This window comes from Hylobates moloch, unplaced genomic scaffold (genome assembly GCF_009828535.3).
Source record: "Hylobates moloch isolate HMO894 unplaced genomic scaffold, HMol_V3 SCAFFOLD_14, whole genome shotgun sequence".
Classification (NCBI taxonomy): Eukaryota; Metazoa; Chordata; class Mammalia; order Primates; family Hylobatidae; genus Hylobates; species Hylobates moloch.
The window spans coordinates 19,113,663-19,185,751 of NW_026652289.1; the positions used below are offsets into that span (position 1 = coordinate 19,113,663).

Below are 72,089 nucleotides of genomic sequence, written 5' to 3' on the forward strand. Positions count from 1 at the left end.
TGCCCAGTGATTTTTGCCAAATTAATTACATTCAACTGGGAAATATAGGCCAACATTTGTCTACCTTTTCATTCCACCAATCATTTCACCAAAGTGGAAAAAGTTGATCCACTTTTTCCCCGGGAAGAAGTCAGTAAGCAATGAAAACAAAGTGACAGCATCCTTCTATTTACTAATGAATACAATAATTATTTGGAAGTTGTGTGAAACTGCTAATCCACTAGGTCTGGGGTCTAGCCTGAGATTTTGCATTTCTAATCAGCTCTAAGTCATGCAGATGCTGGTTTTGAGTAGCGAGTTTCTAGAGCAAGATTTGTGAAGCTTTTTCAGGAGAGCCCCAAGATTTAAAAAAAAAAGTTCTTATAATAATACAAAGATATTACAGTGGAGTTTCCTGGAGAGTACATGTGATTTTAAAATGATTAAATACAGGAGAAGATATTAGAATCCAGCTATCTTCTTTAAAGAAACTTGTCAATATGTAAAACAACACCATTTGTTTCACTGATTTTTTTTGTTTTGAAGAATATGATTACTTATCATAAAAATGTTACCTATATTAGCATATAATAGTTGTGGTATTGTTATTAACAAATATTTATTTTTTTAGTTGTAATTCCTATTGTGGTAAATATTAGTAGATACAACCTACATAAACAAATGTTTTGGGGGTCCTTGAGAATTTTTAAAGGGATAAAAGGGCCCCAAAATATTTGAGATTCACTGCTTTCTAGAGTATGGAAGTTTGTTTCTCCTTGGTGAGTAGACATCTAAAGAAAGAGAAAGTATGCTCTCCTACTCTTACAGATACGTCAAGAAAATATTGAGAACCCACATGTTTTAAAATACCACCTTAGCTCAACGTAATTGTGGACATTTTTGAAGGAAAAAAAAATTTTGGCTGTGTCTCATGCTCTTTTTAATGGAATGTCAATAAACATTCAGCGAGTTCCTATTCAAGTTCCTTAATATTGGGAAATGGCATCACAGGAAAACAAGTGAGTCTTAATCCCAAAATATGCTGCATTGCCACAAAAGTAGATGAGTCAATTTATCCTTGGCTTCCTTAAATCATCGTGTTTTCTTACCCATCTCATGGATGAATAGTTGGGAAAGTATTTTCTTCTAACATAGGCCAGTATTTTCTTTATTAAACATATTATTTCTCTTCTATGAGTTTCTTCCCGTCAAGAGAACACATGTGGGGCAGTAAGTCAAATAATGCATTTGTTGACCTCACATGTGGCAAAAACTATAAAATGTTTCTGGAAGTTTAAAAGCAACATTTACTACAGGTGTGCCTAGTTTAGCTGCCTACAACTTGCCTTCACCACCTGTAGCTTTGTTGAAATGTTTGCACTCTTGACACCCTTTCTTCAACCTCATTTTAATGGAAACTAACAGATGTGTCTTTTTGTGTGTAATAACACATTTGGCCATTTTACAACTTCTCCCAAGCATTTATTGATGAGTGAATTCTGCAACGGATGAACTGCCTGGAGGGGCTATCTCATCTACCACTTTTCTTCTACCTGAGGGCAGCATAATTGAGATTATTCCCTTGGTAGATTTGAGCCATTACTGAATTCCCTTTTTAAATCTATCTGTTCTACTTTCTGTCTTAAAACACAACTGTCTTGCACTTATTTATGTTCTCATCACTTCTGCCACCAACAATAACAGCTAACCTTTTTAGGAGGAGCATCTCTCTAAAAGAAACAGAGTTGTGGCTTCAGCTTTTGTTTTAATCTCTTTACCTTAGCTGCTTGCTATGTAACAATGAGTATTCAAACCAAGACAAACAAACCAACAAAACCCAGAACAAGAAATACCATGCAACTGCATAGGCTGATCACATTTCAAATTATGAATTGCTGTGTACTATCCATCTAAGTTCTTCAGGAAACCACTCAGAGATTGAAAATGTGAATACCATATACACATCCTAAGGGTCAAATATTACTTTATGTGATGGGAAAGATGAGAGTCATTGATTCTTCCCTCAAGTTAAAAGCAACCAATACCATTTGTAACTACCTGTATTAGTCCGTTCTCACACTGCTATAAAGATATTACCTGAGACTGGGTATCTTATGAAGGAAAGAGGTTTAATTGACTCACAGCTCCGCATGGCTGGGGAGGCCTCAGGAAATTTGCAATCACAAGTTTGCAATCACAAGAAGGCCAAGTTGAAGCAAGGCCCATCTTTCATGGCAGCAGGAGAGAGGAACAGCAAAGTAAGCCACACACTTTTAAACCATCAGATCTTCTGAGAACTCACTCACGATCAAAAGAACACCACAAAGGAAACTGCCCCATGATCCAATCACCTCCCACCAAGTCCCTCCCTCGACACATGGGGATTACAATTCGGATTACAATTCAAGATGAGATTTGGATGGGGACACAGCCAAACCATATGATACCTGAGTTTTCTTCGCGGTATGGAGCTCTAGAACACAAAAGTTTCTATTAAACTGAGTTATAGATAGTCATGATTGCTTTCTTAAACTATAATTCTTTTTCTTTAACTTAAACCAAGATTTTTAAAAAATTATACATATATAATATATACGTATATGTATACATGTATATATTATGTATACGTATACGTATACGTATATATTATGTATATGTATATATATATATACATAGTTTTCTCTCTCCTCACCTAAACTCCATGGGACTATATGAAATTGATTTAATTGAAATCAATTAAGCCAATGTTTGTCAAAAAATTGTAAAGTCTGATGTTGTGCTAGGCACTGGAGGCATGTGTAGATGGAGTCCTCATGCTCTGTGTGATGGCAGCCTGGCATGTGACAGGAGCAACAGAAAAATAAGCACACAAATGGCGTTAACACTATCAGGGACTATAAACACAAAAGGACACGAATGGAAAGGATGCACTGTTTTTTAAAATTCTTCTCTATATGTAGTCCACATAGAAGTTGTGCATCTTTATACACCTTTTTGGATTTTCTACTTATTTGCATCAGACTTTTCTCCAGCCTTAGTAAATGAAATGTCTTAAACTTCTTTATTCCTCTCAGCCTTAGTGATTCTCTTCCAGAAACTTCTATCAGAACAAAGTCAGAGGTAATCTCTGAGGCAAATTTAAGTGAAAATGAAAGAGTTAAAACAAAACCCTTAACTGCTATAGTGGGTAATTTAAAATAACAATAATACTTTTATTATTTATTTGCCATGTACTAGGTATTTCACACATAATGAAATTCTTCACCTTGCTAACCTTCATAAAAACCCAATGAGGCATGCGTTATAATTGTCACTCTTTTGCAGATGAGGAAAAAAGTACACAAAGTATCTAAATAACTTCCCCAGGATCCCAGATAGTGCCTAGGCTAGGACATAAACTCAGGCCTTCTGGCTGCTTGTTTTGGCAGGGTGTGCTCAACCACACAGAAAATTAGCACATAGTGAATGTTCTCCTTCCATGCCTTGTCGTTTGGTAGAGGAATTTTGTTATGATATTCAGCTAGACAGTTAGCTCTAACTGTGTAAGAGCCACAGTGATTAGTATTTTTCTATACTGCAAGGTCATGCAGTGAGATGAGGAAGGCTTGCCAAACATTTCTTCAGAATAAACACTGGAGGAAGGTTAATGTCCTTACATTCCAGGATTTTACAGATAATTACGGTATTTAGTAAGACTAAGCAAGCTTAGAATAATAGAATTACAATGGAAGTCTTGGTTTTGATTAATTATGAATGTAAACATTTTGTATTTAGTATACCCACCCAGATAAAAGGCATTAACAATTTTTACATAGACCAGCAGGTAAGTGACATTCATAGGGAAGTGACAGAACAGAAAAACAGGAACCACAATAATAGAATAAATGTTGCACACTTATTAGTTACCTAAGACTATAATTTTCAGGCATAATGTAAGAGATAAGCTTGTTAGTTAACATCACACCAATAACTATACACAGTTTTAACTCAACATCTTAATATTAAGTATTCATTCTTATGCTCTTTGATAACAAAAATATTTAGATTATCTAATATATGCAAAGGACTGAGCTAGTGGCTAGACATAACAAGCCAGGACAAAGCAGGATGTTAACCAGGTTATTTCTGTTTTAGGTGACAGAATCCCTGATTACACTTACTTAAACAAAAGTAAGAATTTTAGTAACATTATTGGATTCGAGGATTCTAATGATTTACCTTCCCTTTTTCTCTCCTCTCTTTTTTACTTTCTCCTGCCTTCTCCCTTTCTCATCTCTGTTCAACTTCATTCTTAGACTTTTCCCATTTGGTGGGATCTCTGAGATAAAATGGCAATCAACAGAGACTGGCTAGATGTTTCCCCCTCCTTCTTCTTCTTGGCTCACTACTGGTTTGTATTTTTCAGCTTCCCACTACCATCTTTACATCTGGGTGGGGCCATGGGCTATTACTGCCATATGGACTATATTTCTGCCAATGGACCAGAAGTATGCTACTTCTAGGAAGAGGCAAGCAAGGGAGAGTGTGCCTTCTCTAGTATCTCTCTCTCTCTCTTTTTTCTCTTTCTGCATCAGCCTTGGAGGTAGTTGAGGGGAAGGACTACAGGATGGAGCAAGCTTGAGCTCTTACTGCATGGATCGCTACTGTGCTGGCCATCAACTCACAAGGGACAGTGACAGGAGCAAAGAATACACTTTATGTGAAACCACTGAGAATTTAAAGGTATTTGTTACAGCAGTTCGACTTTCCTTCTTAATACATGATCCTTAGATTGTCTGATCCCAGAGAAAAAGTGCTTTCAGCTAATGGTTTGAGCAAATGTCCAGTGGGCAGAGCTCTGGCCAGATGTACGGGGCACTCTGACTTGTCAGGCTTGGTATCCAGTATCCAGATCTGAAGGAAAGCAGTCAGCTTTATTCAAACATGTGGATTGACTTTCCTTGGAAAGGTGTGTTTTTATTATCAGAGAAAAGGATGGTAAAGAAGAACAACAAGAAAAATATCAGTAACCACCCACATACATAATTTTTTAAAATAGTTAACATATGTGTTTTGCATATTTTACATGTGTCCATGTATGCCTCCAATTTACTAGTTACTGAAATAGAAACTGGAGATACCATGGTGAGGAAGACAAGCATGGTCCCTGGTTTCATAGAATATACATTCTATTGCAAAGACAGAAAAAGAGGAAGAAAAGAAAAGAATGTGGAAAGAAGAAAGAGACATTAGCCAAAAATAATTCTGAGACAGTATTATCCTTAGCATGCAAAAAGTTTACTCATGTAGGAGGGACCCAACCATTAGCCTCCTGCCAACAATCAAAAGCAAAAATGAAATTTATGACAGAAAAGAGGGGAAAAAAATCTCATAATCTCAAGACATTGTTTTGCATTTTTTGGAAGGTAAACTGGTTGGCTGGAAGCTAGCAGAGACTCTAATCAGGTTACTTTGCTCTTTAATGCTCTGAAGACCAGCAATTTGTTAAAGTTGTTTATGGATTCTCTGAAACGTCTGTGGAGTTTAGCTATACAACATATGTAAGAGGCTTTCTCTGTGTCATACTGGCCAGTTTCCTTATGTTAATACCTCTACTTTTCTTAGATTCAATCTGCACCATTTTCCTCATTTGAATTTTCTAAAAGAAAGGAAGACACCTACTAAGCTAATAGATGAATGAAATAATTGCCTATTTGATTAAGGCTTATCAGAAATAAATGTGAGTTTGAGCTGCAAAAAAACAAGCTAGAGATTATATAGTTAATTATAAATGTAAATTTAGTAATTTATAGCCAGCTGTCGATAATGAACTCTATAATGTCAAAAATCAGAATAATTTTTTCAGTTGCAGTTCAAAAGTCACCTGAAACATTTGGAACCAAAATAACATGGGCCATGGAGGGTCTGATAAACTTTCTGGGCAGATCTGGTGGGAATTTATCTGAGAAGATGATTTTGAACAAGGGCTTGAGTCTCACAAATGAGGACACTACAGCTGAATCCTTTCCTCTCCACCCCCATTCTGAAAAGATTCTGATGCTCCACCTCCTTGAAGGATGGGGGAGTCTTGTTTTATCACTAACATAAACTGGAAAGGGTATAGATGGATTGGAAGAGGGTCCTGAAATAAGAAAAAGAGAGGAGCAAAAGTGGTAGTCTGGCTCTTGGAAAGAACCACACTAGAAGCTATGGGCAAGAGTTCGTTCCCTGAATAGTAAATCAGTCAAAGCCCACTTCCTCTTCTCCTGCTGCCTCAAGCTCACGTGCTCATATTTTCAAAGGTCAGAGGTGGCAATCTTTTTGGGACCCTAGGACATAGTGATGAAGGAGAAGTTTCCAAAAGGTCCAGGTTGGGCCAGCTGGAAGAAGAAAAGAGGGAGAGTTGATGGTGAGTTCCTGGAAGAGGGTTCCTTCCTGGGACTTAGAATCAAATCTTCACTCAGCCAGTAAGTGACAGAGCATTGTCACTTTCTGTTTCCAACTTGATTTAAAAAGAGTAAGAAGCAGAGATGTAGGAAGAGCAGCACCTCCTAAGTCAAATAAAGTGAGAAAAAACTGTCATGTATTTACTTGAACCCAGGTCTAGGAGTGTAACACAGATAACTGCTCTTCCACTTGTTAGTCCCTGACTAGGAAAGGTGTGTATGAGAGAGGTATGTAACGGTGTATGGAGAGTCTGAAAAAAGATACTGTGTATTTTCTTCCATTGACCACATAAGCAACTTGCAATGACCCCAACATCGTGGGTAGGAGATAATTACACTGATCAAGAAGCTACAGTTCCCATTTCCCTACTTGCGAGGGGTGAGACTGTAACCAACTGATATTTATCAGCTTTGTGTGAACTTACTTATAGTTCTTACCTTAGTTACCAGAAGAATGTATTTAACATGGAGAGACCAAATAGTTTTGAGGAAGACTATAAGATTCTAGAGCTTGAGAAAGGTGATGTTAAGATACAATCTTAACTGTAAAAAAAAAAAAAAAAAAATATATATATATATATATATAATTATAGAACCGAGAAACAACGCCTACTACAATTACAGCTACTACTCATTAAGTAATTTGAAAACTTTGCTTGAAATTTGCCATTATGAAGGAAAGGAAAGAAAACCTCAAATGTTTCAAATTACTTTCTGCTGGAAATTCCTGATTTTCCATGTGTTTCTAGTAAGGTTTGATTTTTGATGATTTTTGGAAAATAAAGAAAAAATAGAACTCAAGTAACTCATAAAAGCAAGTAATATGTGCATAATTGTGTGAGAAAAGCTAAAACACCATTTCGCAGCTGGTCAGCATAAAAAATGACTTGTCGGTTTTACTTTACAGATAACACCTGTATGTCTTAAATAATACGTATGTATATGATTCATTTGAAGACTTCTATATAGTATAAAACTACTGTATATAAAAAATGAAAATCTGGCTTTTCTAGAAATATATTTTCTATAATATCAAGTAAAACAGATTCTAAAGCATATGTTATCCATCACAATAGACAGATTGTTTTGTAATATGTCCTAATCAGATAGCAGAGAAGATGGTTTCGAGTTTTATCAGGCATTCAGTAAGGTTTCCTGAGTGGGGAAATAAAAGAATCTCTACAATACAGGTTTCTAGAAAGTTTTCTTCATGAAGGCAGAGGATGGTTGGTTTAATCCCCTCTTCTATTATCTGAGATCTAACCAGGATTTCTATCAAGCCATCAGTGCAGCCTAGAGGGAAACATGAGTTCAAGTGAGTATGTGTGTGGCACATGCATCCTGACATGTGTTGTGTGTACTAATGCATATGAGATTGGGTACACATGCATTAGTGCATCAGGGTCCATGTTCTGCCATTGTAAATATCAGAGGGGATAGACAGTGGGAAAAAGAGCTGGGAAAGGAAGGAAGAAGGACTATTTAAGTGTAGTTTCACCCTCTAAAAATGAAGAGTTCATATCAAAGCTAGAATCACTCCTAAAGTGTAACCTTTGGTTTTGAAGCAAAGCCCTCTAAAAACGATAATTTGCAAAGAGAGTGTCACAAAAGGAAAAAGCTCACCCAGTGTCTTTAAGGCATTCGTTAATGGTCCCACGCAGTAGTGGAGCTTAGTAGTGGAGCTTAGTAGTGGAGATCTTACCCACAGAATCCACACACCCTGCTACCACCAAGGTGCTGATTCTAAAAGGGTTTCCAATTCAGCAGGCCTAGGGTAGGGATCTTGATGTGGGAAAGAAAAACGTAGAGTTGAAAGACTGTAATTCTTCTACATGGGAGGTAGGGAGCAGGTGTTTGGCTGGAAGGGAATATTTTACTGTCAGGTATTTCCTCACTCTTACCATTAAAATCATAGTTTGGGGTGGGGGGTAGGAAATGACACTTTAGCAAATGGAAATTTGAGAAAATACTACTTAAAAGAGTATACAAATTATGGAGTGGAGCTATATTGGAAATACAGGGCTCAGGGCACCTGCAGGAGTAATTCTCTTGCTTTTTCTCCCTCTATATTTGTATTTTCCAGTTTGTATTCTGTGCATTATACAAATGGCTCCATCTCTAAACTGTGAGTTTCCTCCAAACATTACTCATGACTTGTTCATCTTCTCATGCCTCCAGAGAGCCTCATAAAGCACTTTGCAGTAGGACCTTGATAGATATTTGTTAAACTGGATACATTGTAAGAAGTGTTGTAGAATGAGCCCAAATTAGGAGCTGGGAGATTTGAGTTTCAGGACATTTGGCCACTAGTGGACTTTTTTATCCACAGACAAGCCATTTTTGCCTCTAGGTCTCAGCTTTTCACTGTTAGATGGAGGAAGTTGCCCTACCTGATCTCCAAGATAAATTATAACATTCTGGAGTAGTAAGTCAGTCTTCCTTTTGGGAAATGTAAAATCATCTATCAATGGTATTTGTGATCATATACTCTATAAATTCAGTGGAAATTTCTCATTAAATATGCACAAATAAAACTGTTACTTGGAATAAGTAGCAGTTAGTCTGCTTAAACATGATTGCTAATATATTTTTTTACTGTAAAAATAAAAACTTCAGCTACTTTTATCCAGTGTAAATTACTTCCTTAGAGTGACAGATAGTAATTTTTTCCACAACATAGCAGCTCATCCTAATCCACTAGTGTAATGTTTTAAAAATACTACCAAATGAAGCTTCTGAAGTGTCCAAGTTACTTTCTAAAAAAAAAAAATTATATCCAAGTAGAAATTTTCTTAGATTTAAGAATTTACTCACTGTATTCATAAGATTTAGTATTTATTTCCTTGTGAATATGTAGCTCTAGTAAATATTCTGTGCTTGATATTCAAGTTTGGAACTTTATCTGTGTCTATCCTGTTCTCCCCATGTATTTTTAAATATTTGAATAAACTGTGTACAAATGTCACTATATAATTAAACTTAAAGGCATAATATTCAGATTCAGGATTCAGCAGAGTTTGTGAAAGAGGAGAAAAGCTTCATTAAGAAGAAAATTCAAGCTGGCACCGTGTCTCATGCCTGCAATCACAGGTAATCAGGAGGCTGAAGTGGGAGAATCCCTGGAGGTTATGAGTTTAAGACCACCAAAGAAAAGAGAATCTGTTGGAATTTCCTGAAATCCTAAATAACAAATCTGTCTGTGAATGAAACTAATTGCAATTAACAAATTTTAACCACTGTCACCTAAAATGCCTGTCTATTAAAATGATTATTTGACATGAACAATGACGAAATTGTTAAATTTATTGAATCAAGGTTGTATTAGAAATGGTGTTTAGTGCCAAATATTGGACTCTTTTTCACTGTAACTGGTTAAAAAGATAAAGTTTGCTATTTGTAGGTGCAAAGCAAGGACCACAAAAGAGAATGGCTAAGGCAAGGCTCAAAGGCCTTGGTGGGATAGAGAAGATGGCTGGAACCTCCTATTCTGACCCATCCAGCTGTTAGCATTGGCCTGGGGCAACTGGCCACTGAGGGGCTGAGGCATTGTGGAATTATAAAGCAATGGCCTTCAGCAATAGAAACTTCCTCTCCGGTCCTGATGTATTTCAGAATCCATCAGGGGCTGTTGGGTGTCCCTAAGGCCCCAGTGATTTCTTAATTTATAAGTTAAAACAAGATGTTACATAGGCCCCTCCCAAGACTCCAGAGGGTGTTCCAGGCACAGGGCAATGGGTATTGTTGCTGGGCAATTCTGAAATTCCTTCCAGAGGATTACTGCCACTCTGAAAACCTCCATCCAGCCCTGGACCCTCATGGTTCCCTCCCAGAGAAAGTGATCAGCTTGGGGCTCCATTAAGGCACCCGCCCTGCTATCCCCAGCATAGCCAAAGTTAAACGTAGAAAAAGATGGAAATGTACAAATTACACCACATTCATTTTTCACTGGTGCATTAGTTAATTAGCCTGAAGAATAATTTGGGGATGGAGGCAGCTCTTACCCCTACAGTAGGAGGTAGACCTTCTAACCATAAGTCGTCGGGTTTTCCTTCTCCCTTCTTAGAATGATAATTAGAGGAAACGAAGAGGTCAGAGGAAACGAGTAGCAGTGATAATGTCACCCGCGTACTAATAAGCACCAATCTTCCTTCCGCCAAAAGTATTCTTTTTCTTCTAAAAGGAATTTCTGAGAATGAAGGTAGGTCAAGGCCTATGGCGATAAGTGGTTGCTTTAGAAGAGACAAAAACAGATATAGGAATTTATTATTAAATTATCATTTAAGCAAAAAAATAAAAAATAAAAGTGTGAGCGCAAAATTTTAAAATCTTTCGGAAAAAAAAAAATGAGCGGAATTCCCTTTAAGAGTTAACTCTTTCCCGCCCTGCCTTTTTAGAGCAAAGGAAGTTCTAGTGGGCTGGGATTAAGGGACAGATTGTGGACCCTGACGAAAGGCGTGCTGGCGAAAGCTGGGAGCCCGCCGTTCGCACACAAAGCTGCAGAGTTCCCAAGCGGCGGGCGTTCTCGCCCCGGGGTACCGCAGCGCGCCAGGAAGCGCCCTGGGCTGTCTGGCTGCCCAGCCGCTCTGCTGGTGGCCGGGAGAAGTTAGTCACCCGGAGCCCGAATCCAGCGAGCGTCAAAGCATGAAGAGGCTGAAGAATGGGAAGGGAGGACACCGGGTGCCGGGACGGAGGGGAGGAAGCAAAGGAAACGCGGTGGTTAGGGGGCGCACGGGAAGCTGAAAAGCTCTGGCTGGTGGATGGAGTTGCACGGTCTGCGAGGCCAGAGCGCACGGGTGTGCAAAGGGGAAAAACTTGCGGCAGGAACTTCCCACCGAGGGCGAGAAAAGCAGGCAAGAAGGAGGCAGGGAGAGACTTGAAACGTCTCAATAACTTTAACCAAAACACCCGTTCAGGAGATGAGGTAAGCCAAGGTTAGCCAACCCCAATTGGTTGTGAAATATCAGACAGACCCGGAGCCGCTGTGGCTTTAAAAGTGGCCAAGGAAATCTGTTTTTCTTGCCCCATTACTTTTTTTTTCCCCTCGTCCCTCCTTCCACCTCGCCGGGTTCCAGTCCCTTCCTCCTACTTCGTCTCCCTTTCCTCGATCACCCTCCTCTTTTGCCCTCCCCCATCTGATTAGGCGCGGACTGGGAAGGGTGGGAGTGGTGGGGGAAGCTCTCCCTTTAAGAGGCAGCGTGCAGTGACGAATTGTTGAAATTGCCATTGCAGGATGGCATGCCGCTATAAATTCATTGTTCCACCTCCTCGCATCTTCACAGCGCTCGCGCTGCTCTCGGCGCTCGCAGCGGCCGACTGGGGATGACGGCGGGCAGGAAGACACCGCAGCTGAAGGGACACAGACACGCCGCTTCACCAGCTCGCCTCAGGCTGCCCCCTGCATTTTCGTTTTAATTTTTATGGTTTTTTCCCCTCTCTTTCTTCCCTTCCTCCTGGTCCCAGCAGAGCCAAGGAAACCCACAAAATAAGAAAGGAAGTGGGCCCCGGAGCTTGGAACCTCCGCAGCCGGCTTGTCCAGCGCAGCGCGGGGGCGGGAGGCTGCGCGCACCAGTTGCCAGCCGGGTGCGCGGTACCTTGCCTTACTTTTCTTGAAACAGCGATCGTGCCTGCATTTGGTGGTCTTTTTGTTTTTGTTTTTTTTCCTTTTCCCGTATTTGCTGAATCTCCACTATCCGACTTTTTAAAAAAATCTTTTCTTTCTTTCTTTTTTTTTTTCCTCCTCCTCTTTCTGGAGCACGAATCCAAACATTTTCCCAAGCAACAAAGAAAAGTTCGCACGCTGGCACCGCAGCCGGGACAGGCTGGCGCTGCTGCCGGGCCCCCCTCCCTCCGACACTTGACTCAATCCTGCAAGCAAGTGTGTGTGTGTCCCCATCCCCCGCCCCGTTAACTTCATAGCAAATAACAAATACCCATAAAGTCCCAGTCGCGCAGCCCCTCCCCGCGGGCAGCGCACTATGCTGCTCGGGTGGGCGTCCCTGCTGCTGTGCGCGTTCCGCCTGCCCCTGGCCGCGGCCGGCCCCGCCGCGGCACCTGCCCAGGATAAAGCCGGGCAGCCTCCGACTGCTGCAGCAGCCGCCCAGCCCCGCCGGCGGCAGGGGGAGGAGGTGCAGGAGCGGGCCGAGCCTCCCGGCCACCCGCACCCCCTGGCGCAGCGGCGCAGGAGCAAGGGGCTCGTGCAGAACATCGACCAACTCTACTCTGGCGGCGGCAAGGTGGGCTACCTCGTCTACGCGGGCGGCCGGAGGTTCCTCTTGGACTTGGAGCGAGATGGTTCGGTGGGCATTGCTGGCTTCGTGCCCGCAGGAGGCGGGACGAGTGCGCCCTGGCGCCACCGGAGCCACTGCTTCTATCGGGGCACAGTGGACGGTAGTCCCCGCTCTCTGGCTGTCTTTGACCTCTGTGGGGGTCTCGACGGCTTCTTCGCGGTCAAGCACGCGCGCTACACCCTAAAGCCGCTGCTGCGCGGACCCTGGGCGGAGGAGGAAACGGGGCGCGTGTATGGGGATGGGTCCGCACGGATCCTGCACGTCTACACCCGCGAGGGCTTCAGCTTCGAGGCCCTGCCGCCGCGCGCCAGCTGCGAAACCCCCGCGTCCACGTCGGAGCCCCACGAGCATCCTCCGGCACACAGCAACCCGAGCGGACGCGCAGCACTGGCCTCACAGCTCTTGGACCAGTCCGCTCTCTCGCCCGCTGGGGGCTCAGGACCTCAGACGTGGTGGCGGCGGCGGCGCCGCTCCATCTCCCGGGCCCGCCAGGTGGAGCTGCTTCTGGTGGCTGACGCGTCCATGGCGCGGTTGTATGGCCGGGGCCTGCAGCATTACTTGATGACCCTGGCCTCCATCGCCAATAGGCTGTACAGCCATGCTAGCATCGAGAACCACATCCGCCTGGCCGTGGTGAAGGTGGTGGTGCTAGGCGACAAGGACAAGAGCCTGGAGGTGAGCAAGAACGCGGCCACCACACTCAAGAACTTTTGCAAGTGGCAACACCAACACAACCAGCTGGGAGATGACCATGAGGAGCACTACGACGCAGCTATCCTGTTTACTCGGGAGGTAGGTCCAGCCGGGATGCGGGGGTCCCAGCGCTGGGATCAGGAGGTAGGTGGAAGGGAATCTTGCTGGTGGCTTTGCTTCTCCCTCAAACCTCCTGCAGCTGTGGATGTGTTTAACTACTTCTTGCAGGAAATCCAACCAGCCTTCAACTCTGCTCCTGTATTCACGTTAGCCCCGCAGAAATTTTTGCCTTAAATGCCAAGACTTGCTTAGGTAATGATAAAGACTCAGTAGTGCTGCATGTCATCTAGTCTGAGGTGTTGTGGCATAGGAACGTAAACATAAGAAGGCACTAGGATGCTTGGGGAAATGATACAGTTAAATGGGGAAAAGAAAGGAAAACAAAGTGGCCTTTGGGATCATGGGTCTTCTTCTTTCCAGTGAAAATAAAATATAACCTTGTCCAACCTAATGGAAAGGGCTGGATGGTTCATTCACGGTAGTCACTGTTATCCGATGACCGTCTTTTGTAAGTGTCCACACCTTTTTACTAGAACCCCTTCTGTTACACAGAGGACGGGAAAACTTTCTCAAGGACTCTCTTTTTCCAGGGATTCCTAATGTTCTTACATGTCCACCTTGGAATCTCAGTTCCTGGGAAGGAAGGAATGTGGGCGGGCCAGCAGGGTATAGAGACCCAATCAGATGAGAGGACAAACTTGTGAGGTTGCTTAACAACTCCTTTGCTTAGTAGACCAATGCGCCGCAAGCACTGCCCAGGCCAACTCCGCCGCCTAGGGAGGGTCACATCCCGTTTGAGTGTTTGGGTTTTGGATGAATATGTTTCCGAAGCCCCAGTGCAGGAGATCTGGGCGAAGAGGCAAGACAGAAGGAAGAAATGTTTTCCCAGCATTTCCCCCTTTTAAGAAAGATGGTTATGGGGAAGGAACGAAATGGATCTTTAAGGCTCAGAGGCTCTGGGAGGAATGCAGTATCTATTTACACAGTATTTGACCAGCATGTTAGTGTGACATTTACGCAAAAAGTCTGGGTTGGTTTGGGGCCTGGCTTGCGCATAGTTCTAAGCCTCAGTTGTCACAACTCGATTCTGATTGGCAGTTTTAAGTTGTGCCTCTTAAATGCCTCGTAAGAATTGACTTCTAAAGCTCATTCTTTAAGTATTTGAGACCCATCCAGAATAGATTAAGGATTACAGGCTTTGAAGTATTATGTAAAATCGTGGTATGAAATGAAGCAAACAGAACAAGGATAGGAAATTAAATGATGGATTGCAGGAGACTTTAGAATCACACAGCTTCACTACCTAATTCTTCTATTTTTACTAAGGCACCCCTGGTATGAAGGAAAAGTGTTGATAAATTTGGAGTAGAGAAACACTTGTGGTTCATAGGGTGGACATTAATGTAAACCACATGTAAACAGAGATGCTGGAGGGCGGCAGTTTAGGGAGAGCCAGGCAGAGCTCGGTGCTGTGCACAATGGAAAACATTTTTTTTTTCCTCATTAAGTGATTTTCTGGAAGCTATCCTTTAATTCCTCTGCACAACATTAGTCTTTGAAGCGGTAGAACATTCATTTGTAGCCTTCTCTGCAAAATGAAGTTCTGTAAAACTATCCATTTCTTGTTTGGTTTCCAAGCTCCTTTTTTTTTTGGTAAGCAACTTTCCATGTCTGGGGTTCCTTGCTCTGCTACATCACAAGAGGATGCCAAGAAGGAGGCTTTGGAGAGTTTATGGAAGGAGGTTCTCTAAAGCAAGAGGAAGAAATACTTTCGTAAGCATACTGCGCCAAGGAGTGGGTCATTTTAGTAGTTCACTTTCATTTTTAAACACAAATCCACATTTCATAATTTTAAAATAAATAAAAATTAATAGAAGGTCTGTTACTTCCTACCTCCTGCCCCATAACGTTCGTAATTGTTGCCCAGAAAACAGGAAACTACTCAGTGCTTCTCAATGATTTGTCAATTACTTTTTCTGAATTTGTTTTTTGTCTGGATAGTTAACTGTCCCTATTTTTCCGAAGTCTGAAACTTAACAGCATATTTTAAATAGATAAAAAGCAAGGGACAAAAAAATTAATGGTCCGTCTTAATTTTTGTCAGTATTATAAGGACATGCATTTTTCAAACTAGTCTACACATGGAAAATATTTCACATGGGCCCTCTCTGGTCTCCTTGCCAAGCAGAAGCATACTTTTAGGAAAGCAAATTTCATTTGTGGTTGGCCGTGTAGCATATACATCTAACTTCACAAGAAGCAAATGTTTGAAATGCATGTGTATTTTCAATAGATGCGCCCAATTTAAAAGAGTGTTACTAATTAGGGGGCTGAAAAAAAATATTTCAAGGCATTTATGCAGCATTCATTTGAGAGTATTTCACAGTGCAAAGTTAATCTCTGCCTAATACTTCAGAGCACGAAAAAAAAAGAAGGCTGGAGGAGAGATGACCTGAGGTCTTCCATCTCATGAAAATCAGATATCTTAAGGCCTGAAGAAAAACTTGCAGAGCTATTTCCTTTTCAATGAGAAATACCCAGAGTTGGCACCAAGATTCTACTTTTACAACTCTGTTTTGAATGTAAGAAGTGCGTTGCTTAGCAGCCAAACGCCAAGCCATGAAATCCATGTTTTGATGGGCTCTGAGTCCTGTTCAAATTAGGAGAAGTCCAGATGTCTTCTCCTAAATTGCTTGTTTTTTAGGCATGAGGCGAATATATGAGGATATGGTTTATACCTCTGTTTACTAGCTGAGGCCACCTTGAAATTTGCATCTGGAAGTCAGCAGAATAGAGCTAGTAACTCATTTATCAAACAAACACACTTCACTGTCAGGACCGTACCCAGCACTCCAGTACTATTCTAATTAGAGAGAGTTAGCACCAGTCAATTTCCTGGCATAGAAGCTGTTTTCTTTCTGAAATGGCACTAATGCTGGAATTCACACCACTTCTGCCATCAAACAGTAGAAATCCAATCTCCCCAGGATTTAACTTTGCTTTCCAGAATCCTTTCCTTACTCTGGGCGTCCTCTTTTATTTCAAGATAATTTCTTCAAAGACAAACTCTTACAGTCGTTTTTTTTAGACCATTTGCTCTTTAGAAACAAAAGCCTACCTGCTTGATAACAAGATAGGAAATTGTTTAACATCCCTCCACCCTTTCATGAAAGCAGCAAAAACCTTACTCTTTCATAGATTGAAACATTGAATTAAAATTGAACCAACTAAGAAATTGTGCAATATAAAAAGCTAATTCCCTTTCATTAACTATCAATATGCCAGTTGATAGATCACTGTCTCAGCTAAAACTCTCTACATTCTGCCTTACATTGCTGGGGCCGGGTCCCCCCACACAGCATTTATCCTTTACTACGTGGCTCCTGGCTTGATTCTGACAACAGGGGGCAGTAGAGGAAGACCAGAAGTTTGGAAGAGAGCAAGGGATGTGCGTTTTCTTATTGGTTTGCTGCCTGGACTAATTCAGTCACATATTTGAGTCGAAATCTCATTTAAAGTCAAAAGTGAACCCTTGTCAAGGAATCAGAGCCTATAGGTCAATCCTAATCAATAAAAGGATAAATAACTCAGAAATGGGGAGACTGGTAGCAGACTAAGCAGCTCTAATTAACATTTTTACAATAAACTGTGAGGGATATTATGAAAAGTCTAAAATCTGTGCAGTATCTGCCTACATGCACGTCCTATGTGTGAGACTCATGTAGGCAGTTTAAGGTAGCGAGATAGAAATACCTGCTCCCTGCCCACTAGGCGTATCCCCAGCAGAGAGGAAACAGATACATGTGGAAATCGCACTAATGTTAGGAAAACTGATAAATCCCATACTGAGATATAAACAAAGTCTGTGAAAGGAAAAGGAAGGTAACAGTTAATTCTGCCTATGGACCTTTCTATAGGTCTCACTGCAAATATAGAATTGAATTGGTCCTCAAAGGATGGATAGATTGGATTTAGATTCAGCCAGCTGTTATTGAGCATTTCTTATGTACTATCCATGGTCACAAACTGTTTTACAATTAATCATTTCAACAATCTGTAACCATTGTATAATTATCTTGACAGAATTCATATGAAGAGAAACAAAGATAAACTTCTTAGAGTAACAGCTAACAAACGGCAGACAGAGAAGAGAGTCCTGTCTAGTGCTCTCTAAACTAAAAGCATTATCACTAATTTATTCAAACCTTTAATATGCTCCTCGTAGGCAGAGAGGGATTCAGAGATTTAAAAAGTAGCCCCTTTCTTAAGAATCTATTCCTGGAAACAGAAAGGGAAGTGGTCATTGCTGCACAGCATGATGACTCTTACAGTAGATGTATTTGCAAGGTATTATGGAAGTGCATTAGAAGATTGCTCACTCCATCTGAGTTCAATTTTGAAGAAAGAGTGGGAGTTAGCCAGATACATGAGGAGGAGATAGGCATTGCAGACATCAGCAAACCATCATGTTCAATGGGAAATGGTAATAGATTAGTTTGGAGAAGATAATAACAACCCAACTATGGAAAAACAAAACTATACACTATGTCTACTAGTCTGCTCAGGCCACCGTAACAGAATATTGTACAATGGGTGGCTTTAACAACCGAAGTATGTCTTCTCACAGTTCTGGAGGCCGGAAAGTCCAAGATCAAGGTTGCAGCCAATTTGATTTCTAGTGAGGGCTCTCTTCCTGCCCTGTAAATGGCCACCCTCTCACTGTGTACTCAGAAAGCCTTTCCACTGCCTGCAAGTAGAAACAGAGTGAACACTCTTGGGTATCACTTCTTCTAAGGACACTAATCCTATCTGATTAGAGTCCTGTCCTCATGACCTCATTTAACCTCATTTACCTCCTTATAGGCCCTATCTCCAAATAGGTGAATTTGGAGAGGACACGATTCAGTCTACTCCACCATGCCGACAAGTTTTAATTGTAAATTAAGTGCAATGGCAATCATTGAAAAGAACATTAGTAGGAAGACAGCAATGATCAGAGGTGTGTTCTGAAATGAACCTTCTGGTCTAAGTAGTGGAATGGATCCTGGGTGAGCAGGCTGTTTCAGAAATCTTCAAGAGGAGGCTCAAGGTGGTCTAAACTAAAGCAGTGGCACTAGGAATTGAGAGGCATAGATTGGGTCAAGAAATGTTAGGAAGAGGTGGATGTGAGTAAAAATTCTTTGTAGCAGAAGGAATGTCTTGGGCTGAGCTTCCGAGGCCAAAATATTTATGAGATATGCACAAAATAGTGGACAGAATGGAGCAGGAAGGTACAGTGGAGGCAGACAGAAAGACCGAGGCTGTATTGTGCCAGGTTTTGAATGCCAGGCTAAGGCTGACATGAAGGACTGGAGGAATCTAATAAGATCTGTGCTCTAAGAAGGTGACTGACTGGAGCATATAGATAGGGAAGTTACAGGAGGAAAAGGGACCAGTTAGAAGTCTCAGGTTATAATTCAGGCAGGAAGTAATAATGGAAAAAAATGAGAAATAGAAGACAACTACAGTGACTTACAGTGGCTAATTAGATGTGACAGGTGAGAGAAGGAGGCGAGTTAATGATGTCACCAGGTTTCTTATCCAGTGCTCCCATTTTCCTGTTTTCTGGAATATCTTTCACAATGTATTTTATATATTTAGTATACCTCTAAATTATCTAGTTTTTCCAACACAGCATAGAGATAAAACCAGGATATTCTTTATTTGCTGCAAGAAAGAAATTTGCTTAACCAAGTGTAGATCATGAATACAAAAGATAAGATTAATGTCAAGAATAACGTATGTGATGATTTAACAAAACCATGCTGAAGTAAGTTCAGGATTCTGAGTGTTTAGATATAGGTTTGAATTTCATCTTCAGTATGGACAAGCTTGAGATTTGGAGCATTTAATGCCCCTGAGCTTTAATTTCTTTATAAATTGGAATGCTTTTAGTTAATATCAAGACATGCATAGCTGAAACAAACCCTAGAGATGACCTGGACCAAACTCCTGATGTTAATGATGAAGGAACTTTGTCTCAAAGCATGTAAATGATTTACACAGTGCTTCTTACTAACAGCGTTGAATTAAAAAGCAATTTACCTTCCATTCACTCTCTAACCAGCTTCCATTTCTGTTTACCAAAATGACTCCATCAACCATCTAGTCCCCCGCTCCCTGTCTCCAGCTTGCTCCGTCTCTTCTTCCCCTTCTTACCTCACATTTGTCAGAGAAAGCTTCCTGATTTGGAACTCTGGGCCCAGACTCTCTTTCCAGCTTCCCTGCTAGCCCTCCGCTCAACAGATCCTGCGTTCCAGCCAAAATAAACTTCTTGCCATTCCCAAAAGACTCTGCCTTTTCCCATTCCATTATGTTTCCACTAGTCTTTCCTTGCCAGAGTATCCTTCCTCCCAGGCTATCAGATGCACTCACTTCCGCGGAGACACCTTTATTGATTCCCTCAAGGAGAATTCATCAATGCCTCTTCTGTTCTCCCTCAACAATCTGTTCATTATGGAAGTCACAGTTTGCTTTGTTCTTGACATATCTGTTTTGCTCCTTAGAGCCTGATGTTCCTTAAAGCTCGTGCTCAGATCTTATTTCATCTATTTACCACAGTGTCAGCACTTCCACCGTGTCTGGCAGATTGTAGGCACACAATAATTGTTTCAGGAATAAACACATCTGGATCTCTGGGCCCCTAACCCATCTGGGCTCTGTGTGTTTGGTATCCCTTAGGTGTATCAAGAGACAAGGATAGAGATTGTATAAAATGGGTCATCGTAATGGTTGGCCTAACAGTTCCAATTAATGTAGTCTCTACTGAAGTCTAAAATTAAAACCCCTATCATTGGGGATTGCTGGATAGGTAGCCAGAAAGGCCAAGGACTTCTCAAGAATCAGATCCACAGAACAAATATGCAGGGGTGTGTGTGTGTGTGTGTGTGTGTGTGTATGTGTGGGTGTGTGCGTGGGTGTGTGTAAGTAATACTTATGACTAAAACATGTACCACACCAGATTAATTCTTCTATCACTAATCTCTCTTCAATAAGAATTGTGTGGACAGATGGGTAGATATCTGAAACCTAGTTAAACTCTCTTTCATGCTCTTCCCTTGAGCTCCATGCTTGCCCTTACCAAGGGGTAAGATCTATAGAAACAGAAGTTGCTATTATTTAACTCCTATATGAGGTGTTCTTCCTTAATTTCAGCTGCTGTTGCTGCAGCTGTGATGGTATCTACCTGTATCAGCATTGGTGTTGCCTCTGGCCCCCTCCCTCAGCATATTTGCACTGCATGTGAAAACAATCTCTCAGTCAAGACAAGAAATCCTATGAGTCCTGTGATTTGTCCACCTTAGGACATTTGTGTCTGACTGGTTCATTTTCACCACCGAGTACTGTCCACTGGGATTTTCAAAGTTCACACTATCTTCTGAGCATCTGCTTCTCAAGGCAGCATCCTTTACTGGCTCCCTGTCTCCCATCCCATCCCCAAGAAGTGCCCAGTAGATCTTGGGTATTATTACGGCTTCAAAATTCTGTGATAAATCACAAGCTTGGCCATATTTATAGTCTTCTAAAAGGTCATACCTGGTGAATGGTCACAGTGTCAATGACCTTCCTCTCAAATCTCTGCTGGTGGTGCAGACCACCATGAATACACTTCTGAGTTAGATACAATGTCTCAGTCTTGTATCCTGGCCAGCACCATACCACAAAACCACTAGATAAATCTCTGCAACCTTTGCAACCTTTATATTTTACTAAATCTTCCATTGCATTACTCTCCACACAGTGGTGATAAGATATTGATCCTGCATAAAACAAGCCTTATTTGATATGACAAAGATACCACTTACCTTCAGATCTACACTGAACAAGCAGATAAGCTTTTGTCAGAACTTTTAATTCGTTTACCTCTTACATGGTATTGTATGTGATTCACATCTCTCCAGTATCTCCTGCTTCCAGGTCTGGATTATATCTATCTATCTATCTATAGATACACACACATATACGTGTATCACATATATGTGTGTGTATACATACACATATATAATAGCAAACGTGTATATATGTATACACATATACACATATACTATTGCCCCAATAATATCTTTACTCCTGCTCAGAATTTACGAATTTAAGAAAATGTTCTATAAACTTCAAATAAGGTTACACCTATAAATGTTGTTAGAAATCATCAACAGAAAGTAGACATGAATGTGAGATGCTGTATTCTTAACAATTTGATGCACATTAGTTTTAATTCATTGAAACAAACGTTGTTCACAAAGAAATTCAGATGTTCATTATAAGCCTTGAGGCTGAAACTGTAACTGTTTGCCAAGATTTGAAATTGTGTGAGTGAAACGGAAAGGTTGCCAGTTTACATAATTATAGCTACAGAAATATATAGTGTGGCTGAGTAGTCAAGGAGTTTAATCAGTGTGGTTAAAAAAAATAACAAGTGCTTCTGTTCACAATTTTGTCACATTTCCGTGGCAAAAGGCCAAATGCATTTAATCCCATTCAAGGATGACAAGGAGGGTTGATGGCCTCTAATGAGCAATTGATTAGCAGTAAACAGAGAGATATTAAGAATCTAGTTTACTCTCTATCGAGAACAGGAGGGTCATTTCCCTTTGCTGTGGCTCTTCATCTTAGCTTATTTGTAGGGTAAGAAGGGAAAATGTAATTCTTGGATTTTATTATTCAAAGATAAATACCCCAAATTGCGATATAAACATAAATCTTGTTTTAAAAAAATGTATGCAGATATAACCTAGAGTGTCTAGCAGCTCCCTTAAGGCATGACCTAGGTTTTTGGTCCTAGAGATAGTGAAATGATTGTGGGGGAGGGGCTTAATGTCTTGTGCTATATTATTATCTCAAAGACTGATTATTATGCAAAAGTGTGTTCCAATTTCAATTTGAAAAACTACTAATTTGTACTCAACAGCTGTAATTTGGCATCCCATGGGATGACATGTGAGGATATATAGGAAACGTCGGAAGGCTGTTGGTTTTGTGACATGATTAACCAAGGCTACTTGGCTGAGATTTCCAGTGTCTAAAGCTACAGTAACGTGGTGGCCACACTGTAACTAATCTCAGCTGGGAACTCATAATAAACAGAACACAATGAGGACCTGAGCATATAGTAAGAGAAGAGAATACAGCTGAGTTTTTAAATACTCTTCACCTTGGTAGGATTTTTATGCAGCAATATAGCAAAGGGTTAGAAGAGTATGTTGCCATTGAGTATGTAGCATTGGTTATGTAGTCACACTGCCTTGTACTGGTTGTCTGGAGCCTGCTGAGGTCCTGCTGGCATACAGCATATTAAAGATGTGGGAGCACTATAATGTATCTGACTGTAGGTCACAATTCAACTCAATGAAACAAATGTTTGCTGAGTTCCTACTATATAAGCTGGAGAATATGGAAGTTGGGCATATAAAGATGATTGCTGTATAATGGAAACATGTATTATTTTAACTAATAAACAGTTGTCTTTACAATAATTAATATATTTTTAAAACTTTTCCTTTTGGAGTTCCTAACTTACGGCTTCCTAGAAACATGATCTTGCTCTTTGGGAATATAAATGAGCACGTTGTTAGTAAATTTTCATGGAAAATTGTGGTCAAGCACAAGAAATGCTAATGTCCATTAATACTCAAATAGCATTTAAAAGGAAAGTTTATCATTATGAATCTGTCATGTCAAAAAGTTGCGGCTTATATTTTCTCTTTATGTTTCATATCTTAAGAGGCTTGTTGATGTCCCTTTCATCTAAATTGATGATTTTTCACCATTATTGGGGTGGAATCATGTTCCTATTTGAGAATCTCTTAAAAGATTATATGACATCTATGAAAAGCTATGACTTTTTACCAGAAAAATGCATATATTCATGTATACACAATTAATATATGACATATATTTTCTGCAGATTGGTCAGGTTGAGAAATGCTACATTAAATGTTATGTACAGATTTCAGAAGACACAATCTATGAAATTACAGCTCATTTGGGGGGTAAAAGATGACCTTTCCTCAGATTATGAATTAAAATTTAGTTTTCTATCCAAATTTCTGATAAATTTATACTCTGCTGCAGATGTCTGGCTACAGTTTGCCCCTGTAATAGAAAACAAATTATGAGGCTAGATTTTGATAAATTTAGCATGAATTTCCATCAGAAGTTTAGGACTTTCCTAAGCATGACCATATGGGAAAGTGATCGGAGACGTATATGCATTATGGCTTTGTTAAAGCTGCGGGTGCTATTGTAATAGACAAGTTACAGTCCTAAAACATCTTTTTAAATGTAATTGAGTTCCATTATCCTTCTGTGTTTCTGGGTCCCAGAGCAGTTTAGAAGAGTCTCTGCCTTGAGTTTCCCTTTGGAACATTTCCAGAGAGGAACAGGTGATATCATAAACACATCCCCGTTACCATTTGGGGTAAGCAAGTGGCTCTATGTGGCGGCTCCTTCTGGACGTAAATTGATTGTAATGATTTCTTTCTTTCTCCCGGGCAGGATTTATGTGGGCATCATTCATGTGACACCCTGGGAATGGCAGACGTTGGGACCATATGTTCTCCAGAGCGCAGCTGTGCTGTGATTGAAGACGATGGCCTCCATGCAGCTTTCACTGTGGCTCATGAAATCGGTATGCAGCGCCTTTTCTTTTCCCTCACCAAATCAAACACTTGTAACAGCTGCAATAGGAACCAAAATACTTAGCAATTAATTCCAGATTTCTCCTGGTTCAGATGTACCACGGGGGATTAAATTTGTTTATATTTACACTTTTAAGGTTAACTAATATGAGCGAGAGAGAAGGCAAAGTCAGCAACACGGTGGTGGATGTTTTCTTCTGACGGTGTCATTTAAAAGTTCAAGAGGAATTTGCTACTGCTACTGCCTTCCTTCCATCTTTTTAAGCATCCCTAAATGACCCCTGGATGAAATTTGTCACAGGCAACTTTGGTATGCAGAGATGTCCTTCTTAGAAGTTACTGCAGACAGTATTGGCTCATCCAGGGCTAATCAGTTTGCACAGAAATTTAACATGTTTTATTTCATTGTCAGTGATAATTGTAGGCTCTTGTCAAAGGTCATCAATGGCTTATGGTAAATATTTCTGTCTGGTTCTTAATAGCAAGGAAAGGAAGCCAAGCCTGACACTCAACAGGGTTTGCTTTAAAATGTCACTTACCTAATTTGTTTGTTATAAGAAATACATCTAAATCCTATGTCTATAAATACAGGACTGCTAAAAAATATTTCCAAAATAAAGAATATGTGCTTCCTAATGATTGACCTAGGTTACTAGGTGTATGAGAAATTGGCTTAGTACATTTAGGACTAGATGTTGGAATTAGACACAATTTTTTATGTCTAATTTTTTTCTAATTCCAACATCTAGTCCTAAATGAGCTCAATTTTTGCTAAATTATGTTCTACCTATGTCACACTGGTCTAATTATTTAAACTCACTGAGCTCCAGTTTTCATATCTGAAACATAGGGATAATAGTGCCTATTTCAGGGAGTTGTTTTGGGGAACAAATTGGGTAGAGTTTAGATAGTAAATGTTATTTATATCCACATGTACTTATGTTTTGCTTTTTAGCTAAATAGTCCATTTGCTTTTGAAATGTGTGTATCAACTCAGCCTCACCTTTTTGGGAGCAAAGCATGGTTTGATAATTATTGTACCTTTTGCCATCTATAGCAAAAAAGATTTTGATTTAAACAGATTTTGATTTTTAAGGTTAAAATTATAACTTTTAAATGGGAATTAAAACTACTTTTTTACATTCCTAATAGGCAGAGAATATTTTCACAAAGCATCCATTTCTAACTGCTATGTTTTCTTTGGGGAGTTAAATAACTTCTAATCCAAGGTACAGTGTAATTGCATAATTCACAATATTGCCCCAGTAAAACAGAATTCAGTAGTTAAATGTCAATTCTTAAGTATGGCATTAATGTTCCTGACACGTTTCTTACCTCCTAAGCAGAAAAACACAAACATAAAACCTAAACGTAAATAATTATCCAATAGCATCACTGAGAATAATTCAATGTTTTATTGATTAGGCGTCTTTGGCTTCAGCAGCGAAAGATCTGAGCGGAGTCCCAGCTCTGTCTCTGGGCTCTCTGTTTTATCTCAGACAAGTGATTTAGATACTTTGAGTCTCCACTTCTTCCCTATAATGTGGGCTAATGAGGAGGCATGGCTGTCTTCTTAGCTGCACGAAAAGAACTGGTCAGCCTGAAAGCGTCTTTATAACACATGCCATTTAGGCTGCAGGGTAGGGATTATGTCTCTCATTTATGCCTATGAATCCTTACTGATAAAAACACAGCCTAATACAGAACCTTAATCAATATTTATTACATATCTATGTATGTGCTTGACTGCGTAAGCGGGAGAAAGAAACATGAGACTTGCTCAAGGCAACATTCCGATCTGCAGCGGAAACTAAGAGGAATTAGTCCAAATACTCAGGAGGATGTAATTAAATAGAGGAGACTTTTAGAATACACTAGTAATTAATCACCATCATTCAGAGTGAGAGGAGTCCCGTAAGAAAGGTTCTAAGGCCCTGGAAAGGCAGAAGCTCATTCGTCACAGGTCAAGTGGAGAAATTATGGGGAATAAGCAGCAGAGTTGAATGTTGGCATCATCCATCCACAGGATTACGGGCTCCAAATCCTGATCTTCAAAAGGAAAGATTCCACATTCCTTAAAGGAAGGGCAGTTTCTTTCCTTTCTAGTGATTGGTTTTCACACATTGACTGCATCTGGGAGATTTCTCTGTATGTGGCAATAAATGCAGCTTCTTCAGGGCTGCTTTGACCTCAAGTTAACTAGGGTGGAATGAAAAGCCCTGCAGGGTCACCTTTCCCAGCTCTCCTGAATTCCTAAGGCAATCTTGGGTTACAGGGCTGATGCAGCAGTCTGAGAGGCAGGAAGCCAGATGCTGATAAGCACAAATGTTATATTAAAACTAAATATATACATGTGTGTGTACACACACAGTAAGAACTTTTCTCAATAGTACAAGAATATTAGACATAGTTATACAAGGAAACAATGTAGGAGAAAGGTGGGCTTCTGTATGAAACCTCAAACCTAAATCTTTGATACATGATTGTGCCCTTCTGTGCACTTAAATTTTTGGTTGGATCATCTTTGTTTATTTCTTTGGAAGTCCCTGTAATTCATTGTCCAATCAAACACTCTCTACTTAACTTCCCTTTTGTGTTACATATGCACTAATCTGAGCTATTTAAGGTCTGGAAGTGGGGGAATATGGATTCAATTCTGCTTTCATAAAAGAATCTGGCTTTCATTCAGTTTATTTTCTAATCTCTTTATTATTCTTTAATTTCACTTTTTGCCTAAATATTATGAACATGTGTTATAAAAAATAAGCCTTCAACGTTTAGGAAAGATAGCCTGACAAAAGATTTCCTGATCATCTGTGTATTATTACAGTCTTGCCCCTCCAGCCAGTGTGATCTTGGATAATGCAGCTTGCTGGTTTGTTTCCCATGCTGTATTTTTTGGATTGCTGTGTGAAGCTCTCAGTCTGAGCTAACCATGCTCTCGATTCTAATTCTCCTCAATTCCTGCAATCTTCTCTCTTCCTATTTTTTTTTTTTTTTTTTTTTGAGATGGAGGGTCACTCTTGTTGCCCAGGCTGGAGTGCAATGGCGCAGGCTCAGCTCACTGCAACCTCCGCCTCCTAGGTTCAAGAGATTCTCCTGCCTCAGCCCCCCAGGCAGCTGGGATTATAGGCACCTGCCACCACACCCGGCTAATTTTTGTATTTTTAGTAGAGATGGGGTTTCACCATCCCCCTTCCTTTTTACTAGACATTTGTGACTTTCTTTTTGCCCAGGCTGGAGTGCAGTGGCGCGATCTCGGCTCACTACAAGCTCCGCCTCCCGGGTTTACGCCATTCTCCTGCCTCAGCCTCTCCGAGTAGCTGGGACTACAGGCGCCCGCCACCACGCCCGGCTAATTTTTTGTATTTTTTAGTAGAGACAGGGTTTCACCGTGGTCTCGATCTCCTGACTTCGTGATCCGCCCGCCTCGGCCTCCCAAAGTGCTGGGATTACAAGCGTGAGCCACCGCGCCCGGCCACATTTGTGACTTTCTAGATTTGGAAGTTGTGTATATGGTCAAAGTATGGCGATGAAAATGGCGTTTGGAATGCTCAGTTTTCCAGTGTTTTCAATTTACTCCAGCCTCATTCCAAAATGTGTAATTTCCTTTATGCAAACAGTGTGAATGTGTTACTGTGCTCAAAACACAAGCTAGGAGAAGATTCCCAGGCTGTTCCCATAATTTTTCTACTTTATTTCTTCTATAAGCAGTAAAAGGATATATTTGAGCAAGAATAACACTTCCATTTACGTACTTACAGGTTCTCCTGGAAATGCACAACTGTTTCCTCTTTCTCTTCATAGTGGTTTAAAATAGAAAGTCATATCTATTTTGTGCATGAAGAAACTGAATCAGAATTTTCTTTTTAGTTCATGAACAGCCTGGGCAACATAGGGAGACCCTGTCTCTACAAAAAAAAAAAAAAAAATAGCTGGGCATGGTGGTGCATGCCTGTAGTCCCAGCTACTCAGAAGGCTGAGGTGGGAGGATTGCTTGAGCCCAGGAGATAGAGGATAAAATGAGCTATGATTACACTGCTGCACTCCAGCCTGGGTGACAGAGTGAGCCCCCCACCTAAAAAAAAATCTTACCTTAATAATTAACTCATAAGGGAAATAGAGGCAGAGCTGAAGTCTCTATCTGACACCATTTCTATTCATGGCATTAGATTACTTGAAGTCAAAATGACACAGGTTAAAAATGAACAATTACGAAAACTTACTCTATTCATATACCATTTGATAACTAGAACACTTCTTTTTTTCTGCTAATTTTTTCAAAAAAGCTACTGGATTTTGAAGGTAACTAATCAACTGATGCCCATACAGACTTCTGGGAGATGGATATTGATTGACATTGAATCTGGATAGGCAGTCATAAAGTGCTTTCCTTCTTGTGTTATATGCATGTAAATGTTGGCTAAATTGTTAAGGCATTTCAGAAAATCACTTCAAACTATCAAAAACACAGTCCCCATCCATGTTCCTTGAGTGGAGGCAGGAATGTGTTTACAGCCACTTTATAATCCAAATGTGAACTGCGGAAAGTTTTCAAGTTAGTTTAAGTTTACATTTTGAGTTTATATTTTAACTTGTCAAACTTTTATTATTGACTTGTAATAATAAAGATTTCACCTGCTGCACACATGGTTCTTAAAAACAATAATTTTACTGATGTTGGGCCAGCTTCTAATACACTAGGAGGAACAATCTGATTTTATTTAGACAAATGAAATCCATAATCTGCAAACATGCCGAAGCTTTGCTTTATAGTAGTTAATTATAAAATGCACCAAGTGAATCTCTCCACTGTGAAAGACTCCAGTGTGCTTCCTAAGCTAAACTCAGGCAACTTAAAAAGTCAAGACCAAATACTCAGCTGAGACTTAGGAAGTGGTTGAGACACAACAGCAAAGCCGCCTGTGTTTTGGTGTGGTTAAAAGGTGTTCCCTGGTTGTGCTGATCTGTGTGTGACTCTGCTTCTGTAGATAATTAGATTAAACACGGCCATATTTTGCAAAGCTGCAGAGGTTCTTGAAATACCACAGACCAAATCCAAATACACAGAATCAGATATCCAGGCTTGTTGTAAGATGCAAAGTTAGAAGGAAACTAGGATTAAACTTGATATTTGCCCACAAACCCATTGCTTTAATCAACAAGCAGTTTGGAGGAAAGCCACACTATGTCTTTCTTGGCCCCCAAATAAAATGTGGGAATAAGTTTTTGCTACATGTTGTGGAATATTGAGAGATTTTGTGTCTATTGTCAGTTTTTTAAAAACTTAATCCCAATTCATGTTTCTCTAGGGAGAAACCTATAGATTATCTGCCACAAGTGTGGAAACCAGCAAATTGAAGGTGGCATAAAAAGTAACTCTATCACACACTTGCTGAGTGATGTTTTTTTCTTTTATGTTTAGGAAATTTCCTCTTCCCTCCCACATAAAGAGTGTCTAGTAATATCAAAGCTTGTTGGCTGGTGTGGTGGCTCATGCTTGTAATCCCAACAGTTTGAGACAAGCCCTGGCATCATAGTGAGACCTTGTCTCTACAAAAAGTAAAAAAATATTAAAAAATTAATAAATAAATTAGCCAAGGGTGGTGATGTGCACCTATAGTCCCAGCTAGTCAGAAGGTATGAGGATCATTTGAACCCAAGAGATGGAGGCTGCAGTGGACTTTGATAGCATGACTGCACACCAGCCTGGGTGATACAGCAAGACTCTCTCCTCTCTCTCTCTCTCTCTCTCTCCATATATATGTATGTGTGTATGTGTATATATATACACACACACACACACACACACACACATATATATATATATATATATCACTGATTACTAGAATACTCATAAGTAAAAGTATATAACAATCCCAGAATATCAATGAGGACAATAAAGTTAGCTAACAATCACTGGTCCTTTGATATATGTCAAGCACATATTCTAATCACTTTGCATGTTTTATATCATTTAATTCTTACAAAATGCCATGAGGTAAGTACCATTAGTGGGTCACCCAAGAGAGAGAATGAAGCTAACACACAGGGTACTTTCTAAACCCGCCTAAGGTCAACAACTAATGTACTGCTAAAGTGAGATTCAAACCCAATCCATCTGGCTCCAGAGCTCAAGATGTTTATACGCTTCTAGAATGTTTTTTTAGACAGTTTTTACTTTAAAGGCTTAATTCTGAAATGGATTCAAAAGGATATTGACACAGCTAGTTATAAGGTGAAAAAGAGTTTCTTCCTTCCAAATTACATAATTGATACCACATTTACCATTCATGTTTAATGTTTTGAAATGGGAGTTTTAAGAGTTTTATCACATCTATGTAAAGATTCATGTTTGAATAAGCATGCATGATCCAATGACTGGAGCTCATGGTTCCCTGCTTCAAGGATTCTAGATTCTGATTCCATGTGAGCAGTTGACTCACTTTTCAACCCCTGGCAAGACCTTGCACCTCCCTAATCCCAGCTGGAAAATTAGGTAAAATAAAAACATGACCTCATTAAGAAACAGATGCTTCATCTGAGCAGTGCTTTCCCAAGTAAACACATTACAGAGCTTCTTGTGACATTTTTTTAGGATGTGGTACTGTGTCCCCTTGACCATTGGTCAGTTTGGGATCAGGAGACAAGAGCTTGAAATTCTGTTTAATTTGCAGACCAAAGTTTAGAAAAACAACCAATTTCCTTCCTGAGGTTAATGTTATAAGTCAGCCCTGGTTGTACAGTAATACCTGGGTGGAATAAGAAGCTGAACCAACAGTTTCCTTTAAAGTGATGTGTCTTCATCTGGCTACACATTATCACAGATTTTCTAACACCAGATTCTCTTGTGAATTTAATGAAGCAAGGTGTTCTTAAAATTTGTATTGGGAATATCAAAGATAACATTTATTTTATAAAATGTCACCCCTTTGCCAATTCAAAAAGAGGATTTTCATACCAGAAAAGTTATCAGGTGATGATTTGTTTGCTATTTCTGAGCTAACAATGTAACTCAAACTCTCAGCCCTATAGACTTTACTCTGACATAATTTATCATTACATTTATTTTCTTAGATTAATTCAAATAAACTCCTTTCTGATGTTACTTGCTGACAGACACTCAGCATGACTGTTGTATTTAAGACATGATTTAACATCAATTAAGAATAGGTCAACATCATCTAACACAGTTTACGCCTTAGCTTTTACTAATTATTTCAAACAGTGAAATACAGTTCTGGCCGGGTGTGGTAGCTCACACCTGTAATCCCAGCACTTTGGGAGGCCAAGACAGGTGAATCAACTGAGGTCAGGAGTTCGAGATCAGCCCAGCCAACATGGTGAAACCCTGTCTCTACTGAAAATACAAAAAAATTAGCCAGGAATGGTGGTGTGCACCTGTAATGCCAGTTACTCAGAAGGCTGAGGCAGGAGAATCACTTGAACTCGGGAGGTGGAGATTGCAGTGAGCTGAGATCTTGCCATTGCACTCCAGCCTGGACAACAAGAGAGAAACTCCATCTCAAAAAAAAAAAAAAAAGAGAGAAAAGAAAAAAAGAAAAAAGAAAATAAATATAGTTCTGAGGTATGCACCATGCACCGCTTGGAAAATATTCGTGGATTAGACAGTTACATTATTTTCTGAATTTCACTCTGGCTTCTATCTCCCCTCCTCAGTTAAAACCTTATTTAGCGTATAAATACAGAGGCCATTAACAAGTGCATCTATTACACAAGTGAGTTTGGTCCTTAATTGCCTCAGGGTTTTAGGTGAAAAGCTTCCAATTACATCATCAAGAATTAAAGATAGCCAAGAAAGATAGTATTGTAAACAAAATTGCTCAAGCAAACTGCTTTTTGATCTTTTGCATGTCTGCTGATTATAAATGGTCCTAAACACAAATACTAATTCTTCCCTAAAGCAAGACTTCACTACCTCTGCTTTAAATCCTGACAGCAGATAGTTACCTCGAAACCCATCTCTGCCTTTTCTCTTGCTAGGAGTTTTGCATCCTATTTTAGTGAGGGAGCTTTCTCAAATCTTTGTCAAAATGGCTTTCAGTCCTCCCCACCCTTCTCTTGCAACACTCTGACTCTCCAAAAAGAACTCTTTCTCTTTTCGAAGGGTAAGGATTGCCATTCTATGTGGATTTCTCGATTCCATCCCCCTGCCTCCTCTAAAACCTCACCCTCAACTAACTCTGTTGCTCTGTATTGCTCTAAAAACTCATCATGTAATACAATTTGATGTAAACAACAAATTACTTTTGGCATTGTACACATTTTCTCCATACTCTTTTATATTCTTCATGTGCTGTTTTACTCTCTGAGACAGGGATATCTAATCCTATCTGCTGCTAATGCTCCTGGGGTCTGCTTGTCCAAGAAATGCTTAATCTCCAAACCACACCATTCATTTTAAACATCTCTGTGAATGATTTATGAACAAACTCTCCCTGAAAAGGCAGATGTCTTCAAAGCTATTAGCTTTTCCAATTCCCCTTCACAATCCCTACTTGAAATACACAGTTGTCAGCTGTGACATTGTATTTTAAATTCCTCGGATTCTGGATTTTCTCTGGTAGTTAGCTTTTAGTATCATAGCGTGCCATCTTTACTGTGAGCACTCCTTTAAAATTGCTTATACTTGTGTATACTTTTGCTATTTCAAGGCTGATTTCAACTAACAGTAAATGTCTTAGCATAATTGACTGGGGGCTCGAATTAGAAAATACCACTTCTTTTGCTGTTTGCAGCCTTTAGAATGTGTGTCACGTCTTTCCTGAAGAGCATCCAAACATCCCTCACATTGATCTTCCCTTTCATATCCTGTCCAGCTCCTGAAGGGAAGTCACGTGGTTCTCTCGCCATGCCCTGGTTCCAGCTACTCTGGAACTGGGCCTGTTACTTTGGGTGCTTAAGTGTTCTTCACATTGCCCAGGACTCTCACTGCCCTTGAGAGAGCATGCCTCTCCCAGACAGCTGACAGGCTTTCTTCATGGAGGACAGAATGTTCATTCGCCCTCAAAAGAGTGGATCTCTTTCAGTTGACTCTAAGCAGGCTGTTTCTGCCTGACTTTTGGAGATCTTACAAAAGTCACATCCCCTTGCTGAGGTGAAGCGAAGATTTGTTCATGCTTGAATGGCAGTCTTTCACAGTGCAATTTCTTCTATGCATCTTCAGTGGCAATTAAGTTTCAGTGGAAAATGAGTAAATTTGGGGAGCATATAAGTCATAATATTGTATTAACTAGCATTCCAAAAGATTCATAAATGATGCCAAAATATTTCAAAATTAAATTGACTTGCTTACATAATTGAAACCTTTAAAATTATATGCTTCACCTCTCTGTTCGAAAGAAAGAATGAAGATACTTTCTCAGATCCCTCAAAGTGAATTTCGTGTCTGCCATGTGTCCTATATTTTAAATCAGAATTATAAAATCTACCCTCCAAATGAAGTGAAAATCTCTTGATAAAATAATAAAAAGGCATATGGAAAGTGCTATGTATTTATATAGATTTGGAGGAAAAGGCCATTACTTCATTAAATAAATATAAATACCCTATGAAGTAGAATGTATTCATCACATTCTTTAAGTAAAAACCTGGATTCAAATAAATATTATGTTGCAGAGGTCACTTGGAGACATTTTTCTTCTATGCCAGAGGAAAAAACTCAAGAGTGAAATGTCCACCATATCCCTCAGTGTTAACTGATAAATCTTCTATCTTGGAAAATTTCAGGAAGTGTAGAGTGCATTATCGACAAGTATTTCATGTACTAAGTAACTTTAAGTCGTTTCTAATAGTACATGAATGAAAGATTCTGTTATTTTTTTTTTCTGTGAGCTGTGAGTTTCTTGAAAAACTCAACAAACACTCAAAAATTAGATGAGCCCCTGCTAATTTCCTTTGCAAGTTATTTGGGACATACTTTATATATAGACTATAATGCACACTTATGCTACTGACCAAACAAAATGTTAAGTGGTGGTGGGAGAACTTCCCAGAGAAAACTTTTTAGCCTAGTAAATGCTGTCGAAGTAAATATCTGGATAAATAACATAAAAATGTGGAGACTTGGAAGGTCACCGAGCCCTAGCCACTTATTTTCAGCCATAACAGCAGTCAGTTGCTCAGTGGACAATTTTGTTATGAGGTGTTGGTGATTTAACAAGTTGGCCCAAAGTAGTCGGAATATAAAGTGAAAGATTTCATTTCTGTTGGGTTTTATTGGTGCACACTGGACTTTTGCTAGAATGGCCAAAGTTTTCTGCATTTGGCATTCAAGATCCCAAGGAGAAGGTAGTCATCAGTTTGCTACAGTGTTTCCTACATTTGTTTTAGTGGTTTGTGTAAGATTCTAGAAAACTTTGTTAAAAACACTACTAGGATGACTAGCTGTCTACTTTTTAGAGTTTGTAATTGCTCAAACTACTGTCCTAGATGTTTTAAATAGCATTGTAAATTTGTTGGGGAATATCATTTTATCCTTAGCCTGCATGAAAATTGATCTTATGTAATAAAAAGCAATTTACTTGGATTATAAGAATGCAATTATGGGCTCTGTGAAATAATATCGAGCTTGACTGGAACTGCAGAGAACATTGTTGGTTGAGAGGCTTAAGCACAAATATCACCTGGCTGAGTGGTTTTGAACACTCACAACAATCACTTGGGAAACCAAGCTGTCCTTTCTTCAAGCTCTCAAACTCCACGTTATTGGTATTTTGACATTTTAAAATGTAAATGGGTATGTTTTCAAAATGAGCTATATGTTTGTGACAATAGTAAACATTTATAACTCACTAAATCACCAAAAGAAATGAACGGATGAAGCAAGCTCAGTTAAGCATGAAACCGGAAAGTTCCTCATTTCACTTCTCTTTCGTCTCCCCTAGTCCTCCCTTTTATTAGCCACCTATTTACTTGACTAAGAAAATAAGTCACTGACATTCAAAAACCATCTATTAAGTGTTTGCAACTTGCACAGCACTAAGTTCAATACAGAGGTTTCAACAGTATATGGGAGCAAATGCACTTTGATCTCATGGGGCTTGATCAGAGAAGGCAGAAAATTAGACAATAAAAATGATATGTGGTGAGGGCTATGACATAATCCCACAATTGTCTCGCAAACTCTAGATTCTAAATAAGGCTTTGTTTCCACATGTCATTAAGCATATGTGATCCAGATGAATTATGGGAACATCTACTCTTTAGTTTTTCAGTTTCCATCGAAATGTTCACCAAAAGCAACTGCTACACTATCTCCATGCAACTTTTATTTCCCTGGAGGTCCAGTCTCTGGGTGAGAAAGCAGTTAAAGTGAACTCATCTACAATTAGGGGAAAAAAATCAAGCCCTAGCATAATTGTCATGGAAAAAACAGAAATACACAATCACGGATTATGTGTACTTCCTCTGTTGTCTCCCTTAGGACATCTACTTGGCCTCTCCCATGACGATTCCAAATTCTGTGAAGAGACCTTCGGTTCCACAGAAGATAAGCGCTTAATGTCTTCCATCCTTACCAGCATTGATGCGTCTAAGCCCTGGTCCAAATGCACTTCAGCCACCATCACAGAATTCCTGGATGATGGCCATGGTATGTATCATTTAGGAGAACACAGGCTGAGAAACAAGATTTGGGATTCTTAGGAGTTTGACTTCATTATATCCTCATAATATTCATCTTTCCCTCTAAGACAATAGTTGTTTGGATAGTGTCAGAAGAAAGACCAAGGAAATTGATCATATGTGGGTATGTACTGCCAACGTCCTTGGTGGCATTTTAGCTATGGTATTTTGGCTTTTGAATTGAAAAAATTCAAAGGAGAAGCAGTGTGGAAGACCACACAGAATGCCTAGCTAGTGCCCTGAAAGTCTGGCTTTTATTCCTTCTTTTACCACTAGCTTCCTGTGAGAACTTTGGCAGACATCTTGGTTTCCCTGCTGTTAATATGACTCTCAGAATTATTTGTTACATGCCTATTATAGGGGTGCAGTTAAGGTGTAGGTGACAATTCTACTGGATTCTCTTTATGGCAACGTAAACCCAGAAGAGGAAGCTTTCTAGATTTGCACTGACTAGAAGAATTTGGTTTTATCCTGATAGCAGATTCTCCTGAAAATAGAGTAAAAACTGCAGAACAGAAATAGAAAAGAAATCTGAATGATGGGAAAACGCTTTAAGAACTTCAAAAGAAAATCTTTGGCTTTATCCTTTAAATACAGTTCAAGAGCACAGCATACTTTATTAAATTCTGTAAGACTAGGATTAGTGCTGTAAATTATATTAAAATACTGAAGAAGTTACAATTTTTAGAAATAATAAATTCTGACCTCTAAGTAATCTTTGAAACAAGCTGTTGCAAATTTCCTAGCATTCTTTAGTACTTTAAGATAATAAAAACACAGGAGGATAGATGCATTGGCACTGTAAAGAATCTTCAGACATTATGTAGCTTAAATTTCCTATCTTATAGAAATGGACATATCTCATTTATTTTATGTTCTCTTAAAATTTGTGTTTCTAAAACTAATAGTTAAATTGAAATTATTGATCATAATAATTTTCTATAAAATTATCTCATGATATACGGTTCAAAGTTGAATAATCTATGAAAACTGTCTTTTTCCCACTTCCCCAAAGTTTATGACTTAATGTCCCATAATTTTTTAGTATGTTGACTGTTTTGAACTGTGGCTACATAATACCAGAACAATGGAAAAATTCAAATTATTTCAGACATAAAGAAATTCAGCTGCACAGTTCCCTGATACCATGGAGTCAAAATATGTTCATTAACTCATTCTGGCTCCATTCGTGGTGAACAGGTAAGGCTTTAGCTGCCTGTTACTACATATTTGTAGGTCTCATTTTGAAAAGCAATCTGGGTCCAGCTTGGTTTAAAATATATCTCAATACAGAAAAAAAAGTTCCTTTTTAGTTGAAGAAATATCTCAATAATTTAAAGGCTTAGAAACAACAATAAGAATTAATGTATGAAGCTTTTTCTTTAGACCAATAATACTATGGTAATTTTATGTTTAGCTCGGTTTACATTGTGGATTAAATGCAGATAAAGTCCTAAAATGAATGTTACCTTACTATCATCCTATCTACACTCATCAGGACAATATCTCATAAAGTCCTTCTTGGTTGGAATCTTAAGTCTCTACGCATAATATTGCTTTCCTGTTTTACTTCTTTTCAGGTTTTCTGAAAATAAAATAACATTAATATTTTATTTCAAAATCACACATTACACATTCCAAGAAGTTGAGCTAAACCTTGAATCACTAAATGAATGGATTTAGTTGCTAAGGCAGCAAATACTTATGGCTAAAATGAGACCAAATTTTTTTCCCTGTGCAAGTATTAGGTCAGCTAATTACAATGCTGTGGAGAATTTTGTTCCTAATTTTGAAATTATTCATTTATTTCACGTTTATGGAATTTGTGATCTTAATTTCTATGCAGTAAATATGCTTTCACCATTGTCTTCATTTCTAACATTAATTCTATATTTAAAGGAGTCCATGCTCTGATTTTTTAAAGATTTTATAACAAATTTACATATTTTTATATCTCTGTTTCTGTTCCAAAGGGCTCATGATAGAGAACAACTAAGAACATAATTTTAATAGAAATAGATCTTGTACATTTGCACTAATAAAAAAGTATCTAAATTTCTCATATATATATTAAATAAATTCAATTATCAAAATTCCTTGAGCAGAAAATGCTTACAGTTTACTTATTTAATTTTTTTCATCCAATCAAGACTTTCTCACTTTTGAATATGTTGGTTTGGTTAGGCAGCCTTTTGTTTCAATAAAAATAATCCTATTTTATCAGTAGCTTATAACATGAATAAAGTGATTTCAAAGTAACAAAAACCAAAGAAAAGCAGTGTGGCACAATGACAAAGCTCAGTTATGTCTTACTTCGTTTCAAAAGAGCATACTCAGATTCAGAATTGAAACAGTGGTACTCCCTGTAGTGCTATTATTTAAAGATGAATTGAAATAACTTAATAACTTTTAAATTGTAACCAAAAAGCTGACTTAAGTCAATGTAAGTGAAAGTGTGGCCATAGAAACTACTAAACCCACTTTAGAGATGATTGAGGTGCTAACATTTCAACTACAGAGCATGGGAGAGAACTAAGAAGACAGTCACAGTCCAAGATGATAGAATAACAAACAGATGCATCTTTGTTAGAAGACTAAACGATGTCACAAAACTATGTTATAAAACCTTTTAACTTTACTCATAGAAAGCTACACAGGCTTCCACTCAGAGCCCATTTATTCGTATTTTACAGTTCTACCATTTTTCTGTTCTAATTTTCTAGGACACTCAATTTTTTAAGCAATAAAATAGTCATGATGGATGAAGGTAGGGAGACTTTAGACAGGTAACCTGAGAGCAAGAAATGATATTATTTAACAATAAGAGAAAAGCTGTAAATAGCAGCCCAAAAACATGAAAGGCACAGTGGTCTGGTACCATTTTCTAAAGGTCAAAAACCCCATCTCACCAACACGGTCCCTCAAGTTAGTACTATATTTCAGCATGATACAATAATTGACACACAGAAAAAAATGATTTTCAGTTATCTAGGAAAGTTAAACTGTGACCACTATAAAGGCAGAAAAGCAATTGCTATTTTTAAGCAGGTAATCTCACAACACATATACAATTTGTCAATGGTACCTAAAGAGTACATTATAAATGGGAATTCCATTTATGTCTAATATCTTACCCCACCCCCTCTCACCTTCAGCAATACTGGAGAAATGAGGTCGGAGAGTAAAGTTAAATTCAAAGCATTTGATTTATTTTTAAAATTATTAGCCATAAGTAGCTGGACATTTGTAGCACTCGTCCACTGCCAAATGTAAATTCATTAGTACTGAGTGTTTCCTGATTTAGTTCCAACAAGAAATATGCAGCAATTAGGTTATGGTTGAAAAACCAGTGTGCTCACTCTAAAGTCACTGCATCTGCAGATTTGTGATTCAGAAAAGGAGAAGCCATGTCTCATGGGACCCCCCTACTCCCAACCTTGGCCAAGATACTTGTAGACATTCTGCAGTGTTTATACAAGCTAGCTCTAGGCAAGCTGGCTAGGAGTATGATCCTCAAAACTAAAGGTAAGCACTGGCAAAGAAATTGTGCAGTGAAAGCAGGTTATTGAATTTCCTTTCTCAAATGCTTACTAACCTTGCGTCCAGAAAAGATAGCTGTGTCTGCTGTATCCCTGAGTCAACAGTGCCAGATGATGAGAAAGGCCATGACTTATGTAGATACAGCTCAAGAACACTCACAACACAGGTTGCTAAGGAAAATCTATAGATGGTTTTGAAAATTCGTCATGTAGTGTAAAGAGCTAAGTTTACAGCCACTTAACTGAACACAGAACTTTGCACATAAAATGATATTGGAAAACCAGTTCTCCGAATCTTTTATTAAGTATAGACTGTAAAGCTAGCCAGGAGAGCTTAACATCAGTTTTTAAGGTGGCGTTAATAAAATTCAAAGCCAACACTATGGTTGTATCTTGATTTTCATACTAAATATGCTCTTTCATAGAGTGTGCAAATAAGACATATAGTTTAAGGCCATGGTGACTTATATTTTTAAAAACATTCCTTTATCCTCTATCACAGGGAATCTTTAATTTAATTTCCTTGCCATTACATCTGCTAAACTGTATACCTAATGCATCTAACAGTTTCACACCCAGACCCCTCGAACTGCTTTTCGACAACAATTGTCTGGTTTTTTGAAGTGCTCTTGTTCCTTCTTGTATCACTGGGCCCAAAATGAGTGATCAAAGAGCAGGCAAATGCACCCATTTTTCTTTTAACATTAGACATTCAAGTAAAGACCTAAAAGCAGAGGGGCAAAGGCAGTGAGATGAAGAGCGGAAGCAAAGGGAGATTGTAAGCAGTGGTGTTAGGCTTCTTCAGATGAGTTTCATTAGGAACATTAATTGATTTCTCCTAGATCATGAATATTTGGGTCATGCTTAATTTCATACCTGCATATTGAAAAGAAAGAGAAGATGCAAATAATTTTAGTGCTAGAAATAGGGAAGAAGAAATTGAAAACAATGAAGAACAACAACTTTCAGACCAGGCATGGTGGCTCACGCCCTGTAATCCCAGCATTTTGGCAAGCCAAGGTGGGCGGATCTCCTGAGGTCAGGAGTTTGAAACCAGCCTGGCCAACACGGCGAAACACCATCTCTACTAAAAATACAAAAATCAGCTGGGCATGTTGGCGCATGCCTGTAATCGCAGCTACTCAGGAGGCTGAGGCAGGAAAATCACTTGAATCTGGGAGATGGAGGTTGCAGTGAGCCAAGAATGCACCACTGCATTCCAGCCTGGACAACAGGGCTAGACTCCATCTAAAAGCAAAACAAACAAAAAAAAAACTTTGATAACTTTGGTTAATCATTAATATGAGAGACAAATAGTATTGTAAGTCAGACACATAAAACTAGAGATTTTTCTGTTCCATTTCCTGGAGGCATGGCATTCCTTCCAACACCTTTAGTGGAATTCCGCCAACACATTTTCTTACTGGTTCGTCTCAAATCACAGCATTTTACTTTTTATTTTTTTGCCTCATTTTAAGCATTTCGTTTAACATGAATGGTAAAAACATGTATGCAATATGCACACATTCCTGTTGACTTTTTTTTTTTTTTTTTTTTTTTTTTGATGGAGTTTCGCTCTTTGCTGCCCAGGCTGAAGCGCAATGGTGCGATCTTGGCTCACTGCAACTTCTGCCTCCCGGGTTCAAGCGATTCTCCTGCCTCAGCCTCCCTCCCGAGTAGCTGGGACTACAGGCGCCCACCACCATGCCCAGCTAATTTTTGTATTTTTAGTAGAGACGGGGTTTCACCATGTTGGCCAGGCTGGTCGCGAACTCTTGACCTCAGGTGATCCACCTGCCTCAGCCTCCCAAAGTGCTGGGATTACAGGTATGAGCCATTGCAACTGGCCTGACTTTATTTTATAGTCTATCCCTTTATATATATACAATGTTAAAAAAAGGAAGAAGGAAGGAAAGGGGAAAGGGAGGGAAGGAGGGAAGAAGAAACTTGTCAATTTGTAGAGCAGACCAAACACAAAATGTTTTCAGCAAGGTCCAGATCAAATTTCAGACTATGATGAATTAGAAAATATGTGAAGTAGATGTGAAGAAGTGGTTGAGGATAAAAGTAAAACAGATTAAGAAAAAAATCAGCAGTAGGTTGGATGCCTCTAGAGGTCATTAGAAATGATACTGAAAGGTTGATCAGTTTCCCCTTTTACTCATTCCCCAAACTGTATACATTTTTTAAACATATAAAATGTATATCCAATCTGTTATTACTTAGATTGTAAACATTTTATACTGTGAGATTTAGACTTAGGCTCTGTACTGATTTTTGTTATTGTTTCTTGGCACCATTCTGCCATTTGGTAGAGATGCTTGTACCTATTTTGTTGCAAAAGGACATAATTCAATGTAAAAATGAAATCATATATACTTTGGCATAAACAGAAATTGATGCAGCTACAAATCCTAGTACTGAGAACATTGGCATAACACATTAATTGCAATTCTGAAATAAATGTTTTATTTTAAGCAAGAAAAGGTCATCTCTACATGTATGACCTCTAAGGGAAAATTACAGAGCTGATATATCTTGTTTTGAATAGAAAGCTAATGTGTTATTTATTTTTAAAACTTACAGTTCTAAGTTAAGCTTTTTAAAGAGATGCCACATCTTGAAGTCTCCTTGTTGGAAGCCGATTTCAAATTGTTTGCATTACACGTTTCTTTTTCACTTGTCATCTACTAGTGAGGTAGAACAGGTGTCAGTGACTGTGTATGCATAGTCAGGTGGTGAGTTATTTTGACTCCAGAAAAATGAGGTAGATCCATGCCATGTGCATGCACACATGGTAAAGACTTCCTAGCTAATATTTAGTTACCCAGTCTTACGGGCTGTGCTTTTTAGTAAAATTTTTTTAAAGAAACTTTCTTAAAACAGCCCTTTTGAAGAATTGGAAAACATTATTGCAGACTCAGTGATTTGTTGACAGTCTTCTAACATCAGCAATCTGCCAAGTATGCCCTAGTGTACACAGTACTTCTTTTGTGATTCTGCAGTGAAGATAACGTTTTTCGTGGAGTTCTGAAGCCCTAATCGCACTCTGTCTTATAAACAAAGCTTAGTGAGCTTTTACTATCATTCTTTCCTATTGACTTGATGTTCGTGTTTTTCTTTTAACTTGGTGTTTTTCTCCCAAAGTTCTCTTTGGCTGGATACTTATTTTTAATGCTTTTTCTGGCTTGCCTTAAGAAGCTTTACCTCTTCAAACGTTCTGGCTCAGAAGTTAAATAGGAACTTTGCTCTTTATTAATTTTCATATAATGCCCTCAACACAGATTGACAAATTCTAAGGTATTCACTTTGAAGAAATTTGAATGTAGTCCTTAAAAAATTTACAGTATACTTAAAATGTGCTGAATATTCTATTTCTCAGTGGCACATGAGGATTTGAATATGACTTTTTTGTTGAATAAAAAGAATAACTGTAATACATCTAAAAGGCTGTTAAATACGCTGGGATAGAACTACCATTGCTTTGTATTTTCCTGGTCACCCTTAGTATCTTTGTTAGCTAATTTCACATTTACAGTATCACGTGAGAAGAGAAGCATTATGCAGATCTTGAAAATAAATTAGGGAGAGGTTGGCTAACTTAGCCAAGGAGCACTCAACCATTTAGTATTTCACCAGAGTAAGACTTCAGACTGGGTGTTTCTTCCATTAAGCTCAATATCCACCACTTAAAGGATCCTTACACATGGCTGCCCTTCAGCAATACAATCAGGCAGCTACTCACATGCTAACAGAAGCCATATGGCGTCAGAAGAGAAGGGCAAGCTCTGAGCATGAAACCATAACAGCCGTGTGACCTTGGGTAACTGGTCTGCCTCCTGTGGACCTCAGTTTCCTTATCTGTAGGATAAATAAAATATGCACTAGAATCTGCCTGATGGGGTTGTGGTGAGGATTAAATGAGCTCATATATGTATAGAACGGAGAATAGTGTGTGTAACAAATATTTGTTATTTTATTGCTATTATAATAATTGTGTAAATCCTAAAATCAAGTAAACAGAAAAATACAGAAACAGATGGGCAATATGCATGCACATGTGGGTGACAAAAGAAAATTAATGATGTTAACTCACTGGACAGGGATTCTTAGGGAAGCTTTTGCGGGGAGGGGAAGGAGAGGACGAGGAAGCAAATTTAAGGTTTTGGATCCTCATCATCCATGTTCCAGCTTCTGTGGATTCCCCATCTCACCCCTCTGCCTGTACACTCTCATATATGATGCAGTGAGATGCCTACCTTGTTTCGGCAGATAGATCCAAATACTCAACAAACACCTATTCCATTAAATAGATATAAAGCAAAGAGTATAAAGACTAACCTAATCCTAAATTATCAAAGACGATTTTTTCTTTTTTCACTGCTCCTTTGTTCTGTGAATCTGGAAAACTTTTTATTAAAATTTTATCTGTCTGAGAGAAATACTTTATCTCCTTGACTTTATTGGAAGGCCTTCAAAGGTAGATCTGGGTCATTTTTCTGTATTTCAGATACCTAGTGTGTTTTCTAGAACATCGTAGGTGCTGAGCAAACGCTTGTCGAGTGACTGTAAGAATGAATGAGGAGCCAGCTTGGCTATTATTTATGGAATTACTGGAAAGGAGACGTGATAGGCACATGGGGAAGGGGTGAGCTAGAAATGGGTAACGGGTTATACAGATAGAGTGCCAAGGACAAACTCTGTTTCTCAAAGTGGTAAATGCTTCCTTATCATTATTATTATTATTATTAAAATTCACCATCTGATTTCCTCTAGGTCCATCCCAATTTTGTTTAGTGCCTTAGCACAAGGGTTGTTTTCACAACTAATCATTACAAAATCATTTTATTCCATCACACCCCTGCCAACCTCACCTCTATTGTTACAGACACTCCGGAGCGTATCACCCCCGAGAACCCTGGAGGGTATCGTGCGTCCGAGGAGGCACCCAGCCTCGTCCCCACGGAGTCCCTCTCCAGAGCATTACACTGCAGATTCATGGGTGCCTCATGCTCCAACACCAGCCGGGGCATTTCATCTTTAGATCCATGATTTTAGCAGTTTGAAACCTAAACACAGAGCCGTGGTGAATCTCTGTTATTCTTGTAGGTAACTGTTTGCTGGACCTACCACGAAAGCAGATCCTGGGCCCCGAAGAACTCCCAGGACAGACCTACGATGCCACCCAGCAGTGCAACCTGACATTCGGGCCCGAGTACTCCGTGTGTCCCGGCATGGATGTCTGCGCTCGCCTGTGGTGTGCCGTCGTACGCCAGGGCCAGATGGTCTGTCTGACCAAGAAGCTGCCTGCCGTGGAAGGGACGCCTTGTGGAAAGGGGAGAATCTGCCTGCAGGGCAAATGTGTGGACAAAACCAAGAAAAAATATTATTCGGTAAGTGATTTTCTCATCAGTCAATGCCTGGAGGCCCAAGAAGTGAAGTTCATTCTTGTGACGGGTATGGCCACTGTCCTCAGAAGGCTTTATTTTCTAATTTAAAAACTTTTCATTTTGAGGTTCATTTACAGCTGCTTCTTTTACCCGCAGTAGCCATTCTCACTGATCCGAGATTTACTGGGGAAAATGCAGATACTAGGAATTTATTTGCAGTTTACATCTTTTAAGGAATACTTATGTAACTCAGATTCTGTCTAATGGAGACCCCAGGTAGGACCCTATTAATTGCTTCTGGGAAGTTTACTTTCAAGCTTCTCTTGCTAAAGTTATCAGAATATAAGTATTTAAATTCAGTAAGGAGGTAATAGCAGAGCTGATACATGTGGTCCTTGTACATATTTGGTGAGCTCTGAATGGTCACTTTTTTCCCCTTGACAATAAGTTAATCTAAATTTAGGAGCTAAAGTAACTTATGGCTGCTCCGGGGAAACACGTCTGCCACTATATACACAGTCCAGCTTCAGGTCAGCAACTGCCCTATTAATTTTCAAGGCCTGAGTAAAATATGTGCTCGCTTTCAACCCACAAGATTTGCAAAGTCTCTAGAAGAGAATTATCATGTGCCCATTGCCTGTGTCTTTCCAGTGTATCACCCAACCATGCATCATCAGATAACCCGACACAGTCAGCCAGAGGCAATTCACAGATTCCCTCAGCAACGCAGCTGATCATATTCTTCCTTTCAGAATCTCTAAGCTCCCTCCCGGAATGTTTCCAGAGAAATAGACTTAGGTTGCCATAAAAGGGCTCTTCCTTCCCTAAGGGGTGTGTCTGCATGTATGGCATGAGTGCATTTCAGTATCTGTCACATCTAATTAGGAATTAAGCCAAGTTGGGTCCGGTACATTTATGAACGTCATGGAGTCGGTCACAGAGGGGATGTGGGATGTCAACAAAGGGACTGCAGAGTTTTACTGCTAGAGATGCAAACACAATGAAATAATGCCCAGTGCCATGCAGATCCTTCAGCATTATACGTTTCAATAAAGATCCAAGATCAGAGTGGACAAAAAGTTACCATGGTTCAGTGATATTAACTGAGATGGACCATGTTAGAAGACATAATTTACAAGGGTCCATAGAAACCGGGAGGTAATAATCTTTGTGGTGTGCTCAGTACTTAGGATGATGCTTTCAGATCTTCTAGTGCTGGAGTTGGGAGCGTGGAAGAGATGAATTGCTTAGCACTGGAAATGTGTTGTATTTCCAAAGCATGATCATGTTAAATTCAGTGAAAATATAAATGTATCTGAGACAAAGTTTCCACTTTGTCATTAAATGCAAGTGATTTCCAAATGCACACTTTCAATGTTTTTCTCTCATCGGAGTTAAAATATATTCTACTTTCTATTTCAGACTTCAAGCCATGGCAACTGGGGATCTTGGGGACCCTGGGGCCAGTGTTCTCGCTCATGTGGAGGAGGAGTGCAGTTTGCCTATCGTCACTGTAATAACCCCGCTCCCAGAAACAACGGACGCTACTGCACAGGGAAGAGGGCCATCTACCGCTCCTGCAATCTCATGCCCTGCCCACCTAATGGTACGCTGCTCCCAAGTGTCAGCAACCATCATATGCTACGTGTCATTTTTATTCTAGCAATAATGAATAAGGGAAGCTGGGGAAATAATATTAATCTTATACTGCACAGTTCAACGAATATGCAGATCAATAACAAACACATATGTGTGTGTGTGTGTGGTTTTTTTTTTTTTGAGACAGAGTCTCACACTGTTGCCCAGGCTGGAGTGCAATGGCACGATCTTGGCTCACTGCAACCTCTACCTCTTGGGTTCACATGATTCTCCTGCCTCAGCCTCCTGAGTAGCTGGGATTACAGGTGCACACCACCACACTTGGTTATTATTATTTTTTTTTTTTTGTATTTTTAGTAGAGGCGGGGTTTCACCATGTTGGCCAGACTGGTCTCGAACTCCTGACCTCATGATTTGCCCACCTCTGCCTCCTAAAGTGCTGGGATTATAGGCATGAGCCACCACACCCGGCCACATTTGTGATTTTTGAGTTATTATTATTATAAGCAATATTCAGATAATTGGAACAAATAATCACCATTTTGAATTCTATGTATAGATAAAATCCATCAGCACTGGTGAGTAAAGAGACTGTGCAAAAAACAACAACAACAACAACAAAACAACCTTTGCATCTTCCCCTTAAAATTAACTATTTAAACCCACAAGAATACATCTAAGTTTCCGAACTGATAAGGTAATACCGTAACATGTTTGTTTTCTAGGTAAATCATTTCGTCATGAACAGTGTGAGGCCAAAAATGGCTATCAGTCTGATGCAAAAGGAGTCAAAACTTTTGTGGAATGGGTTCCCAAATATGCAGGCGTCCTGCCAGCGGATGTGTGCAAGCTGACCTGCAGAGCCAAGGGCACTGGCTACTATGTGGTATTTTCTCCAAAGGTAACTACACACCAACTGTCCAGAAGCAGTAGGCGTTCTGGTGGAAATTATTTGGTAGAATGAAGCCTGCGGACACCAGATGTAAACAGTTATTAGTTTGGGGTCAGTTAGATTTTGGAAGGTTTTTATTTTCATCTCTATAACTTCTGTATTTTCAAACTTTACACAATGAATAAAAATTATTTCATAAACAGAACAAGTAAATGTTTTAAAAGCTATATTTAAAAGATGTAACTCACCGTCAAGGAAGGCAAAGTGTGACCTTAACTTTAAAGTAACCATGAAAACAACTAGTATGTCCTAAGCACCATTGTAAAGGAGACTGCAAAGCAAGAAAACTTTTTCTATTTTTCTATGATTTACTTAAGAATTCCTTTGATGAGCCGTGGTGATGGGTTTCAGGATCATATACCTCTGACTCAGGCTTTTGAATAAGTCAAGAACCCTTAATATGAATCAATGTCCCTCTAGTTATATGTAATAGTTGTGTATGTGTATAATATTTGTATATGGAACATGCCTTATTTTTCACAAGTGAGCATTTTCTAAATCTGTAGCAGAGTTTTATTCTTATGGTCAGTGTTATACAGCAATTTACAAATTTGTAAACAGTTACTACATTTAAAATCACCTATGGCTGGGCGCAGTGGCTCACACCTGTAATCCCAGCACTTTGGGAAGCTGAGGCAGGCAGATCACAAGGTCTGGAGATCGAGACCATCCTCACCAACATGGTGAAACCCTGTCTCTACTAAAAATACAAAAATTAGCTGGGTGTGGTGGCTCACGCCTGTAATCCCAGCTACTCGGGAGGCTGAGGCAGGAGAATCGTTTGAATCCAGGAGGCAGAGATTGCAGTGAGCCGAGATCGCGCCACTGCACTCCAGCCTGGTGACAGAGCGAGACTGTCTCAAAAAAAAATTACCTCTGAAACTTGGCCTTCAGATATTTATAACATGTTATTGAAAAACAAGCTAATGTCCAATTTATGTAATTTTTTAAAGATTCTGTTTTTGTTAGAAAATAACGCATTTTCATTTAAAAATATTACACAGAAGTAAAAACATAAAAATCACCTGAAAATACCACCATCTACAGAGCTATTAACCTGATGAAGTATATTCTACTTCAATTCACACACACACACACACACATATTCACAACATATTCATACACATGCATAAAAAGAGTTTTCTATATACATAAACATAAAATTTACAGGCTTATTTATATATGTGAGTGTATATATATTATATATACTCCCATGCACAAGCCACAATCTATATACACACTGTTTTATAACTAGCTTTTAAACTATACACTAATCCGTTTATTCAAAAGATATTCAGTCTCTTCCAGTAAGTCCATTCATCTAACTTCCCCAGACTCCTTTTTCTGTACTAATTTGGTTGTGTCTGTTTCAGTGTCTGACAGTTCAACACACAATAGGGAATGCTCTCCAACCATGACATAGTTTTGAATGTCAAGCTTAGATTTTCAAATTTGTCATTATAATAACAACTATGCAACAAAGAAGGATCTTTGCATTCTCAAGCCTGCTCATATTCAGTTCTGCACACAAATGATAGTCCAAAACACTAAATGAAAAGATTACTTCCATTGTAAAAAGCCAAGATTGTACCATGAGAATGTATTATGCATACAAAAACGAAGATGAGTACCTTGTGTCTCTTAACACATTCAGAGGTAAGCTTAAGAGAGACAATGTGTAACCTAGGCTTATCCAAAATCTGCTTTCCGGCAATATGCCAAGGATTTTTCAGTTAGATACTTCTGAAAACTATGTTTTTTAGCTTTTTTTCAATGGACTGTCTATACCAATCAAACTCAAAAAATCACAAATGAGAACTTACTAGTTGACGAAAGGAGCAAATACTGACGCACACATTTCCCACTGCTAATGCTTTTGCCATGATTCAGGTGACCGATGGCACTGAATGTAGGCCATACAGTAATTCCGTCTGCGTCCGGGGGAAGTGTGTGAGAACTGGCTGTGACGGCATCATTGGCTCAAAGCTGCAGTATGACAAGTGCGGAGTATGTGGAGGAGACAACTCCAGCTGTACAAAGATTGTTGGAACCTTTAATAAGAAAAGGTAATATGATAGAACCTTTGTCTTTATGTAAATTGAACAAAGCTTTAGACTCTTGCAAAATTGATACAGGAGGATTCATATTACATCATAAGCTATCTGTACAAGGAGGTCTAACGTGGCTCTAGAAACACATTTTAAATATGAGAAGGAAGAGACAGGAGATGAATAAAACTCTGGTTGCTCAGGGAAAACTCATGGCGCCTCTGGAAGCAGATAAACTGCAGTAGCCATGGGAATCAATAGCTTGTAGAGTCAGAAAACTGAAAAGAAAAAGTGGGGGACATTCCGCTTTAGTGATGTCTTGCAGATCTATTGTTATTCCTAAAACATAATTTAGGGAAGGTTGGTTGGTTTCGATCTTAACTATATTTTTAAAAACAAATTCTCCTTACACTGTGTTTTCCTTAAGAAAATATTTCTCCTTGCAAAATGTAAGTTCATTGCAGTGGTGTGGGCAACAATCCTAGTGAAGTATCCTGGTTTATATCTACTCTCTAAAGAAATATATACAGCAGTGTCTGTCTCCTGCTTCCTCTTGTGATCCTAGATTTTTGCTTTAAATATTCAAGTTTATAAGTACCAATTTCTGGCATAAAATATGCTATCAAGTACGATGACTGAGTTGACTAGAGTCTGGTAAAATTCAGGCTTGCTTCTCTTCCCAAACCACTCTTAGGCTGAGTGTTATTAGTCAAATGTATCTGTATTGATGTACGTCCTGTGTTGTCTGTAACTTGAGAGTAATATGCAAACCAAATTAACAATAGGATTTATTAAAATAATTAAACATGTTAATGTAAAAAACTATAAATTTTCTCTGATGTGATTTGAAAATATATGGCTGAAAAATTTATTCTGAGTTAAAATATGCATTACTAATTCTATTTGCTAATGAAATAATTATTCACCTAATTGTGTTAGACCATCTATGTCAAAAACACTGCATGCCCAATTATATCCTGCATTTTTATATGTTTCAAAGGTATAAAACACCTTGGAGATGATCAGTCCAACCTTCTGTTTTAAAAATGAGATGGACTCTGAAAATATAGGAGTTAGCCAATTCTCCATGGCTGATGAATGCCAGAGAAGAGCAGACACCATAACTGAAATCCTAGAATACACAGATCACTTTGAAAAAAAAAGAAGAGAGAAAGAAAGAAAGAAAGAAAGACAAAGAAAGAGAAAGAAAGAGGAAGGAAGGAAGGAAGGAAGGAAGGAAGGAAGGAAGGAAGGAAGGAAGGAAGGAAGGAAGGAAGGAAGGAAGGAAGGGAAAGGAAAGGAAAGGAAAGGAAAGGAGGGAGAGAATTCAGGAATCAAATTAGAAACAAAATTACTTTTAAAAAGTAATACCTTATACACTTTATGGTACATATTCTCTTCTATATAAAGTTATAAACCACTTTTCAAATTGCTAAATTTAGCATTTTAAGTATTTTTGTGTTGACAACTAATATCTGCACATTTTTCACATGAAAAGATGAAGAAATTCATTATAGCAACAAGTGGTATGCAATGTAACCACTTGAAAATTGGTTTGACCAAGATTCTGCTATGGTACAAATGACATGTTTGAGTAGTTCAAATTAATTACTTAGGGAGGCCATAGTAATTTATATGATTTATAAAAAAGAACATTGATCTCATACTGGAATATTTGTAATCAAGCTTTGGCTCAATGATTCCTTAGACATGTGATCTTTGAATTGTCACCTAATTTCTTTACCATGAGATTTCTCAAAAGTAAAGTGGAAATAGTAGTAATTATTATCATACAGTTAATAAAACTGTTGTGAAGGTGAAATGAGGTAATACATATTAAAATATTTCATCAATTTTAAGCCCATTCACAATATGACCCTAATCTTAACTCGCTCCTCCCTCAGTTTTCCTCATCTCAGTAAATGGCAACTCAGCCTTTCTGCTATTGAGGCCAAAACTTTGGAGTCACGGTTCACGTCTCATTTTCTCTCACACCCCACATCCATCCATCAGCAGATCCTGTCAGTTCTATTTCCACCACATCTTCAGAATCCCCTCACCACCGTGACCACTCCCACCGCAATCCAAGTGTTCATCAGATCTTGCCTGGACTAACACTGCAGTCTTCTCACTGACTTCTGGATCCTTTGCTCCTCAATCTTGTCTTACCAAGCAAGGGAAGCCATAGCTATTACCTAAACCAGATCATTGCATTCCTTTGATCAGTAGCCTCCAATGGCTTCCATCTTACTTAGAGTCAATACCCAAGACTGTTTGTAATCTCTAAGGTGCTAAAAGATCTGGCCCCTTCCCTCCTCTATGTCTTTTCTACACTGTCCCTTTCTCGTGCTCTGCTCTGACCAGAATGCACTTTCTGGCACTTCAAAAACATGACACCAGGTATGAGAATGCTGTTTCCTCTGCCTGGAATGCTTTCTGCTATTAATGAGCAGTACACCTTCCAGAATCTTTTTAGGTCTCTTTCAAATGTCACCTCCCCAGATGGTGGCTATCGTAAATGAACAAGAGGACATCTCCTTCACTCCCACCACTACTGTGCAACTTCTTACCTCACTCTGTTTCTTCACAGCTCTTATCAATTGATATCACCACATATTTTGTTTGCTGGGAGCGGACTAAAACATCCCTTCCCGGAGAGTATGCTTGAATATAAATGAATATATTTCTTCATGACAGACATTGCCCTTGGTACTGTGCAGATAGCTCTGAACAAAACAAGATTCCTTTGCCCTGCCAGCCATACTTTGTAAGAGTTGTATGAAAATTGCATTCACGTACGGTAGTCAGGAAAGCTGGTTAGTGTCTGGAGTTTAAATGATACCAAGCAGGATGTAAAGAAAAGGAATCAGGAATATCAAGAGAATCATCTTTTACTAAGGCACTAAAAAATCAGGGCACTAATACTCAGGTTTACCAGCACTTGTGAAACTCAGTTTGAAGACCTGCAGCAATACTGACCATCATGCTAATTCTCATCAAGATGAGAAAAGCTCTAAGGAACGAGGGTAAACACCCAAAAAAGCTTTTCTTACCCTTTATTCTTTATTTTACTTACTCCTTACTGGGCATCATTTAAACTGTGGACATAACCAGAATTTAATTTCATTTAACTGCTATAACATATGGCTGGCAGGGGTCAGGATTTTATGCCTGGGGACATAGGGAAAAAGAGCACTAATTGGGAGTCAAGAGCCTGGCCTTTTTTTTTTCTTTTTTTTTTTCTTTCTTTCTTTAAGACAGAGTCTCACTCTGTTGCCCAGGCTGGAGTGCAATGGCACAATCTTGGCTCACTACAACCTCTGCCTCCCAGGTTCAAGCGATTCTCCTGCCTCAGCCTCCAGAATAGCTGGGATTAGAGGCATGGGCCACTATGCCCAGCTACTTTTTGTATTTTTAGTAGAAACGGGGTTTCATCATGTTTGCCAGGCTGGTCAGGAACTCCTGTTCTCAGGTGATCCCCCTGCCTCGGCCTCCCAAAGTGCTGGGATTACAGGTGTGAGCCACAGCATCAAGCCAAGCCTGGCTTTTAAGCCTAACACTGCCACTAATCAGCTCTAAAGTGAACTTGTTCAAATACTGTCATATATCCCCGTTTCATACTCATTTTGTGTAAGATGACATATTTATCTCCAACTACCTTCTGTTTAGACAGGATCTCATTCTGTTACTCGGGCTGGAGTGCAGTGGTGCAATGGTGCAGTGGTGCAATGCGCCACCATCCCTGGCTAACTTTTTTACTTTTTATAGAGACAAGGTCTCCCCTGTATTTCACAGGCTGCTCCTAAACTCCTGGCCTCAAGGAATTCTCCAACATCCCTTTTGACTTTCTTTGAAGCCACTATAGTTTCATGGATTATTTATTAATATTAGGTACTACAAAACACATCTGTAACAAAATCTGATCTGTAATGTACTACAAAAATAAAAATAATCAATCGAGTTAGACAGAATAAGGAACACCCTGAGCATTGCATCATCTCTCTTCGACACTGTAGGAAGCTTTGTCACCTGTCTGGCTGTCACTGTAGAACAGATTGCCCTGCAGACGGGGCTTCCTTGGCGATAAGCTTCCTTTCCAGTTCAGAGGAAACTCTGGAGTAAGGGAAACACACTTGGATTTTTAGCATGTGAATGAGAACTGGAAATGAGACAGTTCAGCTCCACACGTCAGTCAAACTGCTCAAGCCAATAGTATTCCTGTTTAAATAACTAGGAAAATGAAGGGACCCTATTATGAAATTACTTAAAAAGGCAAAAATGTGGACAAAAGTTGATTCCTCATTTCACCCTTGGTGCTTAATTAGCATTTCCATCCTAGCATTCCTCACAGGTTTATGGGTATTAAAGATATTTATGTCTTTCCCCATTTTTTTGTCCAGATGATGGCTCTTTGAAGACTTACATGTCACTCACCATAAAGCCTTTCTCAATCTATCGTATCTTATGGGCACTAAGAATTCAGAAAAATTTTCTAAGTCATTTTTAAAAATTCCCCTTTTATGATGGTATTAGTAATATCATTACCCAATTTCACAATTGCATGCTTCATTTAGTGGCCTGTCCCACAAAATCCAGAATTTTAGTAGAAAGGAATGCAGAGACTCTACTCACCTCTAGTCCAAAAACTAATTAATTCTGTGTTCCCAAGTTAGTCTGCACATTGGAACAATGTGAGAAGTTTCAAAAGTGCTTTTGACTGTGCCCGACCCTGGAAGATGGGGATTTAATTGATCTGAGGTGTGGGTAGGCTCTGAAAGATTTAAAAGATCCCCACGTGATTCTAACGTGGAGGCAATCTGAGAAACATTAAAGAATTATGTGAGATTAAGTGAAGGCATAGTTTTGTCAGTTTGTGTTTAAATATATCCCATTTTGTGCCAGAAAGAATGTAAAGTAGATTTGTAAAGATGATAGGATCTGTTAAGGATGAAAATGATTGTATAAATCTTGAAAGTTAGCGTAAATGTTTTAAATGAAGGCAGGTTGCTAGCATCATCCTAATTTTGAACACCTCAATTAAAGTGTATACGATACTGTCGTCTAATTGCAATTCTGTAATAAAAAATTATTTTTAAACCCAATTTTAAACTAATCTCTTAAATACATTAAAACTTTGTGTTAAGAGAAGACTTTTTAGAGAACTTCTGTTTATTTATTTGTTAAGTGTTTACTTATTTTTTCTCCTTTTTTTTTAACCACCTCCCCCCACTTCCTGTGAACATTCCTACTTCCAGTAAGGGTTACACTGACGTGGTGAGGATTCCTGAAGGGGCAACCCACATAAAAGTTCGACAGTTCAAAGCCAAAGACCAGACTAGATTCACTGCCTATTTAGCCCTGAAAAAGAAAAATGGTGAGTACCTTATCAATGGAAAGTACATGATCTCCACTTCAGAGACTATCATTGACATCAATGGAACAGTCATGAACTACAGCGGTTGGAGCCACAGGGATGACTTCCTGCATGGCATGGGCTACTCTGCCACGAAGGAAATTCTAATAGTGCAGATTCTTGCAACAGACCCCACTAAACCATTAGATGTCCGTTATAGCTTTTTTGTTCCCAAGAAGTCCACTCCAAAAGTAAACTCTGTCACTAGTCATGGCAGCAATAAAGTGGGATCACACACTTCGCAGCCGCAGCCGCAGTGGGTCACTGGCCCATGGCTCGCCTGCTCTAGGACCTGTGACACAGGTTGGCACACCAGGACGGTGCAGTGCCAGGATGGAAACCGGAAGTTAGCGAAAGGATGTCCTCTCTCCCAAAGGCCTTCTGCATTTAAGCAATGCTTGTTGAAGAAATGTTAGCCTGTGGTTATGATCTTATGCACAAAGATAACTGGAGGATTCAGCACCAATGCAGTCATGGTGAACAAGAAGTCTACCTAACGCACAGAAAGTCATGCTTCAGTGACGTTGTCAACAGGAGTCCAATTATGGGCAGAATCTGCTCTCTGTGACCAAAAGAGGATGTACACTGCTTCACGTGACAGTGGTGACCTTGCAATATAGAAAAACTTGGGAGTTATTGAACACCCCCTGGGCTTACAAGAAACACTGATGAATGTCAAATCAGGGGACATTTGAAGATGGCAGAACTCTCTCCCCCTTGTCACCTACCTCTTACAGAATGTCTTTAATGGCATCATAATCATTTTCACCCATAATACACAGTAGCTTCTTTTTACTGTTTGTAAATACATTCTCCCTTGGTATGTCACTTTATATCCCCTGGTTCTATTAAAATATCCATATATATTTCTATAAAAAAAGTGTTTGACCAAAGTAGGTCTGCAGCTATTTCAACTTCCTTCCGTTTCCAGAAAGAGCTGTGGATATTTTACTGGAAATTAAGAACTTGCTGCTGTTTTAATAAGATTTAGTATATTTTCTGACTACAGGAGATAAAATTTCAGTCAAAAAACCATTTTGACAGCAAGTATCTTCTGAGAAATTTTGAAAAGTAAATAGATCTCAGTGTATCTAGTCACTTAAATACATACACGGGTTCATTTACTTAAACCTTTGACTGCCTGTATTTTTTTCAGGTAGCTAGCCAAATTAATGCATAATTTCAGATGTAGAAGTAGAGTTTGCGTGTGTGTGTGTGTGTGATCAGTACTTCAGAGTCTAAAAACTAGTTTCCTTGTGTTGGAAATTTAAAAGGAAAATAATCGTATTTCACTGTGTTCTCAATTTGTATTTTCACAATTACTTTCTCTCCAGAGCTTTCATCTGGTATCTCACAATGTATGATATACGTACAAAACACACAGCAAGTTTTCTATCATGTCCAACACCTTCAACACTGGTATACCTCTTACCAGCAAGCCTTTAAAATGCATTTGTGTTCGCTTATTTGTTTTGTTCAAGGGTTCAGTAAGACCTGCAATGTTTTGTATTTCTTGACTTAGTTTATTAGAAACATTAAAGATCACTTGGTAGTTAGCCACATTGAGAAGTGGTTATCATTGTTAATGTGGTTAATGCCAAAAAGTGGTTAATATTAATAAGACTGTTTCCACACCATAGGCAATAATTTCTTAATTTAAAAAATCTAAGTAAATTCCTATTGTACTAAATATTTTTCCCAACTGGAAAGCACTTGGTTGTACCTGTAAGTGTCTGAGTGATGAAATGTGATGATTCTCAGAAAGTTGTTGTTTTTGTTTCCATAGCCTGTTTAGGTAGGTTGTGAGTTTGAATAGTTAGACATGGAAATTATTTTATTAGCACACACCTGAAGATATCTTTTTAGATGATAAAATGTACACCCCCCCCCCATCACCAACCTCACAACTTAGAAAATCTAAGTTGTTTCATTTCATTGGGATTTCTTTTGTTGTGAAACACTGCAAAGCCAATTTTTCTTTATAAAAATTCATAGTAATCATGCCAAATGTGTCTATTGTTAAAGATTTGCATGTGAAGATCTTAGGGAGCCATTGTTTGAGTTCTATAAGCTCATGAGAGTTTATTTTTATTATAAGATATTTTTAACATAAAAGAATTATGTAACTGATCACTATGTCACATCATTTCAGTGGGCCAGGAAAATAGATGTCTTGCTGTTTTCAGTATTTTCTTAAGAAATTGCTTTTAAAACAAATAATTGTTTTACAAAACCAATAATCATCCTTTGAATTTTCATAGACTGACTTTGCTTTCAATGTAGAATTTTTTTTTCTTAATAAGTTATCAGTTTGAGAAATGAGGCCTGTACAAGGCTGATAACCTATATTTGATGGAGATCACCCAATGCCAAGGGCAGAAAGCAATCCTAGTCAAATAGGTGGGAAAAAAAGATAATAATCCCAGTGTCATTTGTCTGTGCAAAGAGATTTAGGAGAGAGGCTAATGTTACTTTTTTCCATTTTGGAAATAATTTTAATCAAGTAACTCAAATGTGACAAAATTTATTTTTATTTTTTGTGGCTATATTCCCAACAACATTAAAAAATACTTGAGGCATAAATGTAGTTGTCTCCTACTCTGCTTCTCTTACTATACTCATACATTTTTAATGTGGTTTATCAATGATTCATGTTTCCCTCAAATAGTGATCGTTTACACTTGTCATGGAAACAATCCTAGAGAGCTCAGAGCAAATAAACCACTATTCCATGCTTTTAAGTAGTTTTCTCCACCTTTTTCTTATGAGTCTCACTAGATTGACTGAGGAATGTATGTCTAAATTCCTAGAGAAGATGATATGGACTGGAAGCTGGAATTCAGAGAAATGGAGTGTTCAATAGATACCAAGAATTATGAACAAAGGGAAAATTCTATACAACTCAATCTAAGTCAGTCCACTTTGACTTCATATTGTCTTTCCCCTTTCCATTGTTGCATCTTGAATTTTTTAAAATGTCTAGAATTCAGGATGCTAGGGGCTCCTTCTTTAAAAAAAAAAAAAAGAATTCATCTGAAAACGCTCAGGTTTGTAAGAATCTAATCTCACTTACATAACTAAGCACTCCATAATAAGTTTTATTAAGTACAAAGGGAGCCAGAAAAAAAATGACATTTATTTCTTCTAGATCAGAAAAATTTAAATTAAGCCCTGCCTTGCTGTTTAGAAATATAAGGGCATTGTTATAATTTATTCAATAAATTTATCTTCCTTTGCCTTCCTGTGGAAACAGTTTTATCCCACTAAACTAGGAATTAGGGGATAAATCACAAACAAAAAAAAAGTTGCAGCACTGAAAAAAAGTAATTTATTATTTTTGCAACTGGTATGTGAATTTGTGTGATAAAATTATTTATTCTTATTTAACAAAAATATGTTCAAATTTTTCTATATTTAAAATGTTTTGCTGTTGTCCTACTTTTTAATTTATGCTTCATGTTTGTGTATAAAGTACACTTTTACACTTTGTGAGTTTACATAATATACAGCACTGGTTGCTTTTGTATTTTTTTACAGAAAGCTTTCTGTGTGAAGCAGGTGTGTATGTATATATTCCTCATGTATTCTTATTCTGATACTATCATTTTTCTTTCCAAGGAAATTTTAATCTGTCACGACTAATAGTGTTCATTACTTGTACCTATGATAATAGGTCTTTTACATCACATTAACACTAATTTTTCCAAGTCACAAATAAGAAAAACACTTTTTCAATGAAACAAGGTGCAAGTTTTAAATTTGGGTACACAAATAGCCTAGAAGCTTCCTACAGACGCTAAGACACAGCCAATAATCAGATCCTTTCACTTCATCGAGAAACTTGGACAAGTCGATATTGATGTATTAGATACTGAGGGATACAAATGATAATAAAACCAAATGTTGTCTTTTTCTCCTTTAGAAACACCTCCTAAAATTAATATCATTTAGTCTCTAGTGTCTGTAGGATTCTACAGATGAGCACAAATAGATTGGGTTTGTATAACAAATGCTATGGTTCAGGTGAGGACAGCAGCCAGATTCAAAGTCTAGAACTTGTGCTGTTAGTTAGAGTTCACACTGTAAAATAACATTGAGTTTAATAATAATCAAATTTTCCTAGTAGTCTGTGGCAGAGTATATAATCTCATTGGCATGATTGGTGAATATTATTAATCTCTTTATAATGAAATGATGCTCTACAAATACCTTATATTTGCTAACATTTCAAAACTATTAAAGAAATGAAATAGCCATGTGTACAGAAATGGTCATCAAAAGCTTTAATAGAACCAAATTCAAGACAATGTATCATTTAGACACACAGAAAAGGAACTTGTGTGTTTTCCCTATTATTTTTCTCATTTGCCAACAATCTATAGTTTTAGATTATCAAACAGATAGATCAACTTAACTGGCCAGTACATTGAAAAAAATCTTGCTAAGAATCCTTTGTTAGCATAATCTATGGAGATAATTTCTCAAATTATATCATCATGATGCATATAAACTCTATAATGTATAATTGTGTTTCATTTATTTAATGTATGAGAACATATTGAAATACAAAACCATGCATTAGCCAAAAAATTGGAATACAGGCGGTGTTCAGATCAGCAAAACATTCGATCTGGTAAATGCCTGCCTGGGGCCATGGTATCATTCTCAATGCAGTTTTTATGGGAAAACTAAAAGAATATGTTGTTAGATGATGTTGGTTTTGAAAAAAAATAAGACATTAACATACACATTAGTTAGCCCAGTTAATTGCATTCTACTAATATAGTTGCAGTTTAGCAATAATTTTGCTGTCTCTGGTCTTTATTTTGTGGCTTCAACTAACTGGACCATGTGGACTGTAAAGGTCAAATGGAAAAAACGAGCAGTGGCCCCTCATCCTATAAGGTACTGCTACATCAGAGTGACCTAAAAGTCTAACACTGTGAGGAAAACTGTGATTTGTAGGAAAAAAACAAAGAAACAAAAAACAGGGCAGTCTTTTTAATTTTTTTTCCACTTTCCTTTGGCACATCCAATGAACAATTCTAATTTTTATTGAGGTGCTAACATCTTTCGTGACCAATTGTCAAATGTGGTATTTCTGAGTTACTATTTTTCTGCATGATTTTACAGTTTGCAAGAAAGACCTCTAAGCTTTGTGTCACGGTAGGGCACAACTTGATACTCAAAATTTGAAAAATAAGCACATCCAATGATTGTTTCGACCAACAGTGGTCAGTGACATAAACTGCATGTGCATCTGAGGACATTTAAGGGGTCAGTAAAACTTGAGGAGCATCAGGCCAGAGTAGCAGACTTTTAGATGAGTCATATTTCAGCATTCACTAAGTCCTCAGCATTCCATTCAAACTGTCGTGTATATTTGGCCTGATTTTTTTTCAAGCTTTGCAATAGTTTATGTTATTAGTAAACACTTGGTGACTATATCTCAGCCTTTTCTTTAACAACTCACAATATATTAGAAACACGTCTACCTATACTGAGAGTGTATTTACAATAGAAGACCATACTGTATGTGACTCTGCAAAGCTAGACTTTTGATTAAGAAATATATAATCTCTGGATGGTATTTTTGCATTATACACTCAGGTACAAAGTAAACATTGATGTTTCATCTTGCTAAGATTAGGAGTTGAAAAACACTACTTACGTATTTGTATGACCTATTAGTCAGAGGAAATCATACATATGCTTTGTAAATAGACTTTGCAGATAACTAAATAGACTGAAGAAATATGTTGCATTTGATAGAAGCAATGGCATAAATATTTGGTTTCTATATTAGAGTCTGTGAGTAAAGTCAAATAATAAACCTAAGTAGGTATAACTGAGATTTTTAAACCTTGAAACTTGCTTTGATGGTAGAGAAAATCATTGAAGATTTACATACTGTATATAAGATGTAAAATGTAAGCTGCTTATTACCCTCAATTTTCCAGAAGCAATGGTATATAACGCAGTTGAAAAACCAAAAATCTTGGAAAACTAAGACGGGTCTTGTTTAAAATGTCTCTCAGCTTTGGCAACCTTCAAATCTTAATCAACTATTTAAAGCATTACTGTGTCTTGTAGCCTGCATTCCACAACAGCTCTGTTATTCAGGTAAAAGACTTGAACTGAGCCGTTTGGGGCCTATACTGTAATATTTTCATTGAGGAACAATATCCTATTTTGTAAAGCACTTCCCTATGTGTGACTTTAAACTGTAAAATTAAACACTGCTTTTGTGGGTTCAGTGGGCATAATAAATATAAATTGTAAACTAGGTTAAAGTATGTACTGCATATAATATGTTTTAGAGTTGGAAACTATTGTTCATTTATTTTTCATTTTCTCATAACAGTGGTAGCACCAAGCTGGGTCTCAGGGAAGCCCTAGGCTCTTTATAGTTTCTATCATTGCTCACCCTCTTTGGCATAGACAATTAATACTTTATCTTAGTTAAAGTTCTATGAAACTATTGCTTCAAGTTCTTTTTACCAGACTATCAACCCCTGAAGATTGCATACTATTAAAGTTCTGGTGTTAAATTAGAAACAGCAAGCAACATAATCTACCGCTTCATTTTTATTTTTTGTGTCTAAACTTAGTCCAGATATAAAGTTAAAGAGTTGAGATAATAATGCAAGCATAGAAATTTAAAAAAAACCTGAAATTGACTAGCAAAAGTCTATTTTATAACATTTATAACATTAAGCTTCCTAGGAGCATTAATTCTTTTTAAACCTGGAATCATTACTTTTTAGCGTACATTTCAAACACTGAATTTCCCTCTCATATCAAATAATATTGTAGAATGGCAGTACTTTAAATTTTCTTCTTAGGAGGATGTATGCTTTTAAAGAAATTATTTAAAACATCTATATTTTTTAAAAGATGGTATAACATATACATACACACTAGCTATCAAAATATAGCTAAGATTTGTTCAACATCTCATTGAGTTAGGCCCTGTGGTAATCACCCCACAAACTTTCTACCACAAATTTCTCTCCATGCCTTTTGGCTCTTGTGATACAAGTATTAAGATTCCATGTTACAGATAACAGTCACAATATAATAGCCATTAATTATTAGCTATTCGGTTGGTGCAAAAGTGAATCTGAGCGAGAGATTGCAGGGTGGTTGAAGGATTGACTGTGAGAGATTAGAGAAATGGAGGGAAGTGTTTATGCCTAATGTGTAGGCCCCCTGAGTAAAAACAAAAACGTTCCTAAAATTCCAATGAAAATGGTAAGGAAACTATGAAGAATTAGGCAAGCAGTAAGGATACAGTCAGGAGCTGAAGGTGGCATGGAAGATTGTTGTTTAAGGAAAGAGGAGAGATAATTTGATTTAGAAAACTAAGAAATTGCTGGTAAGAGTTTTTCAAAAAAGAGTTTGGTATTTTACCTTACAAACTCCTTCACAGCTGGAAATGAGTTGGGTCAGACAAGGTCAAAGGCATAAAAGTGGTAATGGGGATAGCTTTTGGATTAGGAGTAGAATGAACAAAGGGGATGCTTAGAAATGGAACTCTAGATGTTTGTGAAGTCCAAATCATCTCTATTTCTCAGATTCTGTTGGGTCTTTTCTGATATATTATTGATATATCATTGATTGATATATATTGATTATCTCATATATTATCTGTTCAATTAAATTCATGTTTTCCCACAAAATAAATGATTATATGTCATTATGTAGACACAGGTGAGGGAGTGTAGTAAAATAGCCCTGCTTTTTCTAGTTCCCTTCCATGTCTGTCACATAAGGAGACACGATGCCAGAATGATTAACCATCTGGGGCAGTACCTAGCCCAAGACCTCACTCCAACGTACATTCATAAGATTTTCTGTAATATAAATTCTCCTTCTACTTCCAGCTACCTACATTGCTTTGTCTCCCTACTAAGCCTCCATTGGGATTTGCTTTGAATTGGAATTACGGACTTTTTATTGTTGTTATTTACTATAAGAAGCATCTAAATCTTGGAAAGTATGGAAAAATATTTTTTAATCGCTTATAAGTAGACTGCTTCCAAAAATAGTGGCTCAGCCAGTTTTAGATTTCAAAAAGAGTATTTTATCTACAAAAATTTGAGAAGCATTAACTTCTTTATCTTCCAAATATGTCTGGTACCTACTAGACATTGTAAAGAGTCCACCTAGATTGTTTCTTTACTGTCAAGCTCCTTTACCACCCCTCTGCCTTTTCAAAGATGTTGCTTTGAACACTCAAAGGAAGTGCCTGACTATGACCAGCTATAGGAGTGTCAGACAGAATATTAGTATATAAGAACAAGCAATAGATGTCTCTTTTTTTAAGATTATGTTAAGACCAGCCAGTTCATAGCTCCTACACTGCTACCACTTGAGTAGAATCCTTCAATCTTTTCTATCCTGAACAACAGCAAATGCCTCTTTATGGGACTTCTTGCTGCCTTCAGCAGCTAGACTAATAATGAAAAACCTTAAGTGAGATCATTTAAATCCTCTGCCAAATATTCTCCAACACCTTACTAACTCACTGAAAGTAAGAAACAATCTTCTTTCCACAGGCTTCAAGGCCCCACAGGATCTGATACCACCGACCTGTCTGATTTTCCCTCTTTTTCTCACCCCTTGGTTCACTCCCCAGCTACTTTGCCTCTCTGCTACTCTGTACGTCATCAAGTTTAAGCCTTTTCCAGAATCTTTTGCCTAAAACACTCTTCTCCAGATATATACTGGCTCCCTGTCTTCCTTCAAGTCTCTTCTTAAATTTTATCCCTCAGAGAGTCCATCCCTGAGCCCCCTAAATTAAATAGACACATTTTTCCTTCATTTTTGTTCATGTCACTTATAAGTTCCTGAAATTTCACCATATCCTCATTTGTGTAAGTCTGTTATCCCTATCATATAACCAGATGTAGAAATGTACATACTTTGAGAGCATACTATTTTGTATCATTGCTGTATTACCAGTTCCTAAGAAGGTACCTGGCATATATTAAGAGTTCAATAAGTACTTGTTGAATAAATGACTGAATCAATAAATTGATGGCAACCCAGTCAAATAATAATTATTAAAGCATTCAGGAAATGGTTGATGATGTCTCTGCAAAATGGGCAAAATGTGGGTATATAAATATTTTTAACAAGTAATGCTGTTTAAAAAAAACATTTTAGAAAAAAATCAAGCCAAGTTTAGGCCCAAGAAGTAGAGGAGCCATGGTAGATGGGTGGTAGCAAGAACCTGGCTACTTGATTCAAAGGCAGATCTTCAGTTCCTGGTATGACACCAACTTGGAAGACAGAATTCTAAACATATGCCCCCATAGTTCCTGTCCCTTGGTCATTCAATCAAACACAAATTGAGGTACTGCCGTGAAAATATTGTGGATATAGAATTAATGTTAATAACCAACAAATCTTAAAATAGGAAGATTAGTCTGGATTAATTTGAGAGCCCAGTTTAATCACATGAACTCTTAAAAGCAGAAGAGAAAGGCAGAAGGGAAAGTTAGAGGAATTCCAAGCATGAGAAAGAGTCCCTGCTCCATTGCTGGCTAGGAAGATGAAGAAAGGGATCAACAGGCGAAAGGATTCAGGCAGTATCTAGAAAGCTGAGAATGACACCTGGCCAATGGGACAGCCAGCAGGGAAATGAGAACCTCAGTTCTACAACTTCAAAACAAATGAATTCTAGCTAAAACATGAAGGAGTTTGTTGGAATCAGATTCATCCTTAGATCTTCTAGAAAGGAATGCAGCCCTGCTGATACCTTGGTTCCAGCCTTGTAATCCCAGAGCAGAGGCCCAGCTGAGCTCTGCTGAGCTTAGATATCTACGAACTGTGATATTATAAATAGGTTTGGTAAAGATGCTGAATGATTGGCATTTGTTATAGTATTAATAGAAAACGAATGTACACATGAAAACAAGGAATAATCTCAATCTAGAGTGGATTATTAGAAAGGCTATCATGTTAGGCCCATAAGCAGAATTAACAAGATTACAATCCAGTTATTGGGGTTGATGTGGGATTTTTTTCTGCTCCTTAGCTCAGCTAGGTATGGATTCTTGTCTCATGACCAGGAAGAATTAGGCACACAGACACCAGAGAGTGAGTAGAGTAGAATGTATGAAATGAAAGGAAAGCTCTCAGCAAGGAGAAAGCATGGGGGGTGGGGTGCTTCCCCTACCTAAAATCAGGTAAGTCCCCCAATATGGCTGAGCCTGGAGCTTTTATGGACTCAGAATGGGGAGTGCATGCTGATTGGTTTGTGAGTATGCAAAAAAGTTTGAAGCGAAAACACCACTCAAAGGTGGGCACCACAGTGTAGAAAAACAATTAGGAAAGGGTAGGTATATGTAAAATGGGCTAAGGGTGGTGATCAGTCAGAGGAAAGCATGCCAAGCAGGAAGACAAGTTCTTAATCTGGTGTGAAGATTTAAATTGTAGCTTGGCTTTCAGGCTTTAAATTGTCTTTGGATAGGACCCGCCCCATCAACCTAGGCATTTGGTAGCCTCCTGTCACTATCAGGCTTACAGGACAAGGTGGAAACAAGAAAAATTCAAACTCAGAGTTACCAGATCAGACACAAAATCTTGGAACAAGACCATCAGCTAATCTAATTTTGCTATCAAGTCACTTGAGCTGTTAACAAGGGCTGCATATATACACACTGACTCCAGGACAGGATTAGTTAAAAATGTGATGTAGAGTAGCAATCTGTAGTCACAGTGATAAAAACCAGCAAACACAAGGCAGAAAACAGGGGCAAGAAAAATGGAAATTGATGGATATGGAGATTTATTGCCTGGAAAAATGTTTTCCAAAATGCAGCTACAAATTCTTTGTTGGAAATCAATAAATGCGTAATGGTTTTAATCAAATGAGTCAAAAATTTGACAAATGTGTTTTGGTTATATATTGCTGTTAATACAATTTCCCAAAATGGAGTGGTTTAAAGCAACACTTTATTGAATATTATGATTTTGTGAGTCAGGGCTCTCAGCTGGGTGATACTTCTGCTCCACACACTAACTGGACTTGACTGGAAGGTCCAAGACAGGTTTAATCACATGCCTCATGTCTTGGATGGGACAGCTAGATAATCAGTCTCAGCTGGGTTCCCCTCCCTCTCCAGGTATTCTCAAGGCCTTTCGGTGTGGCCTCTTCAACAGGGTATTCACTCTTCTTACAAAGTGGCTCAGGGTTCTAAGAATCTCTAAGATGTTTTATGCTCAAGCCTTGGAAGTGCCAGAGTATTCCTTTGTAACACAACTAATTAAAAATTTCACAATGTGTGAATCAACAACACTCAAAGATACTTCCTTGATTCTTCTAGAAATGGAAAAATTATAAAATATGCCGCTTTATACTCTGGTTACCAACCTTTTAAAGTAAATTTTTCATTGTTAACATGTCTTTCCTACAAGCAAAAAAAAAAATGAGGCTTTTATTTCAGAAACAACAATATTTAGAATTACAAGGGCATAATAGTTATCAATGAGGAGGATATTACTACCCTTTGTATCCATTCAAGTATAAAATACTACACTTGCTCTTAGCCAAAAGGCTGAGAAGCGATCAAGTATAAAATAAGCAAACTGCAGACAAGAAGTCACAGTCTTGTAATTAACTTAATGCTCTGACTGGGGAAGCTTCCCGTTGAGGGTGGAGAGGATGAATTGATTCTTTTGCTTGTTTGTTTGTTTGTCTCCCAATCTAAATGCCTTACCCTGAAAAAAAAAAATTCAACATTTCTGAAAGGTGTTGTTACTCTGTGAACCAGAGGTATTCAGACATAAGGTAGGCAGGAAGTAAGGGGACCATTCTGTGGATCAGGATGTAAGCAGGCCCCAAATATATTTTCCGATCGGAAAGAAAGTTTTTATCTGTTCTACATGTAAAGTTGGACAAGACATCTTCATTTTACAAAATTGATTAAGCCAGATGTGTACAAGAGTATAATGAATTGTTCAGGCATCTGCTGGGTCATTTCATGAGCAACTGAAACCCCTCTAATGAGGAAAATGAAGACGGGAAATGTGATGTTTAGAAAATGTAGCTAGCCTTAGTTTGGATCTATTTAATGAAGCTACAATTAAGTTCCAGCTCCATTCAAGTGATACAGCTCACTCCTAAGTCCTGCGTGTTCCTCTGCCATTGCTCCTACGGGGCTGATCAGAGATTATGGATGAATTATATAAATCCATCAACACAGACTTTAAAAGGCACCTACTGCTAAAAATGGGTCAGGAAACTACAGAAAGGACAGCTTGTATGTTGCACCCTCCTCATACTGAAAGAATGAAACTATTTTAATATTGATTGTTTCTGGAGTCCATTATTGTTATTTTTCCAATCCATTAGAATCAGACTCCTAAGCCATTTCCAAAATTTTTGCATTGACTGGTCCTCATTATGTGAGCTCAGTGACAGAATTAGACATAAAATCCAGAATTGTCGTTGTAGATTTTTTTTTTTTTTACTTTGGGGTCATAGGAGGAAACAGAAATCTCTCTAAAATAGGCCCCAGCTGGCTGTCACATTTTCTTGAAAATAAGTGTTCTCTCGAAGTCCTTTAACTTTGATCTTTCATTTATCCTTTTCCAAAAAAATCTGTATTGTATAGGAACTTAACATGTGATGCAGGGGAACAAATGCTTCTTTAAGAAACTTATTAAAGCTGTAGTTTACTTAATAAGTGAGCATGCACACAAAATATTATGTACAACTTTGAGAGAATTTATATACCTCCAGAAGCTAAATAAGAAAATCCAATGTAACATAAACAAAAAGAAATGTGCTGTAAATGGAAATTTTCTAAGAAGTAACTTCTCGCAAGTGAGAATTTTGCTCCTAGAATTAGAACATATTTAGTATTCATTGATGTTTTAAACAATTCTTGAGCACATATATAATATGACCCAGAAAAATACAGGGATGTGATCACAAATAAGACTCGGTTTCAATATTCAACAAGCAAAAGCCAAGGGGGTGCATATATAAGAAATTACATTGCAGTGGAATAGTTTCTATGATACACGTAAATACAGTATCAATCGTGTAATACAATACCCAGAGAAGCAACGAGGCTCTTACAGTGCATTAATATAGTTATAGATGGTGATGCTCTTCCTAGTCTGCATTAATAAGGTATGTTGCAGATTCTGACAATGCTAACTTCCATTCCACCTGCTTTTTTTGCTCCATGCTAACATCTGCTCAGCTAGAGACTAGGTCTTTGAGCAGTTGAACAAATATCAACAATTAACCATCCCTGGAATTTTTGTTATGTAAGAACTTTTTTTGTTAAAGGATTAAATCACTGCAGGATATTCTGAATTTTGTAGACAAAAGCATTTCTAACTGATTCAGTTTCTCATGGGAATTAGGATTCTCAACTTTGGGAATCTTAATAATAATACAAACAGATTGAAGCTCCGTTTAGAGAAAGGTTAGAAAGATAGAGGATCTAAAACTATGTCTTATTTTGTATAACAAAATAAAGTTTGGAAAATGGACTTCAGAACAAAACAGCATGTGCTTTCAAATAGTTGAAAGGCTATCATGAAAAAGAAAAGTTATAATTATTTTACATAAGCCGAAGTGTACAATGAAAACCAATGAGTTGGTCAAAGTAAGAACCAGTGTAGAAAAAAGTTTCTACCATTCTCACATTTCATTTTTTCTTCCAAACACAGTTGCTTCAGAAGTGTCATAACTGTAGAGGTTTATTTTTTACCACTCCCTTTCACCCATGAAAAGTTTTCCAAAAAGTCAATGTATACTTTGTGTTTATACACATCACTGTAAGTTAGTTTTATGAATATTTGTCCTATTATTTTTTCACTATGTAGACTGCTTATACTTCATGCATTCAGTATATAATGCTGACCAATTACAAATTTCTAGTTTTAATTTTCCCTTAGTACAGTGGTTCTAAATCAGGAAAAATTTTCTCCCCGTGGGATATTTGTGATGTTTGGAGATGTTGTGGATTGCCACAATGGTGGGAGGGATGCTATTGACATCTAGTAGAAAGAATCCAGAGAAGCTTTTGAAATGCACAGAACAGCCCCCCATCCCCCAACACAAAGAATGATCCTCTCCAGAATGTCAGTAGTCCTGAGATTGAGGAACCCTGCTTGACTACTCCTGTCCTATTGTGCCTGTGTCATAAACATGCTCAAGGGAATACTTCTTACCTTCTAATTAGATGTGATCAGTATGTCTGTTAGTCTTTCCTCCTTGCTGCTATAGATGTTGGAGCAGCAGAAGCTGGGAACCAGAGCTTCATTCTTGGAACATTGGCATGTGCTGTGTGTTTCCTGAGACCCAAATAACCTCAGGTAGGTTATGAGCTGTGGGCACTGTTGGGACAATTGATGGATTATGCAGGTGAGCATGGCATAGACTGATGACAGGCAATTACAGTAAATCACCATTAGTTCTACTTCCAGCCATATGCAACTGATTGCAAGAAATCTATGGAAAACAGCCCTGGCCCATCCATTTTAGAAAATTAGTGTTGTACCTAAAGCCAGTTTTGCACATTTTCTGAATGAGTTAAATGGAATGTTTTCCATATAGCCAAATGAAAAGAATTGAGAAGAATGAAAGTTTTGTTTCCTCAATGGCATTTTTAAATAGTATCTTATTTTAGGTGCAAATAGCATGTATTTTTAAATAATAAACTCTGTAAATGACCATGTTCTAGTTTTTAGGGAATTCTAGGAAGTACAAAAACATGATACTACAACAGACAATCCTAATTCAGTTTCCAATGTGCATTTCTTAGTATAGATATTGGTTTTTTGTTTAATAATTTTTTGTTTAAAAATTCTTAAAATTTTGCTTGAGAGTAAGAGTTATTTAAAAGCTTGTACATGAAGATTTATGCCAAAATATACATTCTTAAACTTGGCCGTTTAACATTAGGGCCATTAAACTTGGCCCTCATGTTATTCTAATTGACGAAAGAAACAAAAATTTGGGGAGCAAGGGGACCATTTTTCTTTCTGTTTTTCCAAACACAATTTCCTAATTTAGAAAAGAAGTCACCAGTAACACAATAGCCAGAATTTTGGTCAATACCAAAAAGGAACCACAATAAACAATATCTTAGAGGTCAAGAAATGAGAGACAAATAGAGAGAAAGGAGGAGGAGGAGAAAGAATAAGAAGAGGAAGAGGAGAAGGGAGGGAGGAAGAGGAAGAGTGGAAGAGGGGGAAGGAGAGAAAGAAAGAGAAGGCTACAAGCACTATGGCTAAGATCAGGTAAGATCAGGGTAGAAAACACTATGAAATTCTACTTACATTTTCATGAGGTTGTTACTCATTTTTAGAGATATATAGTGTACTTGCCACTGGATTCCATCATGTCAACCCAGGATTCCTGAGGTTCTTGTTTATTTCTGCTGTCTAAACCCATTACCTTCCACCTCCTAAAGGACTCAACACCACAGCTTTCAAGTCAAGGCCAAAGACACTACATCTCCAGAATCAAGTGTACAATTTGAAAAATGATTGCACTTTGATGTGCTTGCTTTTCTCTCGTGGAAATGATTCTCAATTGTAAGTGTCAATCTTGACTCAATTCAAAGCCTGATATACACAGAGACTAGTACGTTAAAGTACTCAAGCTATCAAAATGAAGGGTAGTCACTAAAAACAAATTATATTTGTTTTGATTCACTGTGCATGTGATATAGATGAAGCAGTGAATAATTCCTTTTCTCAGTTCAAAGCTAAACTTTGGAGGCAGCGTGTTTTCCTGGATGTTTAACTAAATCTTCTCAGCTAACTTTACTAGGTCAAAGCAACAAACTTCCAAAACACTATTGTATTTAGAAATACAGTGGATTCTCACTTGTGAGGATTCCACACTTTAAAGAATATTTGCAGCTCAGTGTTTGACCCCATAGCACATGCCTTCCTCTGGAATCTAGCAGATGACAGGTACTTATCTAAATTCCAACCAACTTTTCCAGCCACATGTGCAACTGTTATACCTGATCAAACACACTGATGATTCTGACACAAAGGCCAGATTTCCTCTAAATGCTCATGTCTCTGGGTCTTTGCCATATAATTCTTCAGCCAGGTTGTCTTTCAATCATCTTTCCTAACAAAGGTCTATGCAGTTAAAAGGTCTAATTTGTCATGCAGATGGCCCAATTCTGCTGCTACTATTAATTCTACTACACACATGTACACACACACACACACACAGACACTCATTTCCAGTAAAAACCAATTACTATGTCTTCTAAATGTCGATATTATGGGTAGCTATATTATTATACTTTTCTATTTTTGCCTTGACTTTAAATAAATTGCAGAAGTCTGTTTCTTCCTTACCCTGACAACTTCACTACCCTACATTACATTATAAGTCTTGAGAGGGCAAAGTCATGTTTTAAACATCCTTATATTTGCAATCACTACAAGTTTGTTGTATGAATGATTACATGAATATGGATTTTAATATTAGCTAGAACAAACACTGTAGATATTAATTTATAATACAAAACATTTAATTTAAAAATGCAATCTGTCTTTATTTAGAAATGTTGATGATTTATCCATCATGGATTGTTGTGCAGTAATTTAAAATTTTAAAACTGTAACACTAAAGTATAATTTTTCTTGATAACAATGTCTACCAAACCTCCTCCATGCTCAGATTTGGTGCTGGAAGCAAGTCCTTCACTTATCTTATCATAGACCCAGTACCAGAATATTTATTACATCTAACGTAGCTGATGAAAAGTTAGTAGAACATGCTTTTTAACTTGTCGTCAATGCTAATGAAATTCTGTTACTGCGGAAAAATAATGTAATGCATAGATTAGAGAATTAAGGAAGCTTGAAAATCGTATCATCCACTCCCCTCGTTTTAAAGATAAAGCAAGCACCTTAGGGCCAAGAGTTTAGGAGAAAGTAGTCTAGGAACATACTTTTTCTTATTTTTTTGTTGGTTATGTGAGGCCTTCATCAGGTTAGAGGTCTGTGGCCATGAACAGAGCCCAATAAGCTTTCCTATGCATTGGCACCAGTTCAAGATCTTGGCTTTGTTGGTACTGTTTTCTATCATTCTGTAGTCAACGTATCTTAGATGACAGTATATTTTAAAATTGAAAAAGCACAAAGAAGTAATCTTAGATCCTTGGTAATTCTGGCTTATTCCATTTGCCAATTGGCTCTCATATTTTGGCATGGACATGTATTTCCTTGAAGGATTTTATAATAAAACATTAAAGTAACAGCATTTTCAAGAAAGTCAGAGAGAAGCAATGATCTATTGTCTTATGGAAGCCTTCTCTTCTACCAGATAAGGAAACTAATACTAAGTGAGAGAAAATGTTTGCTGACAGATGTTCTTGC

General features: G+C 38.2%; 1 protein-coding gene across 1 annotated transcript; it reads left to right on the forward strand.

Annotated features, from left to right (window-relative positions):
* The first annotated feature begins 12,379 nt into the window (after window positions 1-12,379).
* ADAMTS5 (ADAM metallopeptidase with thrombospondin type 1 motif 5) lies at window positions 12,380-55,677 on the forward strand. Its single transcript, XM_032175298.2, has 8 exons — window positions 12,380-13,483; window positions 23,978-24,110; window positions 35,567-35,734; window positions 44,415-44,698; window positions 46,118-46,301; window positions 47,020-47,195; window positions 49,137-49,312; window positions 54,550-55,677. The coding sequence occupies exons 1-8, from the start codon at window positions 12,380-12,382 to the stop codon at window positions 55,121-55,123; spliced, it is 2,799 nt and encodes a 932-aa protein (XP_032031189.1). The 3' UTR covers window positions 55,124-55,677.
* The last annotated feature ends 16,412 nt before the right edge of the window (window positions 55,678-72,089 follow it).

Bases quoted from the DNA above. Each gene is read 5' to 3' on its own strand.
- ADAMTS5 (XM_032175298.2), top strand. From the start codon at position 12,380: ATGCTGCTCGGGTGGGCGTCCCTGCTGCTGTGCGCGTTCCGCCTGCCC. The intron at 24,111-35,566 runs GTATGCAGCGCC...TGTCTCCCTTAG, and splicing joins CACTGTGGCTCATGAAATCG to GACATCTACTTGGCCTCTCC. The intron at 35,735-44,414 runs GTATGTATCATT...TTATTCTTGTAG, and splicing joins ATTCCTGGATGATGGCCATG to GTAACTGTTTGCTGGACCTA.